Raw genomic sequence first — 60,948 nt, forward strand, 5'->3', positions numbered from 1 at the left:
GTAACCTGTTAACCTTTGACTTGACAATGTTTAATTAGGCTATTTGGCCCATGTATTCTATTTAAATCAGTGATTTTTAGATCAGAGAAAGTAATCCACTTCATTTATTTTTATTACCCCTGATATTTGTTGTAAACGTGTGAACATTTCTTAGTAGTCAGCATTACTACAGTGGCTCCAACATAAAGATATTCGACAGTGTTCTATTTCAGACCATAAAGCAATCGACATAGGCATTTGTACTATAAAAGTAGATAATACTGTGTGTTCAAAGATACACTACATGGCTAAACATTTGTGCACATTTGACCATCACACCAGTATGTGCTTGTTGAACATCCCATTCATGATTTAGTCCCCTTTTACTATTATAATAACGCCTAGACCACTAGATTTTGGTTCATGGCTTTGCTCATTCAGCCACAAGAGCATTAGTGAGGTTGTGTAATGGTGTTGGGTGAGGAGGCCTGGGGTGCAGTCATTATTCCAATCTTTCCACACCTTCTTCGCAATGTCTTCATGGACCTTGCTCTGTGCAGGGGCATTGTCGTGTTGGAACATGTTTGGAACATTGTTCCATGGAACAATGTTACCACAACATATAAAAACATACTATAAAATTGTGTGCTACCACATTTATAGCAACAGTTTTTTAAGGAAGGCCCACATGTGGGTGTAATGGTCAGTTGTTCGCAAGGCTTTGGCCACATAAGATACTTTCTCAGCTAAAAATCTTGCTTCATCAGGACATCCTCTGAACCGATAAGGATGTTATTTGGAAGGGTATAAGGCTTTTTAATGTTGTGTTAATGTTCCAGGAACATCTTTTTTCTACTATAGAAATCTTAACAATATACAAGACCAAAAATTTACACTGTTAAAGATATCTGAATTACATCATAATTTGCATCTTATTAGTTAAGTTTAAAAAATCTTAATTTATTTCGTCTGTTATCTTTCTTTTAAAAGACCAGAGATATCTGGCCTCCTCTTAAAGAGTCTGTGAATGTGTGGTGTGATCCAGAGCAGACCTAAAGCTTATCAGTGCCCTAGGCCATAATTATACTATGATATCACAGACTAACCTGGTGTTTTACTGGTCAAAACCCTACATATGGTTGTTTATACAATTAAATAAATAACAAAATGTCATATAATACTGCATACTATTTTTGTCTCTGTTGACAGACACCATAGATAGGAAAATCTGTCTGCCATCTTAGGATAGACTGCTCTGCGAATCACTATACTAACCCACTTATATCAGGAGGCCAAACCCTCTACACTGCACTTTTCTACTTCCAATAGACTTGCACTGGGTAAATGTCAAGTGTGAGAAGCAGATGAGAGATGAGCTTCGAGAAATTGAGTTAAACTCCATTTTATCTACAGAAGGGGCTTAAATCTTGAAACCTAAAACTAAATTAACATAGATTAATTAGCAAGCCAAACATTTCACACCTAATTTAAGTTCTGTTTCACAATTTAGTCCATTTCAGGTTTTGGAAAAAAATATATAGAAAAGTTCAGTGGGTTCTCTTTTGTAGGTCATATATGTAGGTTATATACCGTATGTTTAGGAGATAAATATGTTTCTGTATGTTTCTGACTATGCATTTAGTATACCACATAGATAAATGTCACTTGTAGGGGAAACATGACTGGTGGGCTCCCACAGTGGGGTTATATATTAAAAAATATCCACTATTTCACTAGACATTTCAGTCTAACCCTAACCCTAGGCATGAATTTCTTTGCAAGACATGTTTAAAATGACATTTTATAGAAGCCCATTCACTGATTTATTTCATTTGTCCACTGGCTTTATGAAAAACACTTGTTTTGCATTGGCATCATGAGTGGGAAAAGCAAAGAAAAACGGTACAATTTTCAGCAGCTCTGAATTAAACGCTTTTTGACATTGGCGTATAAGTGCCAGCTTTGGAGGTCATTCTATTTCCCACAGATTAAAAACACTGGAATTTACATTCTGTAATTCATCTATAAATTTGCATTTGGGAAATTTTTAAGCTGTGTTCAGGCCCCACTGCCAACCCACTGTGTATGCCTATCTGCCCTGTACTTTCATTCTGACCCACTGACCTCTTTCTGTCCTCTGTTTGAAAACAAAACAAGATTGAATATTATTCTTACATTACATTAAATATTAATATTGCATAATAAATAAGTGTGTAATCCACAGTAGACTATAAGGGTGAAAAGCTTTATAGAGGACAGTTGATTATCTATCATTGCAATAAAACATTGTTGAGCATTACTCTTATAGTGTTTGCTCATTACTGTTCTTACTAAAGAGCTTAATGAAAAGAACGGCATCATAGACACAGAGCACAATGTAGTGAAATGTTACAGAAGCAGAAATGTTTAGCATTATCTGCAGAGCTTGAAGTCTGCTAGAGTCAAAACTGATCTCCAGTCAGGAGTTTTGCTGCATGACACAAAACAACTAGAAGCTTTTACAGTCACAGTGCTGCTTTGGTATATGGTGATACATTTAATATATATAATTTTTTGAATGCACATATTTTTAATTACTTTAAAATACCCACAAACAGTTTATGTGTGCACGGTTGTTATACGCAAAAGAAAAATATAAATGGCAAATCTACAACGTCTTTTTAAAGTAATCGAATCAGGTAAGCACACTACTTAGTGAACACCTGACTTCCCAAGTGGTACTGCAGGACTATTACAGAGAACAGCTGTGGGCAACACTTGGTCCAAGTTCCAAGCCCAGTGCTGAACTGCACGTTCCACTACCTTGGCACTAAGCCTACCCAAACACCCCTGCACCTTCCCTTTAACCCCATGACCTCTGACTCTGTGACCTATACACAGCTTGCTTGCTAGCCCCAGCTGCTTCCCAATGAGCAGTGGGATAGCGTGACGATGATGAGTGGCAGTAATAACCTTCAACCTCAGCTTGAGATCTGAAAATTATTAAGGACACAGAGTACACAAAAAATGAGGAAATAAACTTTCTTAAACCTGTATAAATAGAAAACGCTTATGCATCAGTTGCCCTTTCAACCTCAGCCTTGGCCTAGATGAAAGGGAAACTAGTGGGTTGGATTTGGTTTGGATCTCCAGCTGGGAGGTCAGCTCTCCTTAGGGACAATGTGAGGATATGACTGTTTAACGACAAGCTCTGATAAGACACATAGGAGATGGAGGGGGGGGGATTGGGGAGCAGAAGGAAGCCTAGAGTCCAACAAGGACCTGTTTTCTCACTGACAGTCATTTCTTCCAAAGCAACATGACAGAAAGCACCCAGAATACCTAGGAGGCCTTTACTGCTATGACTGTGAGGTCAGTTTTCTCAGTTATCAGATTCAGAATAAGTCTTTGAATCAAGATATGTGCCATTCATAATAATCTTTCTTGTTCTCCAGAGTTGATATGGAATGACAATCCTTTTTTTTTTGAAGGTTCGAAAGGAATTTATGCCCGGATGGTGACTTGTACCCACCAAATACACCTTGAGGCAAACTATTTGTTTATACGTTATTTCTCTGTCATGACATATGACAGCTGATTATCTCCATAATAAATTTATTCAAGCAATGTCCATAGATTACCGGTTGTAATTCAATCATAATGACAATTACAGAGAGACTGCTTTATCAGGGAACCTTAAATATATATTGGAAATAAAAAACATAGTTTGTCACAGTTATCCAGCAGCAGGACAGACTGATGAGGTAATAACTGTTTAATGGCAGCTTAAGGTCAGTGAAAAACAATCATCTCACCATTGCGCTCTGTTTCCTAAGACAGTACAAGCAACGAGCAAACATCTCACATGTATTCCTGAGCATTTTATCAGTTCTTGAAGGCCTCATCTATGTTTTTTATCTGCCCTACCGGACAATAGGCTCTGGATTCCTGCTTTGTCTATGGTGGATTAGCAAGTAATTAAGATAACCATATCTGAGTGTCTAGACTCACAGGCAAAGCTGATGGCCTGACAATGTTGGATGATGAAACAATGCAGTCCTATTAGGCCTCCTGATTCCTGTCACGTCCAGGTAACTATGAAGAATTGCAGTTGATAGTGTAGTGGAATTCTGTTTGTGTGCGAACAAGCTTTGAAGACAGATGTTGAAGGTGTTTGAAGGGAGTATGGTTTATACAAGAGAGCAGAGATGAAGGTGAGAAAATATGCATTTGAGGCAAGGAATGCCTAACAAGCCCACCATCTGGAGAGCTGATGAGCTGTGTCTCAGATGTGGTGGTGAAAAGCAGCTCAATATGCTGTGGAGACATGGAAAGAATTTGGTGGGACAGAGGAGAAAAAGACAGAATACAAATCCAAGAAGGGGCAGAAATGGAAAATCAAGGCTGTTGGTGTTACATTAGAATTGAATTAGCACAGATATGGTCGTCTCGGCTGGATTTTTAGCGAAAATGACTGTGGCTGCTGAATGAACTTTAGAGAGGATGCTAAAAATGAAAAAGTGTATGATGGAAAAAATGTTTGGAGACTTTAGCTAGAAACAGTTAGTGAAGCTGAAATGCAAAAGTAGCACTTCCCTTCATACTCTCAGTGGGTTTTCCCTGACATATGCAATTCAGGGCTCCCCCAGCATTACAGACTTAGCAGGGGAGCATTTTTTAGACACTGTGTCCTATAATGACAGGTCTCACCCTCCAACACCCAAACCCACAGGGCAGAGGCAAACTGTGAGGAGGCAAGAAAGGAGGATGGTGGAAAAGTGGATGGGTAGGTGGATATGGGTGGGAACTAGTCCCACTAACATTAGACCCAGGAGTTTATTGACTACATAGGATTTAATATCAGAGTAGAGCTGACTCCAGGTCAGAGTCTGGGCAATTCAGTAAGGGTGTGAACTCGTTTGAACTCCTTTATTTAGGAGAGATAATGTAGATATTGCTGTAACCTGACAATGACAATCTTATGAAAAACATGTAGACTTACACAGAAACCTTCAAAAGAATTGAGCATGTTTATGAGAAGTGTAACTTTCCCCTGCAGAGGTGTGAAAACCAGCAGCTGACAGAAAGAGCATTCTAAAAGATGCTTGCAACCTCATTAACCAAACAAACCAAAATATAGTCTTGCTTGTCACTCAAACCATGAGCTGCAGTCTATGTTTAGTACTTTTTTTTTTTTTTATATTTTTTGGTGCAAATGAAAAACTCTGATTGAAACTATTACGACAGAGCTCCGCTGAAGAAACATCAAGACATGCTCTGACATGCTTCGATGAACTTGTAAGAGATATTGCTGAGTGATGAGTGCAGCTTGGAAAGAAATTAATGGTGAATCATATGAGAAAGTGATGACACCTCTGAGGGTGAATTTTTGCCAAGTCATTACAGAGTCTTTCCACTGATTTGCATTTTTTTTCTTCTAAGTGAAACTAAAATAGCTTTTAGGGAGTTTCTCACAAAAATAAGAAAAGTATTATATTATGAACTTACGTTATTTCTCATTAACGGTGTATTAAATGATTTCATATGTATGACTTTATATGGATAATTGTAATTGCTTTTAGTTATGATGTACTAGTACTGGTGTAGTGTGATGCTTTATCCTCTCAAATGATTTAATAATGGATATCTCTATTGAATACAAACATTGCAGTTTGTTATTTATAATGTTCATGATCACTGGGAACAAACCACAGAATCAAAAGAATGGTCAGGAAATGTGGGGGAGTTCAAACACTCAAAGGGCAAGACTCCCAAGGTCGAAAATCGCAAATGAAAAAAAAAGTGAAACGGTGGAAAGGGAAAAGTGCAAATAGGACAAATAACAGGAAATTTACGATTTAAGCCCATGCCTTTAAGCTGATAGTAAACTAGGCTTGGCTTCAGCTTCTATAAGATTGCTGATAAGATTCTGAACAGAACAATAAAATATATATATATTTTCTAGGAAGAAAAATATATTTACATTTCTAGCGGTAAATGTAAATGTATTGTCCTTCTTAAAAAAATATATATTTTATTGTTCTGTTCAGAATCTTATCAGGAATCTTATAGAAGCCTAGTTTACTTTAAGTGTTTCTGATCTGTCTGATCAGGTATAAAAAAACCCCCACACATGTCAAAATGTTCACAGCTGCTCCACCCTTCGAACCACAAGTTTAAATGAAACAAATGATGCTTGGTCTCTTTCACATATACAGCAGAAGCAGCACTTTAGCACTCTTAGAAAATGAAACTGCTACCTGTCAGTGCTATTTTATACCAGCTGTAATTAAGATGATACCATTTCATAGAAAGCCCAAGAGGAATATTTCTCTGCCTGGGAAAAAAAAGCATAACAATCAACTCACATCATTGTGACTAACTGTAATTATGTTTAATTTTCCTGAGAGAGCGGACTGACCGTTAGTGGGCCAGCCTGGCCTTCTCATTAAACTTCTCATAAAAACTTTAGTCAACTCAATAACATCTTTTTAACATCTTGATAATAGCTGAGACAGTCATCAGAACCATGAAAGGCACATCATGTGATGCCGAGGTTTAAAATGGAGAACTGCAGTTGCGGTTTATTTGCAGCACATCTGAAATAAGTCTATGACGCTAAAGATTATTATTACTATCGCTTCATTATACTGCATTTTGCGATATTAGAACTTGTTCCCAGTGCAATAAGTAAAATTGAATCTACTAATCAGTATGTTGTGAGACATTTGTCATCTTACAGGTCAACGTATAAAATTCTTTTGCACAAGTATTCTACTGAAGACAACCAGTTCACAATTTCAGTTCTCATATGCAGTACATGCCAGAATGCCAGCCATTGGCAACAGATGGCAAAAATATGGCAAACGTTTAACATTTTAATATACTGTATAGTTCCGAAATATGTTTTGTTTTTCTGGGAGAAGCAAGAAACTTCTCCCATACCACCTTATTGTTACTCTTCTTCCACTGGCTTCCGGTAGCTGCCCACATCACATTTAAAATACTGATGCGTGCATACAAAGAGAAAAATGGTCCAGCAACCTCTTACCTCAAACCACTTCTCACACACCCCACACAATCTAAAGTTTAAAGCTTGGAGAGAGCATTGTGTTCTGGAAAAGGGTCTGGTACACATAAAAAAAAAATTGATGGCATCACAAGCAAGAATAATTTTTTAGTAAGTCTAACAAAAAATCTCAAGAGCCAGAAAGATAACATTTGTTGGCAACTGGGTCTTCCAGGTTAAATATAATGGATCTAACTGGTATAGTCCATACATGGCAGTGCCCCGTGCACAAAGAAATGTTCATGAAGACATGGTTTCCTAGGTTGGAAGAACTAAAGCGGTCTGCACAGAGCCCTGACCTCAGCCCTACTGAACACCTTTGGGAGGAACTGGAAAGCCAGGCCTTCTCATGCAACATGAGAACCTGAACTCGCTAATTCGCTTGTGGCTGAATGGGAAAATCCCCACAGCCACGCTTGAAAACCTCGCTGAAAGCCTTCCCAGAAGAGTGGAGGTTATTAACAGCACTATAATGAGATGTTCAATAAGCACATATGGTTGCATTTGTGCAGATGTCTAATTTGCCAATTTGGCAATATCGTGCATTTCAGGAGAAATAAACAAACATATTGGCATTTAAGTATTGTGAGAAGCTTGTGAAAGGCTGCCCCAACTGTTTGCTTTGAGTTAAGCTATTAAAAGGCAATGCCACAAACACTAAAAATCTGATACAGCCAATAAAATAAAACTTTATTTGCTATTATTTGAAAAAAAAAAAAAAAATTAGATACCTTAAATGGCTTAATACAGGACATGTACAGTAAAATTGAGAATGAATGTAACCATGTTTATAAATGTTCTACCATTCACTGACCTAAACCAGCCTTTAAATTCTAAATTAAACATTACATTTATTTTTTTCAGCAGATAGATAGATAGGGATATTTAATTAATGACTAATAACAATGACTAATAATCATTGTTGTTCGTAAATCACAGGTAAATGAGTCAAAAACTGCATGTCTGTGGTTTTCAGGATAAGGGATGTGGAAGCCATTAAAGAGCATGTGTGTATGTGTGTGTGTGTGGGTGGATGTGTGTGTGTGTGTGAGAGACAAACTCCCACTATAAATATCAGTGAGTCATCTGTCACAGTCACAGTGCTGCGCATTTTCACAAATTCACGGTCTGGGAGATGGTCTTGTAATACGTATACTACAAATATGTGTTCTGATAAATGATTTTGTAAAACTCTTCATCTTTTCTTAACATCTTAATCTTACCAAAACAATCAGGTAACCCACATTTTATATACCAAAAGCACCTTTTAACACATCTATCCCTTATCACTTTGCTTCTTTCCAAAAGCTGTCAGAAGCTCAAGGCTACAAACTCTGTGACTATCTCTCTATATTTCCTCAGGAAACCTTACAAGGTCAAAATTTAGGGAGCACAAAGGACGAGCCAGTGCTCACGAACAGAAATAAGTTCCGGAAACAGCATCAGATACGTGTAATTTTCCTAGAATGACTAATCTGATAAGATTCATAAACATAACACATTTACTAAACATTCGGTAATTGCTTTGGAACAGCATCAGAAACCGCATCTGGCTCTCATATATTAATGTAATCTTGTCAGATCCTGTCTGTAGTATTATATGGTTCTTTTTGAATTAAGATGGAATGGCATAATGGGTAAATAAGAAATAAATAAGAAATAAATATTTCCTAAAAAAAAAAAAACCCAGAAAGCTCCAGCTTTGGAATTCAAAATGTCACTTTCAGCTAGTGTCTGTGTTTTATTGAATGCAGTACTAGACTGCACACACTTTTTTTTGCCAGTAGGGAGAATATTTTAATGCATGATGTTGCCATACAATAATGTGCAATGAACGCCGGAAAGGACTGTGCAGGAAAGTATATGTTTCAGGCAAAACACATATTGTATGTACTGGGATACATCTGCGTTAACACCAGTTATGAAAAGGTCTGTGATCCAAGATGGTAATAACTTGAGTACTTCCAGATGTGTTTAATACAAATCCTTTTGAAATATACTTGCTATCACGAAACTTCATGAAACATGAAACATAAAGTCCAGTCGTCACACGTCACAAGCTATATAATGTAAATAAATCAGAGCAGGTGAACACGTTTTCCGTTTTTCACAATAACATACAATTTGTGTCAGCACTCCAACTTCCCTCAGTAAGACGTATATCTGCTATAGCCACAACCACAGAGCTCTTGAATTAGACTGGAATTTAAAAGCATAAACAAATGTCATGGCAAGGTCAGTAAAACATTTTTTGCAGAAGTTGAGAAATCTGAGAACGTCTATGTACATGCCTCAACCATATGACATATCCCACGGGGACATGGGGCTGTCTTCAAGGAATAGGCTTAAAAGTGAAAAAGGAGTCCAGACAGTTTGGAAAGAATATACGCCTTGTCTCTTGAGTATATTTTACAATCAAATGCTTCACATAACTTTGGGTCACATAAGTTTATCTGCTGAAATGCTAATAAAACAACACGAGCAGAGGTGCCTTAGTGACCATGTGCTAAAACCTGTCAACATCACTGTGTTCAGATTTACAGGACAAACCCGCACCGGCTGCTAAACTGAGACTCCACAGCTGTTTGAGGTTTTGTATGCAATGACACCTTACATGATTGAGTGATGACAACCTTTTGCTGGCAGTGGAGACATGGTCATCCAGATGTAGGTTAGCAAGAAGACCTGGTTTAGAAGCCAGCAACCTTGAGTCAATTACACTTTAAATCAACCAACAAGAATGGGATTGGATTAAAAGCATTGTACCAGAATGGCAGCTACGAGGCCAATCACAGTGCTCATGCAATAATGTATAGATTCTTGCATGGTGAGAGCTCCACATAATCTGTTTTTTAACCTTTATGAAAGGAGTGTGAAACTCATAACAGCCGATAGTCATCAGGATGGAGAATGGTGTGTTTTTGTGGTTAATTGACTAAAAAAAGTTTCAATTACGTCAAAACAAAGTGACAGAACCACTGTTTTCTGAACGCTAAATGTTACTGTAAATGGTCAAGAAGTACATCAGACAGCTGCAAGTAGCAAGTCAATGCAAATTCAAGGTAAGCTAAAGAATATGTTCCTGACACCACAGTGTCATTGTTATTTGTGCGTTATGCCACCTGATACGAGGCAGATTATTTCTTATCAGATTACCAAGGTAGCAGAAGAAAAAAAAAAGCTCACTATCACAACTGCTTCATCAGTACCTTATCAGAATCAATTTTTCTATGGTTTTCTCTTATGGTTCTTATGCACTGACTACAGTATTTTGTCAAAAAGTTTGACAAAATACTGCAGGTACCTCTGGCCAACCACTGAGCTTAAACACTGTATCCATGGATGAGAAAGTTGTTTTAATGCTAAGGCTCCAGACTGTAACAGTTTTAATGAGTTCCAGAGACGCAAAGATTGGACATAAGTCGGCCAACAACAACAAAGCCACAAAAGGCAAAAGCAGTTCAGTTCCTGTTACAGCTGTCTGCTATAACCACAATCAGCTCTCATTTGCAGCAAGGTTCTACCCCTTACTGCTGTAAGGCGCAAAAACTATAATATATATAAAAATATATATATGATGTATATAATGATGTATATCTTGATATATAAAGCTAAGCCATAAGCTAAGCCATTCTAAGAACATGTTCTTAAAGGGAATTAGTGATAAGGGTGCACATGTAGAGGAACATGAAACACTAGAGCAGATGCTTAACATCACAATCTTGTGTAGAAAACATGGAAGAAAAACATGCTTGCAAGTATGAGGGGGAAAAAAGAAGTAAATATCTTGGCTCTATAAATCCAAACAAAGCCACTTTCCAGAATTTTTGTGAGTGGAGAGCCAAAATTCATCTTTTACATTTGAGACAGCCTTCAGGAAAGCAGCAGAAAAGAAAACAATTCTTTAAGTTTTGAGTAACTACATAAACAGCAGTGTGTACTTGCCAGAAACCCACAATGGTACCAGAAAGGAATGAAGGAGGCCAGCAGCTCTTGCATATCTAACAACATGCTAAAAGTGCATGCTTGTTGAATGGAAGCTAATGTGATGTGTTTGAAGAGGCAGTGAAGCTGTGATGCATGATTAATGCTTGTTTGAGGAAGGGAGAAAGAGCAGAAGCCCCATGTGGACACAAATAAAGAAGGTTCAGAAGTTTCCTTAAAATTCTGAATGCAGCTGTGTGAGAATAACAATGAACTCTGGGTAGATACGAAAATAATGAAATAGACTTGTTTGGAAAGTTCACATTTATCATGCAAAATCAGTGTCAGGTGGCTGAGATCAAGCGTCTCGATGGTCTGAAGCAACTGCATCCAAAAACAATAGCGTGAGAGCCAGCGAGAACCCTGGACTGACGTGTTTAATCCTTGTTTTTGTCTCATTATTTGTAATAATGAGCAAAACATTCACATTTAGTATAGATTCTTGATCTCAGTAAATGTTTAGCATCTTTAGAGTCAGCTCCAGAACTATTTGCACCCATCAAGAAATGAGGAAAAAGTTTAAATACATGCAATAGTGGATGTTTTAAGCTTAAAATTTAAGGATGCTATATAGTTTGATAAATACATATCATTTTCTTCTCTTCAGTAGGGAAATTTCTAAATTCTTGGCACCCCTGCAATGATGAACCCTCCCTTAGAGAGAATAACAGCTCTTTCTGGAAGGTGTAAAAGGTTTGGAGACATTTGTTCCTGGATCTTGGGCCTCCTTGAACTAATGTTAAGTTCACTGCAAAATACCTAAAAACGTTCTGCCCTGCAACTATTTCTGTGTTAATTTGAATGTGTGTTAATCGTGTTAATGTCTATGTGGAGTTTCACTCCTCATCTGCGTGGGCGTCCTCAAGTTTTTGTGGTTTTTGCTTCAGAAAAACATTCCAGTTGGTGGATTAGGTACACAAAGCAATGAGGTGTGAATGTGTGTGCATGGTGCACTGTGATGGATGGTGCATTGTATCTGGGTTTATTTCTGCATTACACCTAGTGTTCTTGGTATAGGCTCTGAATCCACTGCAACTCTGACCAGTTAGTTACTTGAGATAAATATGTCAATATGGTTGTCTGAGGTTTAAATATGAATCCATATCCAAGTCATAACTTCTTAATAGAGACATTTAGGATTTGGGTGAAATATACTGGTACTAAAGCCACATCTAATCAATCATCAGTGTTATTATTTTTATTTTTTTTGCTTGGAGAAAGATAAGAAGGTTCTCTAGTTTCAGTGAAAAAAGAAAATGTTATATTCCACAGTCAAATTTTGCCCATTCTCTGCAAGAGTGCCACTACGTTTATAGTTGATTGTATAGAGTAAGGAAAATGTTGGATGGAATCTGGATCTTAGTCTCTGTAAAACAGGAACTAATTTCACTAAGGAGTGAACAGCTTACTAGTACCACCAGGGGTTTTACTGCTCTAAAAAAATGAAAATGGAGCACCATTTTTAGTCATTTCAAATATTGGTTATAGTGATCTAGTTTCAGGTTATTTTTATGGCTAGAAAATATAAAATTCTTTTGTTAAGTAGAGCTGTATAATTTCTGAGTTGTTTGGCCTAGTTTTAATTTTAAATATTCTATTCTATTCTATTCTATTCTATTCTATTCTATTCTATTCTATTCTATTCTTAAATTGCAAAATGAAAATCATATTAAAGAATATAACAGGGGGAAATGAAGGCTAGACCACTGGGTCTGATCCCACAGAAGAGCTACTGTAGCACAAATTGCTTAAAATGTTAATGCAATAAAAAAAGTTAATGCGATCCAGTATCTGTTAGATGTGTTGGACAAAAAAGCCCGATCCATGGAGGACCCACCTCACAATTTACAGGGCTTAAAGGCTCTGCTGCCAACGTCTTTTTGCCAGATACCACAGCACACCCACAGAGTCCATGCCTCGACAAGTCAGAGCTTTTTTGGCTGCACAAGGGGGATCTACACAATATTAAGCATGTGCATGAATTGGAACAGAGATGTAATGATAACCCAGTAAAACTGCCTGGCCATGTCAATACAGTGATCTGTTTATATAAATGTAACAAGCCAGCATTTTTATGGGTGCATATAGGTCTTAGGTACATGCTTAGAAGTCTTTATTAGATTATTAGTTACACTATTTTTTAAAATGAGCCAGGCATTTTTTATTTTATTTTATATATTGGCAAACAGATTAATAAATACCATCTGTTTTTTGTCCTCTACAGAGAAATTGCAGCCCTCCCGCAGTACTATTTTTATTACAGGATGACTTTAATAAATAAAACTTAATAGCAGGTGTTCTCTGAACTTCTATGTCTTACAAAACAACTCACAAAACAATCTCCAAGTCACCAGCTGAATTTAGTTATGAATGTTTGATTCTAAGGTTTGCGGAGGGAAGAAGAAAAAAAAAAACAGATGCATGACTAGCAAACACATCTCAGAGAAAGAATTTTCTCACACAGCTGTACATATACTACAAGCAGTTTCTCATTCTGAAAGCTTGCACACACCGCCCCCCACTCCACCTCCCCTAAATAAGAGGATGGAGTGTGTGACAGAGCACAGCCACATGAGGGACTTTTTCAGTATGCTTATTCAGATGGGCTGAAGCCATTTCTTCTCATGATTCATGACCAGTGTGCTCTTTTTCTACGACTCCTACTGCTTTAATGTGGGAAAGCAAAGTTTCCCGTCGTCCATCCTTCATAAGAAAGAAGATATCTATCCCGAACCAGGATCAATTTAAAGCCTAATAGTAAAGTGACTTCATGTATCTGGAAGTCATCTTCTGTCATTTAATAGAGAAAGGTGGGAAAATCCGTGGCTCTCACCACACACCACGCCACGCCACGCCACACCACACCACACCATACCACACAAGCAGTTGACGTCATTTACTATGGCACCATGGGAGTGAGTGTAGCAGAAATGATGGTAATTGAAGTGGAGAACACTAAATGAGACTTGGAAGGCGGTACAGATGTATCACTAACACTCTGGAAAGGAATGTCTTTTAACAGAGACCAATCTCCACAAGCCTGAGGGCTTATCCGAGAGCATGTGGGTGGAGAGATAAGAGAGGGGACTGCGGGAGCGGGAAAGCATAAGTGAGTCAAGGGGGAAGGGGTTAACTGTTGGGGCGTGAGACTTCAAGTTAGTGGGGGAAAAACATTTACAAAATGATCGAGATGCCTTAGACGTTAGCAAGGATGGGACAAACTGCTGAGAAAGTTGTGACGTTCTTACCAATTTGCAAAATCTGCTTTAAAATAAGGAACCTTACTAAGGAAGGGCTTAAAGATTGAAACTCAATTTATGAAAACATATAGCCTTAGACAAAAGAAACTGTTAGTGGTTCTTCAATGGTTCTTTAGATAGATAAGTGCTCTTAGCTACCTAAACAGAGGTCTTAAAGGGGAACACTTAGGTTTCTACATGCCACAAAACCAACCATAGAAAAATTAGATCATAAATCATTTTAAGGAAATCCAGGTGGACAGCTGGTTGAAAAATGTATGCAAGAAACAAGGATGTTTGCCAAACGATATAACTATTTCTTCATATATGGTTAGTCTCACTTACAATCAAGTCGCCCGTAAAGGCAGTCTCTTCCTGTGTTTATTTGTTCCAAAAATCTCTACTGACTACAACAAATAGACAAAGCACTGCCTCTCGTCACTCTCCCTCCCTCTCTCCCTCTTTCTTGTAAAAAAAAATAAATAAAAAATAAAGGAAATTCCGATTTGGAGGGAGATAAAAACAGCAACAGTGTTTTATCCAGTACATAGACACATTCTTCTATAATCTGCGTTTTATAGCTGGCCTTCTTTTAATAAATGCTGTTTGGCTTTCACACAAAGGAGAGACTTCAAGAGAAAGTTCCCTCATTAAAACGAATCACTCTTTAACTGAGCAACACTGGGTTATGTGCATGAATTAATGCAGGAAAAGGGAATGGGAAAGAAATTAGACTGTTCCCATAAACACAAGGCTTGCTCTGTTTAATGTAATTACAGATTTAATAGCATTAACTACTGAAAAGGATAGTCGAGTGTGAGAGAGTGACTGCTTCTCAGGATAACAATGGATTCATCAATCAAATGAAAGCTTTGTCGTGGTGATTATAGGTGAATTTTTTTAAGTGGCATTCTGTCGAAAGGGTGTTGACAAATGCTAGGACACTTATTGGGAGCGAAGACAGACAGGCAGTGAGCTCTGCGAAGCATAAATGAATAGGAGTGAAGCAAGACTGATTTCATTCGTTTCTTTCACAAATATATGTGTACTAAAAATCATTTCCTGATGTCAAATGCAAACGGTAAAAAAAAGCTTTTAACATACAGGGCCATAAAGCAGTAAACCCCAACTCATACAGCCCAACATATTTACACACAATGCAACAACACTCACATCTGATCTCTACCTAGTCAGTTTCCTTTCACAGCCTCTATTCAACTGTAAGGTCACACTGTGTGTATGATGACTTACAGGAATGAGTGAAAATATCACCCATGAGTCGAGTCAATGTGAGAATGCTCTCGTTGCATTTAGGTAACTGAGGGCTTGTGACAGACAGCCAGGGTCATGGCCAGCCACCTCACATGAGGGAGGAAATCTCATGACCTCAGGGTCTAGGCTTTCCACTCAGCTGAGGAACAACAGCCAGGAATATGGGGGTAATGGCTCTTTTAATCCATGGGCACATGAATTTCAGGCTGGACACCTAAAATAACACACGACCAGTTTCTGGAAAAATCTGCATCATCATGATTGCGAGTAAACAAGTGGTGGGAAATAGTGAGGAAACATAGATCGTAATTGATTTTCCCACAAAGTGAAAAGATGGTTTTATAGAAAGGCTGGAAGGATACAGTGGATATATATATATATATATATATATATATATATATATATATATATATATATATATCACAATTTTAATAATTTAATAATGACAATTTAATAATTCCAGTAGTAAATTTCTTCTGATATTTTTATTAGTATTTTTTTTTTAACTCTAGTTAAAACTTTCTAGTTAAGAAATTAAATAAGTGATATTAGAAATTTGGATTTTAATCCAGGATTTTGTTAAAGCTGTGTAGTACATTACCATGTCAAGGTAATAAAATGGTTTAACAAGAACTTGGATCAACATTATGAGGACCTACCTTCTCCATTCAATGCAAAGCAAATTAATGGTTGTTTGGGTTAATAATGTTACAGCTTTTAATCACATGCTGTGTCTTTGAGTCAAGTATAATTAACTCAACTCAGAAAAAGAGGCGAGCCATTGAGACTTTGATTTAAAGGGTGGTCTACCATCGTGCATGAGAATGAATAGGTGATCAATAAAAACAAAAGAAACATCAGCTTAATCAGTGTGACTAGACATACAAACCCTTAACAACACCAGCCTAATGGTGACGATCTGTCTGCATACTAATTAACCAATGCACACTTTTTTTTAAAAGAAATAGGGGAAAAAAACCCCTCTCTGATAGTATAATTTTTTGCTGAGAAAATTATTTCCAAACACAATCTGCTGTTTTATTTGGGAATAAACCTACGTCAGCAAGAGTCTGCCGGATGCATTATTATAAACAGAAAAACCACTTAGGAATGCCATCTTTAATAGGAGCCTTTACCGACTTCCTGATTTCAAGAGCTTTCACGTCACAGCAGACATTTCAGGTCTCCAGGAGACAAACTGTATATACACATGACGAATAAAGCACAAAATATGAAGCGCCAAGTTTTAGAAATTAAACAGGAGTTTTGGTTTCTGTAGGAGGGAGATTGAGACAGAAATGTCAAGCTATTTTGTTTGTTAATTTAGGTAACATGCTGTGTCTGTACTCACGGGGGGGAGGGGGCGGGGCGGGGGGGGGATGTCTGTAGACTGTGAGTCAGTGGGTGGGCCGGGAAAAGGGGGGGAGGACTGACAGGACGTAAGGACAGATCTTAGCTTACTTGTGTCAGTTTGACCACCAGCTGAAAATCATGAGAATGTGCAGAGTGTTAAAAAGTGCTACCCTCTGACAGGTGAACAGGGTACATAAGTCATGGGAGAGTAACAAAATGCAATTTAAGTAAAAGCATTTTATATCAATAATATATTAGTAAATAAAAAAAAACTATTTCCAAAATGTCTGGAATGCAGCTTCCATGTTTTGCTCCGACACTGAAAAAAAAAAAAAGCTGACGTGTATTTCTATTGTTCTGTGGCTCTGGAAAAGAAGGGTGGTGGTCAGTCTGACTGAGAGGACAGTGTGTTCCCCATGGAGCATGCACACTGACCAGTGCAGGCAGGAATGACCTCATAGGTGTTTCTTAAGGAAATCCCTCTCCTTCCAACCACAATGACAGAAATTCCTGTTTAAAAAAAAAACCCATCCACTTAGCACACACCAAAGCCTTACGTAATTCCCATATCTGCCATTACTCATGATGAACATTCATATATATTTCTTTCCTGCTCAAAAAAAAGTGATCAGCTCGCATTACACATATCACTACACTACAGTCAAGTTATTGTACTGTTTCTGTTGCACTTTTATAACCGAGACTGCAAGCCATAAGCTGGTTAAAAACAAAACAAAACTGAGAGCTACAGAAATGTAGTGTTTAAATCTGTTATACTCTCTAATGACTGATTTCACTAATAATCAGGTAAATAACTGATTGACTTGATGCAGATTTAAAACAGAGAGCTGGGCAATGTCTGCAGTCCAGCTGAAATCCAATCAGAAAGCCAGAGAAATAAGTACAGGGCTATGATTCTGGTCATAATTACACCTGATGCTTAACTGGGAATATGATATTTCTGTGTGTGTGTGTGTGTGTGATTTGAGATTGTGAAAGAATAAAGGTGTGAAAATACTTACATAATACTTACACTAAGTTTCTTGTTCAGTCATTTTTACATAAAACACTTTCATCAGCAGGTTTTAACAGAAGGCTCTGTGTTTCATTTTCATCAAACATTAGCCATGTTGTCAACTAATTTCCACACAAACGAGAGACCTTAGAGATAGAGAGAGAAAAAGAGAGAGAGAGAGAGAGAGAGAGAGAGAGGAAAGGAGGAGCAGTTCTATTGACCTTTGCTTTGTCTTACCTAGAGGGGCGGTTTTCTATTTTCACCCCGTTGAGTACATCCAAGGAGAGAGAGAGAGAGAGAGAGAGAGAGAGAAAGAGAACAGAAAAGGAGGAGCAGTTCCATTGCAAGTCTAATCCTGTCTTATACGCTACACTCTATTCACTTCACTTCACTTCAGGCTTCTCAGAGAGCACAGAGGCTCACATCTGCCTTCAGACAAACAACCCTGGTGCGTATATTTCCTATGCTTTATACTGTATATGCTGCTTTATACTTTATATATGAACTTGTTCTATTGCTGTTTAGCGTTTTAATAGGAAACAAAATAACACATGCTTCGAGCAAAGTCGCATCTTGTTTTCCGAGCATGCTGTAAACTCTGCACAATCAGACTGCATATAAACTTTTTACTCAAGACTGTAGAAAATGCGTGTGCTGTTTTTCTAAGTAACTATTAAGGAAAAAGCGAGGGCTTTGGGTATAACAGAATACTCAACTTTCGCTCATTTCTTTATTTTTGTGCACTTCAACAGATATATTTTTTTAATCGACGCTATTATTTAACTGTGTGAGACAGAGAGAGAGAGAGAGAGAGAGAGAGAGAGAGAGCCGTTACATGTAGTTGAAGCCTATATATATATATATAGGCGTGCTGGAATTCATATGCACCGTCAGTGCTTCATATTTCCATCTCCACAAACGATCAGAAATGCCATCTCATAAACAGGACTTTCTGATGAAGTCACCACACCGCCCCAACCACTTGTTTCAACCATGAGAACGGATTTGTAAACGTTTTTTATTGTTTTGCCTGAGGGCTTTCAAAGCGCTGAGATGTTGAAAACACCCTCCGCCTAATCAAACTGATTTTCAGGTTTGTCTTCACTGCCTGTCCAACAGCTTTACCTTTGCTCTCTTTATTAATTTTTTTTGTCCCACCTTGTAATCCTCTGTTAATGTGAGAAATGTTGCTCTAATTCCTTAATTCCATAATTTTTAAGTTCTCTTCTCTTCGGTTTTGTTATTAAACCGAAAGAGCCAGAATAATATAATGCTTCATCCATTGTTTCTATTAAGCTTGCATTGTATTATTCATCCCAGATTTGCTTATTTAAAGAAAAAAAAAATATCTCTGATTTTTGTTCCTTTAGGTTCTTCCAAATACAAAGAGCCCTCTGGATATATGGATTCCTGGTGAAGAATAAACGAGAAAATCAGATCTGACTGAATCCCAGCACTTTTTGGATTCGTTTTTATTTTATTTTTTTTAGATGGCGGAATCATGATTTTCCAAAGGACTAGTCTGTGACAAGACAATTATCATAAAGGAGTTTTTTTATGAGTACAATGGAAGCATCGCATGTTGCTTTTGTTGCAGCAGCTCCAACAGTCATCACGAAGACCAGCCCTACAACGTACCTGAGCAGAATGTTCAAGGAGTACCAAAACAATGCGGTCATCATGGACCACTACAACGCCACAGGAAAGCTGGAAGGAAGAGAGTACAATGAAGGCATGAAAGCTGTAGATATTGTGTTCCTTATTATCTGCCTGCTAATTGTGCTGGAGAATGCAGTGGTTCTTGTAGCTATTTGGAAGAATAAAAAATTCCACCTGCCCATGTACTACCTTCTGGGCAACCTGACTTTCTCAGACTTGTTGGCAGGATTTACCTACATGGTGAATATCATAACATCAGGGGCCAACACACTCAAAATGACACCCGTCCAGTGGTTCATCAGAGAAGGTGGGGTTTTCATCACATTAGCTGCTTCCATCATTAGCCTCCTGGCCATTGCTATCGAACGGCATGTTACTATGGCACGGATGAAGCCATACCAGGGAGCCAAGCGTGGGCGCATGTTTGCTTTGATTGGCATAAGTTGGGTGCTCTCGATCATTCTAGGTCTGCTACCCATTATGGGCTGGAACTGCATGGGGAATTTGGACCAGTGCTCTACCGTCCTGCCACTTTACTCCAAGAGCTTCATTCTCTTCTGCATTACAGTCTTCTCTGGTGTATTACTGGCTATTGTGGTTCTCTACGTCCGCATCTTCCGCGTTGTAAAGTCCAACACCCAGCGGCTGTCAGGTGCTCCACAGCGTAAAGGTTTTGTGAAGAAGTCCCAGAAATACATGGCACTATTGAAGACAGTCACCATAGTGCTGGGTGTTTTTATCGCCTGCTGGCTTCCACTCTTTTTTCTGCTTTTGCTGGACTTTTTTTATTCATCCAAAAGCTGCCCTGCACTGTTAAAGGCAGAGTATTTCCTGGGACTTGCTATGATTAACTCATTACTTAATCCCATAATCTACACATTAACCAGTAAGGACATGCGTAAGGCTATATTGAGACTGCTCTGCAGCTACTGCTTGATTACAAAAGATGGACAGGTGAGAAAGTTTGGAATAACGTTCCTGGAGTGCAGTTCGAGTAAACCCGAGATGCCATCACACAGGCTAGAGGGCCTGGACTCAACAGTCTCCACAGGGAATTTTACACCATCTACTATCAAAGCTATTTTTCCTAAAATATCAAAGAGTGTAGTTTTGGGACAATAATATTAAGGCTGAGTTTTATTGTGGACTGGTGTAATGAAGGATATCTCGAGAGGATGAGCCAGTACTGAAATGAGCTTCCTTATCTCAGAACTGATTTTTTCAAGGAAAGCATTAGAGAAAGACTGCTTCAGAAAGCATTACAACTTTTATTATGTGCCTAACCAACTTTGGAGAACTTTTTTTTTTTGTTTACTACTTTACTGTGAGATGATCAAGTTGAAATTGAGGGAAAAACCCTGTGTTCTCTTTACATCCAATATGGTGTGAAGCAATATGCACTTAAGAGCAAATAAAATGCAAGTATAACATGGTAGTAGTAATATTAATAATAATTAATATTTTTGGGTTGTTCACCAGCATCTATGATATTACTCAAGATGTCAGTGTGTGCATCAGGCAAAGCATATGGTCTAAAACCTGCAGCACGAATCTTTCATAGCTGCTTTGTCTGAACACAAGATAGACTGAAGGTCTGTAACTAATATCCCCCTTCAGTTTAATGGGAGTTCTTGATAATGAAACTTGCATTAATTCCAGCAACAAATGTGTTCAATCGGTCATCATTTCTAGATTAACTCCAAATCTTCCATAATTAAAACCTTATCCCTGTATGGGATAATACCATGTTTTGTAGCTGATTAGAACATTAGTCCAGTGTTACTGTAGCCTTATGTGCATATGCATATAAAATATATTTATACCTTGTGAATAAAATAAAAGGTAGTATTTGATCTTTTTTTTTTTTTAAATTGCTTGAATAGTTTTTGCTAAATTAAGATACTCAAATGTATATATGAACCTTTATAATAAAAAGAAGTCTTTATATTAAATCCTTTTGCCCTGTGTTACTTTCTGTTCCACTTTGTTTCCATCTATGGCAAGGGTGGTATAGAATTCACGTGCGTGCTATGTTGTGTTCGTTGCGCTGACCTGATATGGCAAACCAGCTGTTGTACTGTATCACGTGATGACTTACAGGAACATGTGGCAAGGCTCGAGGCTTTTTTTGCATTGCTGGGTCACAACCTTGCAGCAAATCAGGGGTCTTATGATAGTGAAATTGGGTTAACAACAGCTTAGCATGCCGCATGTTATTTATTTATGATCCTGTTGATCTATGATAGCCCTGACTATAGGCCAGTTAATCATTAAAAATAAATAAATAATGATGATAATATTGTCTTTAATATGTTTTAAATATCGATGTATAATGACAAGAAAGCAAACAGGAATGAAACTTCGACTGAATAATCACTCCTTTCACACTTTAGATTGAATTAAAATGACATGGTCCGAGTTTCCTTAACATTTGGCATCATGTACATTAATAGACTATTATTAGAATTAATAAACTATAAATTGCAAACTGTGTCAAGAAATATATTAATAAATGATTTGCGAATGGAATTCAGCACACAGTTTTCCAATTATTCCTTGCTTTTTAATGTCACTAATTGGCTTCATGTGAACTTGGCTATAAATTAGCTTATTTTAATAAGAGAATTATGCCAAAACATTATTCAGAACGTCACTAAGCTTGCACCTAGTGTCAATGTGGTCTAACCTCAATGCAAGACGTGCACCAATGCTGCCACTGCCTTGGCAGGAAATTTCAAAACAAGGTCACTGACTCGTGCCAGGGTACAATCTGCCTGAAGCGTAAATGTTCAACACTCATTCACCTCACCACAGAAACTGTGCATCCGCACCCTGACTCATTTGATAAGTGACGATGAGCAGCAAACAGTAAACAGTCACGCAAATAAAAATTATGACCATGAGAAAATTTCTACGATAACCTTTCACAAGGTGAAAACTAGGAACAAAATTAACTGAGGAAAAAAAAAAAAAAAGTACAACATATTTAATGGGATAAAAGATCTCTTTTAGATCTTAAGAGTTGAAAATCAGCACCACTGAGAAAATTCCATTAACGGGATGTACAGGAAGAAACCAAAACACTGAAGGAGGACAATGAACTTCTCCCCAACTGGTTCTTAATCTGAGTGTTAAACACACCTGTATCAGGTGAGGCAGAGCAAAGAAAAACACGCAGGGCAAGTACTCTGTTACTTTACACTTGTTCAATGTAACTTGACACCAGTCACTTCCAGTAACGCTACTGGTATCATGTTCAGATGACATACAAAACAAAACACCAACAACTACAAAAAAAACCAAATAAACCAACCAATACACACATGGTGCAGACCAAGATCATACTACAGGATGTCTGCCAATCCCCCCCCACCCCCACACACAAAAATAATTTTTTATTCATTACAATATGCCCTACACCATATAGACATTCACCCTTAAACTCTTTTCTGTGTCATGTTTTTATGCAAAATATTCGAAGAGACATATTTGCTGAATATATTCCCATTGTTTCCTGACATTTCAGACACGCTGTCGGAAGCTTCGTGTGTTAGTCAGGTGTCAGGTACACGATACAACATGAAGTACGGGTTGAAACAAGATGGGCGTTAGAGTGTTAAATCATCCTCTCGCCTATTCAGTGGTTACTTTCTCACCACATGGTTGCGGCTCGATGAAGATTTGAAGCTGACGGACTGTTATTGTTCCAGGTTAAAATCTCAGCACTACATCTGAACCTGATATGATTATATCATCGTGACATGACAAGCTGTGATGATTTTGTATTATTAACTTTAAAAGCAGAAAAGATAAAGCTGGTAAGGGAACAGGATCTAACTTGTCTCATGGGTGTTAAACAGCATTAAAATTATGAAGTGTCCTCTGTTGTGTATGAAGAATAAAACACTGTGACATTCTGTTATTGGAAAATTTTAGTATCAGTGGTTAAGCATCTGCCAGGCCGTCACTGATTATTTTCCAATAACATCATGCCCTGTCGTTTTACTACTTACTTACTTAACACTCCTGACTTTGAAATATTCTACCATTCTGAAAAAATAAAACATAAACTGAAAGAATAAACTCAAAGATGCACTCAAATGAGTTATTCTGTCAAAAAACAACAACAAAAAAACAACAACAAAAAAACAAACAAACAATACAATGTACTTGAAATTTTTAAACAGTATAAAATATATGGAAAATATAACGTGATTTATTTTCATGCTTTGGGCAAGATTTCCTTCCCCAAAATGGTGGAAGTATCAGTATAAATCAGTATAAAATGATATATACTTTGCATCCTTAGTAAGCATGTAGTACACTAGATTTCACTTCATTCCGTAGGATATATTTATTAATAAAAAATAAAAATACAAGGAAACAAAAAAAAGAAAAGGGAAGATTAAAATGAACTCAAACATGGCACAGAAAGAGCTCTACCAGTCCGTGCTGACGAGGCTCCAGAGCTCATCAGTGACCTGACAAGGGGAGCACCTTGATGTGTCTATGTTAATAGGGGTTGCCAGATCTGGACCATAGTGAACTGGGGAAACAAAAACATTACATTATTATTCAAATGATTATTATAAGCAAGGAGCAAAACATGCACCTTTATTAGAAAATAATCAATGACAAGCTGGTGTAATGTGATCAGATGCAAAGTCACTACCCGAAAGATGATTATATTCCAACAGCAGAACAGAAAGTCATTTATTGCTATTGTTCCACAGCAATTTACCAGTGCCAAAGATTTTTATTTATTAAAATATGACATTTTATACATTCAAAGCTTCACTGAATGAAGAATGTCAGCAAAACATGTTATAAAACCTGCTAGCTACTGTTACTTGCATCACAGCACCTATAAGCAGCGGTCCCATCACCAGGCTGCCCTTTTGCGCTTTTGAAGTTAATCAGACAGAAAAAGCATGCAGCTTGTCGTGTTACTAAGAAAGTGGAAAGTACAAAGTCCTCTATCCTGAGGACTTTCCTGTGACTGAAATCTTACTGCTTATTACAAAGCACTGATGGCTTACAAGTCTCTGTAAATGAGCTGTTACTATAAAAAAAAAAAAAAAAAACACTATATTAGAAGGGGCACATTAATAAATTTTGAGTGGAATTCCATTCAGGTATACTGTTTACCAGCTGCTGTTTGAGAAAATCACCTTCAAACCAGATTCTATAATTATACAAAGCTGAAGTATGAATTGCATTACTTCATTTTATGATGCAGATATACAACATCAATTGTGCTTCATGAGTAACTATATAAAAAGAGATTAAAATGGATACTGGATATTTGCAGAAGCTTTGCAATAACTTCACACTGTTCCACTGACTTAGAGGGACCGGCACCATAAAGCCTAAAGGTAAAGAAATATGTACTTCTGCTTTTTCAGTATTTAATCTGAGCTCTTACTCCTTTAAAAAGATTTGAGCATTAAAATTGGGGTAGATTGGGACAGCTGGACTGGTGCTTACAAGCCTTTATCTGAATTCACAGCGCCCTCTTGTGAAAGAGATGAGAATGAAAACAGCTAATATGGCAATGTTAAGAATCAGCTGGAGTAATGACACCTAACAGAAAGTGTTTAATAACTAAAAAAAAAGTATTTTTGCAATTCTCAGTCAATTCACCAAAATAATAAAGAAATTATTATATTATATAATAGGTGCAAGCATTCATGTAACATAAGCCACAGGTCTAAATCACCCAAGCCAGATCATCAGCATTGCATTACATTTTTCCCTGCAAAAAGGAGTTAACCTCTGAATCCATAAAATGGTCAAAAGCCTATTGCCTAAATAAACAACATATTTTCTTATTAAACAAATGTAATGATGAAGTAACACTGTAAGTCCATTTTTAAGACAGTTACAAGACAATTACAGCATTCTGGTATCTCTGGTAGCTAATTTTTTTTTAAATAAGATACTCAGAAAATACAGTGATCAACTTCAGAGAAAACATATGGTAACCTTCACCTTCCTAGTCTAATTTACATAATAGGAGACAGACCAGTCTCACAGTATGGAGCCTATTCTACAAAGTCATAGCCAGCAACTCCATGCAATGTCTGAAATATTCACCACAATATGTTGAATGGTATGATCTTCATATAACATGACCAAACATGAGCAACAGCAATGTAACTTTCATATGTGCCAGAAAAGGCTTTTTCTAACTACCATTCATGTAGAAATACCACATATACACCAATCAGGCATAACATTATGACTACCTGCCTAATATCATGTTGATTCCCCTTTCGCTGCCAAAACAGCCCTGACCCGTCATGCACTGTGTATTCTGACACCATTCTATCTGAACCAGCATTAACTTCTTCAGCAATTTGAGCAACAGTAGCTTGTCTGTTGGATCGGATCACACGGTCCAGCCTTCGCTCCCCATGTGCATCAGTGTGCCTTGGCCACCAATGACTCTGTCGCCGGTTCACCACTGTTCCTTCCTTGGACCACTTTTGATGGATACTGACCACTGAAGACCGGGAACACCCCACAAGAGCTGCAGTTTTGGAGATGCTCTGATCCAGTCGTCTAGCCATCACAATTTGGCCCTTGTCAAACTCACTCAAATCAACTTTGAGCACAAAATGTTCACTTGCTGCCTAATATATCCCACCCACTAACAGGTGCCATGATGAGGAGATAATCAGTGTTATTCACTTCACCTGTCACTGCTCATAATGTTATGCCTGATCGGTGTAGGATTACTTATACTATACTATTAATGAGAGTATTACTGTGTACAGAGTATTCCTGATGGAAGATGAAAGGGAACAGCACAATGTAGACAGAGTTGCTTACCTCCACGGACTATGTGAGGTTCTGTACCCAGCTCCAATTTAATTCTTGTAACCTTACAGTAGAGCTGTGCTAAATATCTGCAACACATAAGCAACATGGTTAGTGTAACTAAAGTACATTTATACTGGCGTTTGGTTCGGTTCGTTCGTATGCCGATGCAAATTTCATGCAAATTTTAAATAAGGGAGAGCATTCATATGCCGAGGTTCCACTGCAGCAGTATTTACATTGGCACCTTTGATACATTTACAGTTATGGCATTTGGCAGACGCTTTTATACAGACAGACTTATAGAAGTGTTGAAGTCTCTATATCAATAAAAATATCCTGATACTGGTTCAGTAGGTCAGGGACTAAGAGTACCATTAGTCTGAAATAACTGTTGGGGAGGTAATATAGTATGAAACAAACACGTGATTTCCCCCCAATATATATGCCAGTACTGAAGACTGCCAGTAATTCCACTGTTCAGATATGTAGGGGAAGTTCATTTTACCGCATAAGTGCCAGTATAGAGAGAGGCATCTTTTAAGTCGGATGTGGGCAGCAACAGGAAACCAGTGCAGGGAGCACAGCAATGGGGTGGTGGGGCAGAACTTGAGAAAGATGAAAACAACTTGTGCACTTTCAATACTTTTCACTGTTTCATGCTGTTCCTTTTTATTGATTGTTCTCTTGTTGTGTTAAAGTTATTTGCTAACTTATCAAAGTCAATTTAATATTTTTTTAATGTAAGGGGACTGACCTACAGCTCAATTCTGTGCCATGTAAAACTCTAAATGACCGTGTGTTGGAGGCTATCAGCTGGGTTTACTTACATAGCTGATGGAATTACTTCAGTTGTGTCTTCATCTACTTCCTGCTGCAAAGCCTGAATTTCCTTCTCACCGTCTTTGAGTCTCTCCAGCTCTCTCTGTAGGAATCTGACACGGGAAGTCAAAGAAACAAAACCAAAGCATAGAAAGGGAATCTCCTTACACAAGAAATAAACACTGTGTTGTAGAAAAATAATGTCTAACAGCCGACGGTTTATTTTCCTATAGCTGCGCATCCTGAAATCTTTTATTCCGTTTATACCACAGCAATTTGCGACATTTACAAGAACATCATGCCACTTTTTTGTATTCATTCACTTTTACATTTAATATTGTCCTTAAAGCAAGCTTATAATTTATATGTTACAACAGTTTGAAACACTCTAATAAGATATGAAACGTAGATTATTACTAGTATACATTGCTCGTTGTTTTTGGTGTGCACAAATGACATCACAGCAAACATGGTGTTGTCTGTGCAGAAAGAGCAGGCGTCTGAAGGATACTGTATCTCCGAGTCCAAAGTGTGGCTCTGTGCCAGGCTCTGCTGCACCTCCTGCTCCACTTTCTCCAGCTCTCGCATCATCTGGCTCTTCTGACCCTCCAGATCCAAAAGCTTCTGTCCAACAACCTCTTCAGAGTGCACCAAGCCTGTGTGTGCAGAGGGAGGGGACACATTCAATTTCACCCATTCCCCATGTCTTTAGCGTTTCATCTGAACGCAAGATACACACAAGGTGAAGTCACAGCATGATTTTTACAGCCAGACGCACATACGTGGATCAGTGTAGCTGGTAATCACTTACTGTTTAACAGCTCAGTGACCGTTTTTTTAGCCTCTGTGTGGTGGTCAAAAAGTGCCTGCTGTTTCTTCCGTGCTGCCCTCAGGGCGTCTTCGGCTTTACTGCTCTCAATGAGCTCGATAAGAGCCTTCCCTGTATTCTCCAGGTCAGAATAATGCAATGCATCGTTCTGTGACATCCTTGTCCAGCCGTATTACAATTTCCTGCAATGTGAGAAAAGAAAGACAAACAAGGTCCAAAGCTAGATGGCTTAGATGGGTCGAGTGTCTGCTCAGACCATCTGCATCATATAACTGCTATGGCTTTCTGGAGCTTTCTACAGAGGATTTCTTATACATGACACTGAACATCACAGGAAAATGGTGAATACTGTTATGTTTAACACCAAGGGACATGCACAAGTAAGGTTCACGTTTATTTCTCTTCATATCGACTTAAATAGCTGATGATTTTGACTTTTCCCTTCAATCTGATTATTCAGCTCTGATAAAGAGAAAACACGGACGGGTTTTTAACGTGACTCTCAAGTTAGTATTCAGAAACTACGATACTTCTAGATTAATTATCAGATTTTTGTTCGCTAGATTTCAAGAAAGCTTAATAACGATGCCATATTACTATATACAGGTATAATTAGTTGTGTTTTAATAAGTCAACTTTCCTATTTTTCGCCACAGTCTTCACACCAACCTGAACTGCCGTTTTGTTTTCAAACCGAGTCGCTCATTGCCGCGCTTTACGCGCTCGCGCCTGAACGGTGGCTTAACCAAATATATATCACACATACACATATTATCGCGGCTGATTTTTTTTTGTTGATGTAAATAATTAAAATTTACAATATGTTTTATATGAAGAACGATTTGTGAAGAAAAGTAGGACTTGTTTTAAGGTAATGTCATATTCGTTTTACTTTTGTAATCAGGCAATTGACTTGGACGCCTCAAAACTGTTGGCGTCGCCCTTCTTTACAGCTGCAGGACCCCTGCAGTAGTATTATTGTATTATAGCGGCATTGAGGTTTTGCTAGAGATAAAGATATACTGTAAACAATACTGCATGAAATAAACATTACACACATGAAATAAATAAAAAGGAAAACGAATCATTTTTTTGTTTTACATAATTTAATGAAAAGAAAATTTAAAACAACTTATTTTTCCTAAATAATAGCATTCTTGCACTAATACACTATATTGCCAAATGTTTTGGGACACCCCTCCAGGTCACTGAATTCAGGTGTTGTTTTTCAGCATACCAAGACATTTCATGCTCCCAACGTTGTGGGCACAGTTTGGGGATGACCCCTTCCTGCTCCAACATGACTGTACACCAGTGCACAAAGCCAGGTCTATAAAGACATAGATGAGAGAGTTTGGTGTGGAGGAACTTGACTGACCTGCACAGAGTGACCTCAACACCTTTGGGATGAATTAGAGAGGAGACTGCGAGCCAGGCCAAAACTGGGACATCTGCCTTTTAGACATGCACATGAAGCTATAACAGCTTCAGCTCTTTTGGGAAGGCGTTCCACAAGGTTTAGGAGTGTGTTTATGGGAATTTTTGACCATTACACTAGACGCACATTTGTGAGGTCAGGCAATGATGTTGGACGAGAAGGCCTGGCTCGCAGTCTCCACTCTAATTCATCCCTAAGGTGTTCTATCGGGTTGAGGTCAGGACTCTGTGAAGTTCCTCAACACCAAACTCACTCATCCATGTCTTTATGGACCTTGCTTTGTGCACTGGTGTGCAGTCATGTTGGAACAGGAAGGGGTCATCCCCAAACTGTTCCCACAAAGTTGGGAGCATGAAATTATCTAAAATGTCTTGTTATGCTGAAGCATTAAGAGTTCCTTTCACTGGATCTAAGGGGCCAAGCCCAACCCCTGAATTCAATGAGTCGGAGGGGTGTCCCAAAACGTTTGGCAATATAATGTAAATGGCAAAATGAACACTTTAAAGAATGCAAACAAATGGGGAATGGTGGATTTCTCTTGTTTGATTAGAATTAGAAATTCTGTTAACTTTGACAAAGGCGCTGCACACAATTAAAAAACAATCATCCTGCCATCTATCTGTATTCAGGAAAACAATTATTGTTTCATTCAATTTTATTAATTTGTTTTCCTATTCTGGGCTGAAGTGGATCTGAATAGGAGGTCTGTCCACCACAGGGCTTCATACCCACTCACACTCTCACACCATCACTTTACTGAACCTAATCCAGCTACTGTCAAGAACACAGAGGATCCTGAAGATCTGACAACAATGGTTAGTTGCTACGGACATAAAAAGCAGTTTGTAAAATCTGCAAAAAGAAGCCTTAACTACAGTAATTAGTGGAAATTCTATGTATTTGTATATTGTAGTCAGACCAAAAGTTTGCCTGCAGTCTGTTTAAAATATCTGCCATTAAATCACTTGTCTCCATGGTTTCCATTGGGCATTTCTGAGTTGATCTGATGCTCATTTTGATATTTTTTTAACAGAAAAATTGGTGCACATATTCAGTTTTAAAATAACCAGGTTCTTCTGTATACAAATGTAGCTTCTAGATCAGGGGTGTCCAATCTTATATGGAAAGCACCGGTGTGGGTGCAGGTGTTCATTCCAACCAAGCAGATGCAACACCTGAGTCTACTGAAAGCTAAGATAAAGCGATTAAACAGGTGGAATAAGGGGTGGCTCCTGCTTGATTTAAATGAAAACCTGCACCCACAACAACCCTTTGCAGATAACCAGCTTGGCAGTGATGGGATTTGAACTCACAACCTTCTGATCAGTAAGCCATTATTAAGCTTATTAAGCATTATTATCACTTTGACATTTGAGGAGCATGGGTCAAAAAGAAAAGTCAAGAAAATATGAATCATTCCACCAACACATACCAGATACTACTACTCTGATAATGTCAAAACGGAACCAGTGGTTAATTACAACTTACACCAAATATGAGTGTGTGAGAGATATGCCTGTGAACATTATGTAACCACCTACACTTTCATACACACTTTCTCCCACATTCACTTTCACACCATTATTCTGTTTGTGTTTTAAACGTGATGTTTAGTTAGTTTTATGTATATGATTTATGATGATGCAATAACCATTGTATACAATCAAACTGATAAGTTGTTACATAAAAAAAAATGTATTTTAATATATTAAAACAAAAGGACACAAAGCTAATGGATGCTATCCTTATTTTATAGCCTTGCTTCTTGTAAAATCCTGTACAATGATGCTTCCTTGCCTAACATGTTAAGCAAGTGCTCCATCTGATGGCGGATGATGATCCAAGACAATAAATTGTTCCCTTGTTACAGTCTAAGATTTAGGACTGCATCACTCTTTCCCTTTGTTTTTCAGCTTTTCCTGCTTTTCTTTCTGTTCTCTTTCTTTTCTTTTCTGCCTGTAGAATTCCCTGAAATGCAGCCTCTTGGGATTCAGGCCATAGGCTCTCAGTCTCTGTCTGCTGAACTCCCGGCCTCCCATCTTCACCTTCAAAGCCCCAGACAGCACTCGTCCACCTGGGCGGCGGACATTCTTCTTTGGCCATTTAGGCTTTTCAGTTCTCGGGGCTTGTGTGATCTTTTCTACTTTCCTCTTTTTCTTAGGCACCAGGAACTCTGCCTCATCCTCTTCCTCCACAGCTGTGTCTCCGAGAGCCTGAGCTGCTAGATTCTCCGCTGAGCTTGATGCTGATACTTTCTGATCACACTCTACTTCCTGTTCCTCCTCCTCCTCCTCAGATATCTTCTCTCTCTCCAGCTCTGTCTTCTTTATGCGATCCCTCCTCTTCTTACCCACTTTTACCTTAGCAATCGACTCCCCAAGTTGCTCATCATTCCTGCATTGTGTAAGACAGAATTAAGTATGATTATTTGAATAATTATAAAAAGTAGTTCTAAAAGCTTTCAGTAACAATTTACTATTACGTCACTGTGTCTCTTTTTCTATGGAGACTTGATCTGCCTTTATAGATTAAGTATTTATTTTCATTCAGCATAAAAAATGAATATTCATTGGTTGTTCTCTTTAGAATGGAACAGGATGCTTTAAAAGAACAGCATGCAATTTTCACTAGAAAGGATACAGTAACTCATATCATAACTGTTTACAACCCTGATGAAGAGCAAAGCATCTCAGCATGCACAATATAAATCCTCATCAGTTTGAATACTCACTCAGCATACAGAGAAGCCAACACTCGTTTCTTCTTCTGGATGTTTTTGGCTTTGATTTGATAATTCTTCACGTCACAGAGCTCCTGCCTCTCAGACCTGCAACAGAGGTCCAGAGAAACGTTTAATAACGGGGTCTATGCGTTCAAAGCGTTTCCTACACTCTCGTACTGCACACCGGTGTAAAACCTTTACCTGTACATGCAAGTTTTCTTCAGCGAGCACCAGTGATTCAATTCTTTTTCATCTGCTCCCAGGATCTAGAAAACAGAAAAGATTAGCAAAATCCCATAATGAGATCATCAAATTTCTATCATTCAGACATGTGCTCAGAGAGAAGATTAAGTCCTCAGGCCCTGGTCAGAGTTATTCCTGGAGGAACAACAATACCAGGTCGGAACACAATCACAGCTCATCAGCGCAAAAGGGCTTTATCTGTTCGAGCCTATAGTTGTGCTCAGATGCTCAGGGTTTTGTGTACTGTACGGATCTAGTTCAGAAATGTTTCGTCACCTCTTCAGTTGTCAGGCCAAAGTCATTAGGGACGACCTGTCGGTAGCGGAATCTGCAGGGCAGGTCATCTACGATGTCCTCGTAGTCTAGTTTGTAGTATTCATCGAGGTATTGTTCAAATGATTTCTCCTCTGTAATATAAAGAATAAAAATGTGTTCAGAATTATACAGCAGCCTAAATTCTCTATATTTATAAATCTTATCTCTTGTCCATGGCAACAATGCTAAAATGTTTGGAATTTTTTTTAATGAAAAGCTGCAGTTATTGTTTCCTTATTGACCGAGAGAGAGAGAGAGAGAGGGGCTATTAAGGGAATGACTGAAAATCTGCTGTAACACGAGTGATTACATGAACCAAATTCACTGACAGTAAATCAGCTTCATATCAGGCTCTTTCACACCACTCCATCACTGATTATTTTCCAACATCAGCATCCTTCATCATATTTCATTCTTCACCTACTAGAGTTCCTCTTCATTGCTAGTGTGAATGTTACAAACAGAAATCTAATACTTTGACGAAACCACTATTAACTGATGATGTGTGTGAGAAATCTGATCGACTCTGTGTGAACAGGGGAAAGACAAAGTAGACTTCTGTAAGAATATTTCTGTCATGAAGCTGAGACTGCAATGTAATGAATTAGAAAATCTCTAAAAATGCAGCCAGAATGGATGTGAATAGGAAATGTTATTACTAACACCTACGTGTTTTTGGTACAAATTTTTTGTATTGCTTATGCTACACAGAGTTGCAGGGAGTCTACCCTAAGGCACTCGGGGCGAAAAGGAGGAAAATTCCGATTTCTTGCAGGTACACACACTCAGTGACAAAACACATCTTACGTGGATCAAACACTGGTTTGTTTTGTGTGATGATTTCAGCAAAGTGAGACTTCTTTCTCTTTTTGCCCATGAGTGGGATATCATCTCCAATCTTTTTCTTCATCAACTCCTTCTGTTTCTTTTTTTTCTTCTTAGACACAGCCTGCTGACTGGGGTCATAATCTGCATCCATCTGTCACAGTAAGAGATATGAATTTTAACTCAATTAAAAAAAAAAAAAGACTCACTAAAAACAATAATAAATTAGTAAATACAAAAGTAGAGTAGTGTTCCTACAATGAAGTCAGGATCTTCACAGTTTGGCTCGAAGCTCTCCCCTTCACCTTCATGCTCTTCCTCCTCTTCATAGTCTTCCTCCTCTTCACCTGTCCATGTGTCCCAATTCCAATGTCCTGAGGAAAAAAAAAAAGTTTAATGCCTAGTAGCGTGAGAACTGCAGCTCTCCCGAACAGAAGTCATTTAGAGACAAGAACTTACCTTCCAACTCATCATCATCATCCTCAAACTGGGGTTTCTCCTCATCATCCTCTTTGTAGTATTCATCACCAAAGAATTTCTATAATAGTAAAAAAAAAAAAAAAATTATTACTACTTATAAAAATACAAAATTATATATTTTTTATATTTTATAATTAAAAAAAAAAGAAAAATTATTTAAAAAAAAAAAAAAAAAAAAAGACGTAGTATGCTAATTATGGAGGGTCTGATCCCGCATTTGTTTTATTCAATTAAATGTTTTTGTTATACCAGTTTAACCGATGGATATTGTCACAAAGCAGTTTTACAGGAATATATAAATTCAGGATATAAACTATACATTTTCATTTTAAATACATGCCATTTACTAGTAATATGATGCTCAGATACTACTTTTATTTCCCCATTGGTATTGTTGTGAACATCCTGTTGGTGGCTTTCATTATGAATACGTATGAATCTGTGCTCCAAAACAATGACAAGATTTGCTCTTAGTAGATCTTAGTAGTAGATATATGCATTCAAAATATATTGTCTCTCTCTACCACCAATACGGATCAACATTTTTAATGACAAAATTCTGCACTCCAGCATCATCGGATTTTTTGTCCAATCAAATGCTCTCAGGAATCTGATGCGTCCCGCCCCCAATATTATATAAATCGCCTTGCTGAAGTTTCTGTTGTTGAGCGAGAGAAACCATATCAGTGTGTATTGTGTCTCTGGCTGTTTGAATGTGGGTGTTTTATTCAGTTTTCCAACTGCCTTGAATTGATTCACTTTGAAGAACGGTTGAAGGAGGTTGAGGAAAACAATCTGAGTTCAACATATCGTTCAACATATCATTATTGCTTTGGTTTGCGTCAGTAATACTAACTGTCAAGTAAAGCTTGAGTAAGATAAACATGACATGATTTCCTATTGAAAAATGTGTCTCGACATGTCTTGACTTCCTGTTACAGTGGACATCACCTCAACATATTGAATAACGCTCCACGTTTCAAGGCATTTCACAAGAATGGAATAATTTCTTTGAATGACAGCTCATCAGATGAAGAAATGGTCAATCATTACATGCCTTTATTAACTAAAAAATGTCAAATGAAACTGAAATAAACAAAAGGATTAGAAGAAAATTATTCTCCTGCCTTATGCCCAGTGCTCCTGGGATAGGATCCAGATACAATGCAAGCATGACCAGGATAAAGCAGCTACTAATGATGAATAAGTTAAATGAAAATAATGAACCAGTAGTTGATGGATTAGATTAGGAAATTATGCTAAATCCAATCCAGTTCAGATTAGTATTTGGGCTTATATGAATTTAGCAAGATATATTTTAATGGATTTTTGTACATGAAACCTGAACCCGGAATGCAAAAAATGAAATCAAATGAAGTAAAATAAAAAATAATTTGTACCATGACATGCCTTAAACCCATGTATCAATCCTTTGGCAGGCTCACCTGCATAAGCTGGTCATGGTGCTGAGGGTCAAAGTCGCCTTCCAGGTCCACCTCGCTGAAGGCCAGCTCCTTGTTTCCGGTCAGCTCCTTCAGTTTCTTCAGCTTGTCCATGATCTCTACTCTCTTCAGATTCTTCAGCTCCTTTAGTTGCTGCTGCTTCTGTTCTTTCTCCTACTCAATTCAACACACAAGTCAGACGGTGAGACAAATAACGGACACAATAATCTCTCTGGATTTTTTACTTTCAGGATCTTTCCAATTCTGCCGATTCAGCGTTTTGAAGTTTAAAGGTTTGTGATGTCATTCATCCAGCCTTATAAACTTAGGTGTATATAAGTAATAAAAATCTCAAGCGATGCTTAAACAATATTTCAGCCACAGACTTACTTTTTTCTTTCTTTCCTTCACATCCTCCCTCTTTTTCTTTCTCCTGTCATCTTTGCTTCGGACGGAGGTGGCAATGTTGCGGGGGTACGTCTTGACCTGGGTGGATTATCAATTACTTTCTTTAAATAGTGGATAATTTTTTACTTTCATTACAAATGAAACACACACATCATAAATGGATGGACAGAAGAATTACTGAGTACTATTTGAGCATTGTTGTTTTTTTTTTTATTCAAACATGCTGTTGGTTAAAACTAGCATGTACCTCTCCTGAACTATAAAGAAATAGAACCTGCCTGATGAGCTCCGGGTTCCTCAAAGCGGAAATTGTAGTGCCTCTCAAAGTCCTCTTGCTTCTGCAGGAATGATTCTCCTTCCTCCTCTGAGTCTTCTACATCTTCCTGCATGAGCTCATTGTATGTGGGAATTCTGATCACAGACACACACAAACAATAATAAACCTCAACAGGCCACATTTATCAAGTTGATTACAAATCAGTTTATTCATAATTCAGGCAGTTTGGCTGCTTAATAATCATTAATGCTGTAGCTCTGAATAAATAATCTCCACTACTGCTTCTGAGAATTTCCTTTCCTCTCACTGTTCTCTCCTCATTTTCTTCAACTCTCTTTTTGGTTTTCCTTTTATGGAGTTTTGAAGGAGTAACTACATGCAAGTCAATTGGAGTACTTTCTTTTGATTGCCATTTATCAGCATACACACACACACACACCATCAATGAAGATGATCTGCTTTTGTAAATCGGGCGTTTTTCATTTTGTGTAACCTAAAAACATTTACACACAGCTTTATCAATAAAGTCGCTCAATAAAGCCCATTGTAAAGGATTTTTCTGTAGCATGTCTTAATAATATCAATCAGACAGCCACTATTTAAAACAGGAAATCTTCAAGACTCACCTTTCCTCCTCATCTTCCTCCAGGTATCCTTTGTTGAGGATATAGTCTCGCAAAAAGGTCTCCTTTTCGTCCAGCTGCGGGTCATTCCAGTAATCTCTCAGATATTTCTGCAACAATGCAGTCCGGATTTATACCATAGTTAATTCATGTACATTCACTACGCACTTTATTAGAAACATCCATGCAGTTATCTGATCGGTTAATCATGTGGCAGCGGCGCAGTGCAAATCATGATGCAGATAAACAGGTCACAAGCCTTAGTTTAAAAAAAAAAAAAAAACCCAACCATATATCACATCACATCAAACATCAGAATTGTCATCTCTGTGACTTTGATAGTTGCATGGTTGTTTGTACCAGATGGGATGATTTCAGAATCACTTGGGATTTTCACACACAGTGCTCTCTAGAGTTTACACAGAACAGTACAAAACACAAAACACACTGAGTGAGCGACTGTTCTGTTCATGAGAGAGAGCTCAGAGGAAGATGGCCAGATTGGTTCAAGCTGCCATGAAGGCTATAGTAACTCATATAATCACTCTTTTCAACCACGGTGTGCAGAAAAGCACTTTAATATGCACAAAACATTAAACCTTGAAGAAGATGGGCTACAACAGCAGAAGCCCACACCTGACAGATAAGAACAAGAATCTGACACAATCAAGGGCACAGACTCATGCAATCTGGGTAGTGGAAGATTAGGGACCAAAAAAAACAAACAAAAAAAAAAACACCTTTTTCCAATCTTTGTCCAGTTTTAGTGAGTCTACACCATGGACAGGCCCAGATTTACCATTTAGACTTACAAATTACATTAGTCCGGCGGTTTACTTACCATATCCTGCACCTCGTCCTTTCCCTCCAGTTCCGCCTGTCCTTTCAGCCACTCCACATAGTCTGCCTCCTCTTTGTCCTGAAACAAGGAGAAGAAATAAACTCATTTCAAACAAACAAAACAGCGGTTCATGGTTTCTGAGCTCATACATCAATGGAAAGATGTGAACTATAAAGCCAGCTGTAGCTGAGCTACCTTCTCCTCTTGCGTTTTGTGCCTGCGTGTTAGCAGCCCTTCATCATCACTGGCTTCATCGCCGCTATCCTGAACAAACTGCTGAAAGCTAAAAGCAGAGCAACAAGTACAGGTTACAACAAAAGTGTTTAAATGCATAATTAAGTGCATTAATACACAAATAGCCATATTCCTCATATAGACTCATCTTCCTACCTCTCTTTCAGCTCCTTCTGCTCTTGGATGTAGCTGGGAGATGCAGCTCTCTGTGAGAGAAAAAACAATTGTGTCAGTGGCAATAATTTACAGCAGCAGAGTCAGATCATACTGGTTTACTGATATTGTCCTGTACCTCCTCCATCTCCCTGGCAGCCTCTTCATCAGTACTATCATCGTCGTCATATTTTCTAAAAGAAGCAAAAGTGGATAAGTGGCATAGCAAGCAAGCTACAAGCAGTTTGTAATCAAAACTACATCAGTGTAATAAAAATCAATCAGTCTGGGAGGATGAAGGCTTTCACATGCTTGACTAATGCATCTTTTGCATCAACTGCTGCTCATGCTGTGTTATGGGGGGAATTACATATTCGGAGTGAAGTGCGACTTGTGTGACACCTATGATTGGCTAGCATCACTGTGAGTAAGAGGAGAGAGAGAGTATGAAAGGCAACTTTAACGTGGACTGCAAGTTCACAGATGGCTGTGGCATCACCAGGATCCAAAGTCATGATCTCCATATGCCAGGGCAAAAGGCAAATTAAGATTTTATTGGGACACACACACACCCTGTGTGACAGTGCAACCTATCTTATATGCATCACTCAAACTTGAGGGTATAACTTAAGGGTATAAACTTACCCTCCTCTCTCCAAGATGACTTTGCGCTCATAGTCCTTGATGAACATTGGCTTTTCTGCCTTTTTAGAAGTGGAGGGTTTCTCATCGCTGCCTGCTGTTAGTAAGAAGCAAGAGGACAGACACTGTAACTGAGACTGAAAATCACAATAGTAATGCTTCACATTGCATTAGTTCTAGATCTGTTATTTTGCTTACCCTCCTCTGTGTAGAACTGTGCATCCTTCTGATAAATCTTTGGGTCTTTCTTTTTCAAAAGAGACAGGGTCCTGTAAAAATCTTTCTCAAGTTTGGGATCAAATTCCTGAAAAGACATTTACGTTTAACAGTTTAGTAGAGTTTGAGATGTTTTGGATGTCATCAAGCAATTCCACAAACAGCTTAGATGTTAAAGGCAGATGTGTATTTGTTATTAGATCTTCTTACCACTTCACTCTCATCCGACTCTGAATCTGAAGACGAAGAGGAACCTTCATCATCCTGATCTCCAAAGCGGTCCTTCACTGCAAGGACAAGAAAACAAACATACGGCTTTTTCTTTCTTTACAAGTTTTAGAAGCTGTACATTTGCTCTTAATGGCTTAATGAGCAAACTAGACTGTAGATGTGGGTGTAGAGATGTGAGCTGAATTAAGGAACACTTCATACAAATGTAGCAGCAAGATGTATTTTTTCCCTTTTTTAATTGTCCCTAAACTTTAGGCCATTATGACTACACATTGAAACCAACAAGAAAATAAACAAACGGCTACACAAATACGACAGACTGCACTGGAAAAGCTGTCCTCAGCATCATTCCAGGTTAAATCCTCCTTTCCTATCCGGCTAACACCACCAGCTTTATGCTAACTTAACGTGCTAACGTGCAAAAGCCTCTGGTTAGCAACAAGCTAGCTCTTAGCAAAGTTAGCCCGAGGAGGAACACTTACATTTCTGCAGCTCTTCCTTTTGTCTATACTTGTCGTATCTTTCCGCGAATTTCTTATTAATCTTCAGTTCCGACATGATCACTTGGTGTAAATGTTCTACCGGTGGATTTTACACTGCTAACGTGATCAAATTATACTGTGCAGTAGAAGCATGGCCAGAGAGGGCTGAAGAACCACCACGTGACCTCCGCGTCATACAGACTTGGGGCATAAGAATCAACCAATCAGTGAATGGATGTGCTGGGCTGTAGGTGCACGTGCGCTGATCAAGATAGAAATAGAAAAATAGAAATTGCCTTTATTTGTGAAATTCTTTCTTCGCATATCCCAGCCTTGGAGGTTGGGGTCAGAGGGCACGGTCAGCCATGATACAGCACCCCTGGAGCAGAGAGGGTTAAGGGCCTTGCTTAAGGGCCCAAAAGTGGCAACTTGGCGGTGCTGGGGCTTGAACCCCTGATCTTCCGGTCAACGACTCGTCTTAACCACAAGATGCTATTATTATTATTATTATTATTATTATTGTTGTTGTTGTTGTTTTGTTGTTGCTATTATTATTATTGTTAATAATAATAATAATAATAATAATAATAATAATAATAATATTCGTTGTACAGACTACATGTTCAAATACATGTTCAAATATAGAATTCCCTTAAATTTTATCTATGTAATAATCAATCCATTCATCCATCTACTCTGCTGCTTGACCTACACAAGGTCACAAAGAACCCTGGAGCCTATGCCTGGGACTCAGGGCACAAAGTAGGGGAAGTGGTGGCAAACTTTAGGAAGGCGTACATGCACACACACACACACACACACACACACACACACACAGTAGGCTGATTTCTTTCTTTCTTTTTATTAGCTCATGATCGTGTGTGTGTGTGTGTACAACAAAATCTATACAGCTTTATACTGGTCAAATGCCTTGTAACAAAACTCTTATATAATCTTTTAGGATGGTAAATTAACCAGAGGATTATTTCCTTAGGAGGAAATTGAGGAAATATTTTGTTTGCTTAAGACTCACATGATAAATACCAATCTCTGCATCCACAAAATACAGGTCCTGTTGCTTTACCGAGGCTCATGCCTTATAGGTGACACACATTAAAGCCCCACCAGGTGGCGGTACAGCCCAGCATTACCTACATCTGTGCCTCGTTTCTTTTTGCTTCAGCTTGATTCCCTCCTTTTATACTGTATCAAACTACCACTTAAAAAAAACAAAAAACAAAAAAAAAAAACAGAAATAAGTTCAGTAAGTTCAGACTACTACTTACTCCATCATGCATAATTAGAGCAAGCATTATTGTACAGCATGCACATGTCTCTACACTCATAGGGCAGTGTAAAATATAAAAATGTATACAATACCACTGTGGTGATCAGAAAAGCTTCATAGAACACATCTAACCTTAAAGCAGATCAACAGCGTAAGACCACATCAACTTCCATTCCTGTTAGCCAGGGTCTGAGTGGGCACAGGTGTTGTCTTTTTCTACTTTCCAGTTGTTTTGGAAGTTTTAGATTGAAGCAGTATAGCCAGTCTCACCAGCAAGGTGTTTCCAATCACAGTCATGCTATGATCAGATGTCTGCCCTCATTCTGATGTTTAATGTGAACATTAACTGAAGTTCTTGGCCCATATCTGCATGATTAGCTAATTGGATAATTACAAAGATAGACAGGTGCACAAGTGTTCTTATTAAAGTGGCCAGTGTGTATTTCACCTGGTTTTTAGTTGTCATTTTATGTATTACTTTTGTACTATTTCTAATTGTCTCTAGAGAATCTTTAGTGTCCATGATTTACTTGAAAGTCAGAATCTACGCTGTCTTATCTGTCTGTGATAAGACACTCACACAAAAACACACAAATCCTTGAAAAACACTTTATCTTTTTTTTTTTATAACCCAAAGTATCCTCCTATCTATATGGCTGACAGATATCAGCAAAATCAGATATCATCTTTATTTCCAAGTCCATGGCTGGATGTCAGTTTTTTCCTCAGTCTTCTTCTTTGTTGTTGTGTATTATTGCCAATCAAAGCAATGATATTTTATTTCTTTCTCTCTCTGCTCCCCTGTTTCTGGCCCATGGGAAGGGGAAGAGACTTCAAAGAACCTTTTTCCTCCTTCTTTATTCTAAGAAGAATTGTCCCATTTTGCTTACAGACAGGTGAGGGAGAAGTCAGGGGCTCTGCTATAGGGACTTGCACATTATTTGAGATTGAGGATGAAACCGCTCATGTAAACATTATAGTACATGTGCATTTTTGACCTTTAACTCTAGTTACGCTAGATAAATGTGTATAAGTGAAAAAAACAGATGCTAGTCTAGATGCTAGTTGGAATAGGGGGATGTGGCTTACGGTTAAGGGCATTGGACTACTGATCAGAAAGTTGTGAGTCCACCAAGCTGCCACTGCTGGGCACCTGAGCAAGGCCCTTAACCCTCAATTGCTCAGTTATATAAAAAATGAGATAAATTGTAAGTCCTTCTGGATAAGGGTGTCTGCTAAATGCCAGAAATGTACCTTTAGAATATTGCTGGGATGAATACTCAATTATATTAAATATATTCTCTAAATAGTACAAAGAATTTTGACCTGGAGGTCATTAACAAGGTGAACAGAGGAGTGTTAAACCTCTGTGAACATGAGTTCACAAACATCTGGAGGAGTTTTCCTCTGGATTCTCTTTTCTCTGAACTCATCCTCCGCTTCTGGAAATGCAAATGTTTCCATTCATGATTTAAAAAGCCTGGCCATGAGCCAAGGTACATATAAAACATGAGGATCTGTTCAGAGTGCAAAGTCCTGCCCATGGTTTACCAACATTTGGAAGCTGATATAGTTCTGCAGTTTTTCTATAAAGTGAAGTGACTTACAAATGAAGAAGAAGGCTAGGAATGTGGGACCGTGTGTCCTGTGTACAGACATAGGTTTAAAAGGCTGTAACTAATTTAGTAGCACAGTCGTGTTATTGTATGTCTGCTTTGTGGGAATCTTTTATCCGTTAGCCAGTAGGCTACGAATCTTGGATCAGTGTGTTATATCAGTTGAATATGACACAGATTTAGCTTTGTCTCAATATGCTTTTAGTAATGTAAAAGGGGAAAAAAAGACCTGTCAAGGGTCCAAAGTCTATCCAGACGTTTTTTGTTTTTTTTCCTAAACTTTTTTATTCCACAGCTGTTCTCTTTTATTCCCAGAAACAGCTGGGATTCACTAGTCTGGTCAGTAGTTCAAAAAATATCAAAAAACTCAGTTTGCATGTTTGCATTTGGATGTACAAAATTGGGACTTTGAAAGACGTCAGCTCACACCATTAACCACACCATTAATCTCATCAGTTATCAGAACTCTGTTGCCTAATGCTTGATTTTGGCTCACTATAGAGGCATGTGACAGAATGGAGAATGAACACAGAGTACAGTTCAAAATGATGAAATGTTCTAAGGCTATCATTTTGTTAACTGTTGGAATTTTAGACAGTTTATATGAAATAAGTCTTGCGTTTATTTGGCTAAAATTTCTTTTGAGAGGAAATAAATACCCTTTTTTAAAAACTTTTAGTTGTATTTAATTATTAACTTTGAATTTCTGGGAACAGAGCTTCTCTTTATAGTTTGGAATAACTAATTGAACCAGCACAATGATAACTTAAATCAAATACTTTTGCAAATAGTTGTGTCTGTTTACAAACACAGCTTACATAAACTAAAGAGGACACTAAGTATCTTTCGAAGAGATCCCTAAAAAAACACAATGCGGCGAATTTCCCAGTTAGAATGAAATCTAAGGGCTTTATGTAGGATATACATACACTTGGGTATGGCAGTGGCACAAAGAAATAACTGATTGATTTCAATATATTTATATCTAGAGTCTAAAAGTGTGTTCTTACATTTGCTGTTATTTCTGCTAAAATCTCATTGCTTGTCACAAGTAGCTACAGTAATCTCCCATGACGTTATTAACTTTTTTTGTGTAGGAGATTTTTTTTTAAATGAATTTCCTGGAGCTCACCGAAACATGAGCCAGAGATATCTGACCCATAGGAGGCGGGACTGCCTGTCCAATCAGACTGGACAAAAACACACATGGGTGAGGGATATCCTGCTGTCTCATCAAAAGAGGTGCTGGGCTTGAATGTCAATGTAAGTATATGCAGTGAGACAATAAAGAACGTAAAATTGTAGTGTAGCAATAGATAGAGGCCAATATAAGTTCATTCATGGCTTGCTGGCTTGCTTTGTCCCCATTGTCTGATATGACTGATATGAAAAGATGTCATACAAATTCCTTGTAAGCTCTACATTACAGCTGATATAGGGGTGTAGTAAATGTTTAGTCCAGCAACTGCTCAAGAAGAATTTCTGTGTAACAGACCCCAGGTCTGCGTGAAAAAACTGGCCAATCAAAACTGTGTATTTACTAGACACAGATCATTCCAGTCTAATTTAACCTTGTGTTTCTAACTCTGAAATAATGGCCATACCATTGCCAAATATATTGTAATATTAACCTATAAGCATACATTTTATGGAATTAACCTAGTTAAACCTAAAACTAGTAAATTGTAATAAATAAAAAACACACATGAGAATGAGTTGACTAATTTATGGAACACAAGCACATTACTACTGTAAATACTTGTCTAATATAGATAGATAGATAGATAGATAGATAGATAGATAGATAGATAGATAGATAGATAGATAGATAGATAGATAGATAGATAGATAGATAGATTTCACAGGAAAAACTGTTGCCTTTACAACCCTGTAGTTGAGTCCTGTAATATTTATTTCATGTTAAATTTGAAATACTGTTATTACCCATGAACACGAGTTTTAACACAAGTTTTAGTGTAGACTGTAGATTGTTATAACCACATCTTAAAATAACACTCTGCTATATATAAATACTCAAGGTATTTGAGGGTCAGCTCGAACAACGGCTGTTCAGACTGTTCACTGACCTTTCATGTTTTGTTTTTCTACTGTTAGCTTTACCTGTTTGCTGAATCAATTTGGATTATATACACGGTCCATTTGCTCATTAGACATGACTAAATACAAGCATATAATGTATCTCAGAAAACTAGCAGCAACCTCCTGTTGTCTTAAGTCCAAAAGTATCTAAACAGACAACAATGCAAGGTAAGTGAGTGAATAGAAGATTTGTAGAATTCAGGGAAGGCTGGTATAAATTGCGTAGCAGGCATAAACCTGCCATTCTTTTAAAGATTCCAAAAAAGACATCAATATGAGGTTTAATTTTTGGCATCCACGTCGCTGTTAACAAATGTCTTAAGGCTGATTATTTTATTACATTATTATTTATGTAGAAACAAGCACAACAGCACCCCTACTGGTCAAAATAAAAATTACACAGAATGTAATAAAGAAGTAAGGCTAGGGCTGATTTCTTTCTAGTCCATATTGTAGATCGGTGTTAGTCATGTGCATTGCTGAAACATGATTTGACCCCCCCCCAAATTATCTACTTTTAGTCAATTAAATAAATAAATAAATAAATAAATAAATAAATAAATAAATAAATAAATAAGAGTAAATATACTCAAACGTTGTCCAGTCAAAATACAAATTACAAGAACAGAAGACCAACCAAAAGTTTAGTGAACAACAAAATTACAGCTTTACTATTACCTAAATATGATATTTGTTGACATTGGCAGTAGGACATGTCAATCTGTGTTTGTGTGTACTAGTGTCTTTTTGTATGCTATCAGCGAGGGCTTGAGATTTAATGCATTGCTCGGCCCTAAACGCTTCTTTGTCGAGCTATTAGATTGAAGCCTTACTTTCTAATACCATGACCAACCATCACTGGTAGAACCTACAGCACCTTGCAAGAGTACTTTTAATGTATGTAAATGTGCAACCAGCATGGAAAGAAAATGTCACCAATGCTAAATTGTGCAAATTTATTCATGGAACTTTTCTGCCTATAAAATGCTTTGTTACCTCTACTTCAGGAAACTATGAATTATATTTTACCAAAAATGCTGTGGAAATGATTTTATTAACTTATTTATTAACATTTTAGATAAAAAGCCTGTGTAACCCATATGGTGGTTAAGAAATAGTTAGTCTGCTAAAAAAAAATGTGTATACCCTAGTTAACAACATTTTCCTCATGAATGTGAGCGTTATATTTTGGTCACGTTGTTGGAGAGTTGCACACCACAGAGATTAATTCAGTTTCTAATCAGATACCAGTTGTCAGAATGTTTGTGATGCACCGCAGTGAGAAGGTAATGTTTAAATGCAATTTTCCCCCTTTTCATTTTAGACATTTAAAATGCTGACACTTTACATGTGGTTAGGATACATGTCAAAGAGAAACATATTTCAGTTCTGGAAATCATGTAGATTTCAGGAATAGATATAGTCGAAAATGTTAAAAATGATCACAAAGAGAAAGGATTTCCAAGACAATCACACATGTGGATTATGAAGGGAAGCTACATGTATATATTGCACAATCTATACAGGAAATGTAAACCTAAGTAAAAGGTATTAATAGTCCAGAAGGATTTATGACCCATTTCACCTAGCTTATTTAGCTTGAACAGATGCAAACATGAATGAATTTGTACTCAATGGACTGATACAAAACTAATGTAAAAAGACATGTTGGGTGTATATATATATATATATATATATGTAAGTAAGTAAGTAAGTAAGAGTAGGAACGTAAATTGACTGGTAAATCGAGAGCTTTGCCTTTTGGCTCAGGTCCTTCTTCACCAAAGTCCAGTATATGGACCGCATTGCTGCTGTTGCTATCCTATCCTATTCTATCCTATCCTATAATCCTATGGTCCCCAAAGCGGACTCCACCACCTGGCTGCGCCTAGAAATTCTGTCCATAAAAATAATGAACAGAACCGGTGAAAAAGGACAGCCCTGCCGGAGTCCAACGTGCACTGGGAACAGATCTGAATTACAACCGGCAATGCGAACCAAGCTCCTGCTCTGGTCATACAGAGACCGAACAGCCCTTAACAGAGGGCCACGGACCCCATACTCCCAGAGCACCTCCCACAGGATGCCACAAGGGACACGGTCGAATGCCTTCTCCAAGTCCACAAAACACATGTGGACTGGTTGGGCAAACTCCCATGAACCCTCAAGCACCCTGTGAAGGGTATAGAGCTGGTCCAGTGTCCCACGACTAGGACGAAAACCGCATTGTTCCTCCTGAACCTGAGGTTCAACTAAAGGTCGGACTCTCCTCTCCAGTACCCTGGAATAGACTTTCCTACTCTTACTTATGGTCATGAGCTTTGAGCTTTTGGGCTCATGACCGAAAGGACAAGATCCTGGATACAGGCGGCCGAAATGAGTTTTCTTTGTAAGGTGGCGGGGCGTTCCCTTAGAGATAGAGTAAGGAGCTCTGTCACCCGGGAGGAGCTCCTCCACATCGAAAGGGGCCAGTTGAGGTGGCTTGGGCATCTGTTTCGGATGCCTCCTGGACATTCCAGGCATGCCCAACCGGGAAGAGACCCCGGGGAAGAACCAGGACACGCTGGAGGGACTATGTCTCTCGGCTGACCTGGGAACGCCTTGGAATTCCCCCGGAAGAGCTGGAGGAAGTGGTTAGGGAGAGGGAAGTCTGGGCATCCCTGCTTAGACTGCTGCACCCGCAACCCGGCTACGGATAAGCGGGAGACAATGAATGAATGAATGAATGAACGAATATATATATATACACCGATCAGGCATACCATTATGAGCAGTGAGAGGTGAAGTGAATAACACTGATTATCTCCTCATCATAACAGCGGTTAGTGGGTGGGATACATTAGGCAGCAAGTGAATATTTGACAAGGGATCAGAGCATCTCCAAAACTGCAGCTATTGTGAGGTGTTCCCGGTCTGCAGTGGTCAGTATCTATCAAAAGTGGTCCAAGGTAGGAACAGTGGTGAACCAGCGACAGGGTCATTGGTGGCCACGGCTCATTGATGCATGTGGTCAGTGAAGGCTGGTCCGTGATATCCGATCCAACAGATGAACTACTGTTACTCAAATTGCTGAAGAAGTTAATGCTGGTTCTGATAGAAAGGTGTCAGAATACTCAGTGCATGATGGGTCAGGGCTGTTTTGGCAGCAAAAGGGGGACCTACAGCAATATTAGGCAGGTGGTCATAATGTTATGCATGGTAGGTGTGTGTATATACTGTGTATATATATATATATAGACAAAGCTGCTTATCTGATTTTCCCCTCAAATATTGCAACAAGATTTTCACAGCAAATAAAAAAAGTATTGTATATGTTTATTTCATTTTTTAAAAAACCAAATCAGTATAAGACAATTTCAGAACTTCTTCATAAAAATACAAGTCATAGTTCATACCTTTTTTTTTTTTTTTAGATCATTCTGTGCACAACTACATCAGCTGATATAGCATCATACATAATGGTACAACAGACTCTTTAGATTTAGAAAGAGGGATGATGCAGATAAAGTCGTTCCAAATGTCAATTAAGGCATTTGAATTGTACAATAAATAAAGAAATTAATTTTTGTACATCTGAAGGCTTTAAAAATGTCCAAACTAGGGTGACAAAAATTGTATTTACATATGGAAGTTAAATATTTACACATCTTCATGGATGAATAACACATGCACAAGTCTGACATCTTAAATCACAGGGATGACTGAACAAAGCACAAAACAAAACACTGTAAAAAAAAAAAAAAATGGCCACAAGTTCAAATATCTTAAATCTAGTTAAACTGATCTATTTCTTATTAGAAGATTTAAAATAAACCAAATCTTAGTTTATTAAACCTATTAAATATTATGAAACATTTTGGAGCTTTAAATGTTCTTGTAATATTGGCAAATCATTTTGCTAATTTTAAGCATTCATTTTTAGAAAGAAGCTGAATCTAGAAAAAGAAAATAAAACAGTAATATATGTCTAGAAATACGTTTAATAATCCTAAATTTGGTTTACGGTAACCTTATAATAAGAAACAAAAAGATATTAGATATGTTGAACTATGTTTGACAACAATGATGATCTGCAAAGTGTTTCTATTTGCAAATATTTTTCTGTTGTAGACTTTGGTTTATCAAAAAACTGCTGTTGTACAATTCATCTGAAGTAATGAGAGCACCCTTTTGAGGACTAATGTTTTACATGGAGCAGAAGATGTTGCATCTTTATTCACTACTGACAAAAGCTTATTACAAATAAGCCATAAATATATGTGTATGACCTGAGGATTTGGTACTTACACTATATGGTCAGAAGCTAATGGACACCTGACCATCACACTCATATGTGGGTCCTCCCCAAACAGTTGCACCCAATCATATAGGGTGTCTTTTTATGCTGTAGTATTATAAAAATCCTTTCACTGGAACTAGGATGCCTAAATCTGCTCCAGCATGGCAATGCACCTGTGCACAAAGCGAGCTTCATGAAGACATGGTTTGGCAAGGTTGGAGTGAAAGAACTCAAATGTCCTGCACAGAGCTCTGACCTCAACCCCACTGAACACCTTTGGGATGAACTGGAACCACAGACTGTGCTCCAGGACGTCTCACTTAACATCAGTGTCACAAATGCTCTTGTGGATGAATGAGCACAAATCCCCACAGCCACACCCTAAAGTCTAGTGGAAAGACTTTCCAGAAGAGTGAAGCTTATTATTAACAGGAGAGGAGGACTAAATCTGGAATGGGATCATATGCCCATATGGCCATATAGTGTATACCATATAGTAATGTGTGAACTAGTATTTACAGTTCATTCAAAAATGCAAAACTCCACATACACAATATTTACAATACTTCATACTTCAATGAGAATCTTCTATTTAACAATTCTGCACTCTTTTCTCACATACAGACATACCACACACACACACACACTCACTCTTTCTCTTAGAAAAGTTACAATAACACAAGGTTCTTCTTTTTTTGAGGTTGCTTTGTTTCTGTGCATTTCCTAGTGGACGAGCCTGGACGAGCCTGCCGCAGGAACTGCCTCTAAAAACGTGATCTGGTGTCACTTGGACACAACAACAGTTTTTAAACATCCATTCACTGAGCTTGTTACAGCATGTTACTGCAGCACCATCAGATTGTGTAGGCAGGCTTAGCATAGATGTTAAAGTTTATAATTCATCATCAAGGCTGACAACTTGCCTCTGGAAAAAAAAAAGAAGAAGAAGAAAATATTAGGCTTTCCAAAAGAAAGATGCCAGAGATGCAAATGCTAATGTTATAGTGATAAATCATAATAAAAAGTTATTGGGCTGTACCGGTGGGTAGGAGTAGCCCTCAGAGCTGTAGTTCTTGCAGATGTGAACTTTATCCTCTGTGGTCTTCTGGTAGACTGGATTCTCAAAATGGATGGTGTTGGTGTTCTTCAGCTTCCAGTTCCTCCACAGCAACATGCCACCAAATCCCAGGAGGCACAACACCACTTTAGAAGAAGGACAAATATTACATTTTGTATAAGAATACTCAACATAAAATTCAGACTATTTATAATCTTGACTATATTAGGATGTTTTTTGTCATACTGACCGAAGGGCAATGCAATGTAAAGAGCCAGCAATGTTGAAGAGTCTTTTCTGACTGCAGCAATAGCATTGTGACTGTCTATTAAAAAATACCAAAAGTAAACATTAGAGAATTTCACCAAATGAACTGAGCAAGAAATAAGAAGAATCAGTGTTCAGTTAATAAAAGAGAAATAATTGCATTCTCTCATTCTCTGTCTGTAATCTGATGAATTACAGCCCTTGCCTCTTAAGGTGTACCTCAAGGCTCAATACTTAGACCCATCTTTTTTCCATATACATGCTTTATGTTGGACTATCTAGCCATAGTCACGGTCGCAGCTCTCACTCTTATGCTACGTACACACATCCAGTGATTTTACAGCCGTGAGTCACCAGTCACTGTACTATGAAGTCGCCAGTAGGCGCTCCAACTACTGGTTGCCATAGTAATAATATTTATTAGTGGATGGTGCAATTAAATATTCATGAGGGAGAGCATTTTTAATAAAATAAAATAAAATAAAAATAATTTTAAAAAAGTGTTTGCATCAAGTCAAACTTTTCTCAAATATGTCACATCACTGGACACACCCAGATCCAGTTACAAATGGCTGCTATCAGCTGAAAGTCACCAGCTTTCCATCATTTAAGCAGAACAGGTATTGACAATGGATTTTTCTACAAATTTATACTAATATTATTATCACAAAGTCACAGTGTCTTGTTTCATCGACTGTATGACTGTCATTCACCAAAAAAGAAAAACTGACAAAGAAATCATCTCTTACTTGTTTGTGTGGTCACTTCATAGTGAGTTATGACTGTAGGAGTTTGGGCTCTGGCTGTTTCTGTGGGCTTCTGTGGTGACTTCACAGTAGTGGTGAAGAGTCGAGCTGAGGTTTTGGTGGGACTTGCGGCAGACGGTTTTGGTGTCGTATGTGGGGTTATATGAGGGCGGCTTGTGGTAGGAACTCTGGGCTGGACTGGTTGTGCTGTTGTTGGAACAGCTGTCCAAAAGCAAGATTCGTAAAAAATCATGAAATGTTCTTTGCTGAAAATGACATTAAATGTCCTTATAATGATTGCTTAGCCCAAATCAAGATTCTTCTTCAAAACAGAAATCTTACCAGGGACACATTTCCTCATATCTTTGTCCAGCGTCATGTTGTCTGGGCAAGCACATGTATACTTGGGTGAGAAGACGCTGACCTGTGGTGCAGCCAAGCACAGGAACTCGCATCCGCCATTGTTGAACTTGCACCAATTCACAGCTAGAAAAAGACAATATTATCCAATATGAACAGTGAAGAAAACCACAGAAATAGGAGGACTGATTCCTACTAGCTTTGTATAGTACTGTAACACTGTAGAAGTGTTGGGTTTGGTCATATAAATGAGCTGACGCACCACTGGGCTGCTTCAGGTTGTGAAAGAGCACAATGTCCTCTGGAGATGTTATGTGTTCTGCCACTTTTGTGATGTCTTCCCCTGTCACACGGTTAGCACTCAGGATAGCGTTGTTGCTAACATCAGTCCAGAATACTCGCTCCTGAAGACAGCAAATGAAGGTTATATGTTTATTAACTTATTAATTTATACATTTAATACCTCCATATTCCCTTTGAACCCCCAATTTATATATAGATAGATAGATAGATAGATAGATAGATAGATAGATAGATAGATAGATAGATAGATAGATAGATAGATAGCACAATTTTATTTACAAAAAATAAACATGCATTTTTTATAAACACCTAATTTTTTTTTTATTACAGCTGTGTGCAAATGTTTTGACACCCCAGGACAGCAGCCACAAGAAGAAAAAAAAGCAGCCACAAAATAAAAAATTTAATTTATACCAACAAGAAGACACTTTAGACAGCTTTGAGATTCCTCTCATTTATAAAACTGCAAAACCGATTTTGTTCTTCAAATACAGTTGTCATTTTTTGGGATTCTTTCATTTATTTTTTATTTTTATTTCTATTACAAAGACCTTTCAATAATAATTGAAAAAATTTACTTTACATTTTTACTTAACAAATATTTTTATCTTAACACATAAACACTCTATGTAATATAAATTTTATAGTCTTTTAAACTTTTTAAAAATTTAAATGGTTTACAAAATAGCTCATCCAGTGATAACTCATCCACAAGGGCAGGTAGGATAGAGCCCCACTATATACTACACATCAGCCATTCAACAAATGTTAAAAGCCCTCCATACATTTTAAATTACACAAGCATACAAGCTAATTATCTCTTTTGACTAATCAATAAATTTTTTAAAATACTGTTCAGTGGATATAAGCTGATGTTCCACTGATTTGCTCACTTTTCTAGATTGTGGGGCAGCGTTGTCATGTCTCTACATAGCTCCATAGAATTATTAGTATTATAGTCATACTATCTGCTGTACTATCCACTCTATCTATCTATCTATCTATCTATCTATCTATCTGTCTGTCTGTCTGTCTGTCTGTCTGTCTGTCCCATATATGAGTGGAAGATAGGAGAGTTAATAGGGTTGCTAGGATTGGGCTGGTTTAAAATAAAAAGGTCCAAGATCTTATTTTTAATAGCAAATAACCAAGGGTTAATTTTAATACATTCCCACAGCATATGTGTAAGTGTATTCAACGTGTTTAACATGTCTCCTTTCTTCAGTGCTGGAGGTTTTTTTTGTGTGGATTTTGAGATGTAGTTAGTTTAGTTTAAACCTGGCAACCCTGGTTAAAGATATTAGCCCTACTGAGTTTGTCCAGCGTGTAGGATACACACCTGCTTTACCAAAAACCCAGTTGAACAAAGGGAGCTTCTAGACTGTATGCTAGATGATTTGTTGATGTTGTCAAAATTCTGTTTCTTTTGGGGCAGACTACAAAACAAGTCAAATGTCATAGTGTCTTAATTTTTGAGGTTATTAATGGCACAATAAAATGGAATATTCTTAAGCTAGATCTTCTCACTCAAGCTCACCTCGAACACTGTGACACTTAGCGGATGTGCCAGTCTACCCTGGTCTATAATGAGTGTACGACGGCCACCTCCCTGCACATCAATGCTGGCGAGGGTATGCAGTTTAGAGTCCACCCAGTACAGACGCTGGTTCAACAGATCTGAACACAGGAGCAGGAGAAGAAACAGGTCAAATACATCCATGCCCATGCTAGCAAGGTGCACAACACTGCGTGAGGAAAAAGCTCTTACCAAGAGTTATCCCATTGGGCCAGACAATGTTATCAGACACCAAAGTGCTGCGATCAACTCCATTCAGGCCTCCCCTCTCAATCTTAGCAGGCAAACCCCAGTCAGTCCAGTACACAAAACTAAACAGAATATCAAGGTTAGGGTAAACCAACATACCATTAGTAGACCAAAACTTGTTCTTTAAACTTCATGTGTGCGACTCACTTCTTAATTGGGTCAACCACAATAGCTCTTGGCTTGGTCAGGTCTTTTCTAAAGAGCGTCTTGCGCTTCTTTCCATCTGCTGTGGCTACAGAGATAGCTCCACGTATACTATCTGTCCAATAGATATTATCATGGATCCAGTCCACTGCAATCCCTTCAGGTGCACCCAAGTCAGAGTCAATCACAATGCTATGCTGAGATGCGTCTAATGCTGCATCCATGGGAGCTCTAGAAAATACAAAGCAGGCGTTATATATAATGAGGCATATTTTGTGTTGCTTTGTCTCTCTGTGATTCCAGCATATTTCATTTGCATCCATAATTTTGGTTGATTTATGGTGTATATAAATAAATATTCAAAGGGCAAAAATTTGCAAATCCCACGTTTTTGAATAAGGAAAAGTATATGTGGATAAGTATACATCCTGCAACATGACAACAATCCCATATACATGGCAAAATAAACAGATTATTACCTATAAATTTTCTTGTGGGACAGATCAGTCCAGAAGAGCTCCTTGGTGCCAATATTCATGTCCAATGCAACTATGTTTTTCTGACGGGAGATGACTTGCACATACTCGCTCTTATCCAGAGTCATCTTCCTCACCTCGTGGCGATTAGTGAAGAACAGATAGGCAATAGTTCCTGAGATCGTAGAATAAGACTTTATCAAACAACAAATCAGGTTGAATTGAGTGATGCACAGTGCAGCCTAGATCTCCAACACGTACCAACAGCTTTGCAGGCTTTAGTTGCTGGATCCACTTGGTAACCTTCAGAGCACTCACACTTGTAGCTGCCCACCTGATTCACACAGATCTGACTGCATGTGTCCCCATTGGCACACTCATCAATATCTGTGTAATGAAAAATTAGGACAAAGCTTACAGCTTAATGTTCAAGTGTGAGCGGTTTAAACAGAGCAATTTCCCAGATCTACACAGTCTTACCTTCACAGCGTTTCTTGTCTACCAAGTGGAATCCACTGGGGCACAAGCATTCGTAGCCAATCTTTAGATCATTACAGATATGAGAGCAGCCACCGTTGTTGTACAGACACTCGTTAGAATCTGTCGGGGTGAAAGACGTTGTTAGCAACATCCCAAAAACAGTCTCAGGTGTGGATTTATTAAAGGTTAATTACTCACCACACTCACGCAGCGGCTCATCAGACCAATCCCTACAATCACGATGCTTGTCGCAAACTTTGTCCATGCTGATGCATTCACCGCTGCGACACTGAAACCTGGATGGTGCTTCACAATGGCTTGCTGAAAAAAAGTCATCATGATTCATCTATCTAAACATGCTGTACTCATATTTAGATTTTTTTTTTTTCCTGAAATGCATCAAGGACTCACCATTGACACAGCCCAGTTCATCACTCATATCCTGACAGTCATGCACCTGGTTGCACTGGTGGCTCCCGTGGATACATGATCCATCACCACAGCGGAACTCATCTGGCTGGCATGTGGATACGGCTGTTCAAATACAAAAATGTTCTACGCTTCAAAATCCTTTTACATATGAACATCCAAAACACTGAAGCTCTTCAACTGTTATCTGGTAGGAAAAGAAAGGGTTTTGACTTACCGCAGTCTTTCTCATCTGATCGATCCGGGCAGTCCGCATCTCCGTCACATCTCCAGGGGTTTGGAATACACTCCCCAGTGCCACAATGGAACTCTATATTGGAGCAGGGCCTCCTGGGAGATGGAGATGGTTGGTTGCCGCAATTCTGAGGCCACTCGTCTGAACCATCCGAACAATCGGTATCTCCGTCACAGGCCCACAGGCGCGGCAGGCAGGCTGAGTTGTTGCAGCGAAAAGCAGTGGAGCTGCAGGTAGTGGGCTGACACTGTGCTTCATCACTGCCATCATCACAGTCAGTGTCTTCATCACAGACGAAAGCCCGAGACACACACTGACCATTTGTGCAGCTGAATTCACCATTCAGACACTGTCTGGGAGCTGAATTAAGAAGTGAATGACAAAATAAAGACATTTTAGACACGTTACATTGTTATTATTATTATTATTATTATTATTATAGCATGACACAAAGGAGCGCTCACTGCAGCCTGCTTCATCAGCTCCGTTCTCACAGTCAGCCTTCCCATCACATTTCCAGCTGTTAGGCACACACTGGTTTAGCCGTCCACCACAATGGAACTCGGTGGGTTTGCACGTCTTTGTCACTAACAGAAATAAACAGAAAACAAGATTAGTGTTGAAACAAATGTCTGTTAAGTCCTACACCCTTCAAACCTTGTTGATATGACAAACATTCGTAAAAGTACACGTGTATATACATGGTTCATGAGATACTCACTGCAGGAGGCAGGGAGCTCATCAGTACCATCACCGCAATCATCTGTACCATCACATATCCATCTCACTGTAATACACTTCCCATTGCCACACTGGAAATTCCTAGAGCCGCAGGGTCCAACCTCTGCAAAACAAGAAGATATTTAACACTATTTTTCAATTCGCATTGTCATAAAGCAGGTTTACAGACATCCAGATGTAGGATTTGATGCCTAATGAGTAAGTCAGAGGTGACAGTGACAAGGAGAATATCACTGAGAGGAGAAACCTTGAGAGAAGTCAGACTCAAATGGGAACCCATCCTCTTCTAGGTGACACCTGATAGTGGGATTAAACTCTTTAAGTCAAACTACTAAATGTGTTTGATGGTCAGTATGAGAATCTTCTTAGGTCTACAGGTCTACTGTTTTTTTGGGAGTATTGGGGAACTTAAGCTTAAGGATATCTATGGAACCATCCACAACAACAGAAAGTGTTGCTCGCATTTTTTAAACCATCTCTTCACACAGATCCATTTAACCTGATTAAAACAATATTATTAACATGATCTAAGGTCAAGAGAAAGACACATTTTATTAGTTTATAGCACACAAATAGCAAGAATCTGTTTGGAAACAAACACAAAAAAAAAGGATTTTACTTATTTGTGTGTGCCAACAGCCAACAGATCTACCCTACAAGTCTAACCGTCACAAGCGACTTCAGTCAATGCCTTTTACTATAAAAACCTGTATTGCAGGATTATGCCACACCTATTCTATTTCACACTTGACTATGAAACTGGTGTAATCAAACCAGTTGTAATAAAGATTTAAGAATAAAAGGATCTGTTTAAACTAGATTAAGTACAACTGGTTTTGAGGTGTTTGTTAGTTTCTGTTTCCTTGCTGTGGAAACTAAAACTACCAAACAGTGCAACCAGAAAGAAGAACTGGGGTTTAACCTCCAACGAAAAAGGTTTTGTTTACATTATGGCTGATCATTACTTCTGCTAGTAAACACTGAAATATGTGGCAAGGTGGTTCGATGGATAGTATCGCTGCCTCACAGCTCCAAGCTCCAGGTGGGACGCTAAAATCATGATACGGTCATTTTCCCCCATGCTCCCTTGGACATTTTTAACTAGAATTTCACCATGTTCGAACTTTGGGTTTTCTCCATATTCTCTGGTTTCCTCTTAATGTCCAAAAAATAGGATTGGCTGTGCTAAATTGCTCCTAGGTGTTCATGAGTGTGTGAATTTGTGTATTTGCATGGTGCTCTACAATGGACTATCATTCCATAAAGGGTGTGTTCCTGCTTCACGCCCAGTGTTCCTGGGATAGGCAGCGGATTACAAAAGATGAATGAAATGATGATCCCACATCTATTACTGGCATTTGTTGTAAAAATCAGTTGCTAAGAGAAAAAAATGTTTATCAAGCTGATTTGTATAATCTTTGTATTTTTGTATACCATGTGGTGTTCAGACTTATGTAACTGTCCATACATAATACTGTGTGGGAAAAGTTCCTAAAGTGTACTGATATAAAAGCTCTTCTTAGGCAATAATAGCCGACAAAAATATGAAGCTGTGTGACAATGTCATTAATTTCAGTTCTACTCTAATGATCGCAGTCTGTTTGTTTAGTCAATAAATATAACGTGACATTTCCTCCCAATTTGTAACTAAGCTGAGTTGTGTATGCACAGTCCTGCATCCAATAGGCTATCAGTGGACGGATGAGGCTTTGGGAATTTCCTCCTAGTTTTGGTCACCTGTTTGTGACATAACCTGAAGGGGAGGGACATTACGGATCACGCCACTGTTAGCCGTTGTAAGTGTACACAAAAGGCTGCCAACTGGCAAACAAAATATATTATACAAAGTCTCACTAAGCCTCTTTTACAATCAATGACAAATCAATTTGATCATTAATACAATCAATTGCAAACCAATCCTGATTCCCCTAATCTCTTGCACACCACAGACAGATGGGGCTGAACTCATGCAAAAAGGAATGGTGTGTATTCGGAAAAGACCTCATGACATTGGGGAAAGCGTATGCACTGCTATGGATTTTCTGTCAACACATTATCTTGTCAATAATTCCAGGATTTTGGAACTTTTCATCCATTTGATAAGCCACTAAATCACTAATTCTCACACACACTGTGTTTCTCATCTTCTCAACGTAGATGAGAAATGTTCATTTTAATGTTTATTTTGTTTCCATCAACAGCGTAGAGACACGTCTATATTATATATTCTCACGGAGAAAAGCAGTACCACTTTATTTATATATTGGCACTTCACACTACATTCATATGTACCACAAAAGACTGCAATAATGTTCCCCTTAAATCATAACTGAGTTCTGGTAAAATACATATCAGTATCACAGTTCAGGGAAAATATACTTATTGGGATCTGGTGGTTTAAATACAGGCATATATATATATATATAAGCTTAGAAAACAACAGATATTTCAGTGAAAGTTAATTTAAATTCTTAGAAATGTGATCAAAAACAAAAATACTGTACAGAAACACACAAGTCAGCGTTGTAAATAATGCAACATAGACTGTGATATGTTGGCCAGTACAGTAGAAGCAAAGCAGTGGGAAACTAAACAGTGGTCATCTCAGCCATTCAGATTTGGAGACCCCACTGGAAAAGGCCCCATATTGTGGATCATAAATCTGGAAAAAAAAAAAGTAGGCCAGTCGTGACACATTCCTAAAATGTTCCTGGCATTCTCTGTGCATTTTCAGAAGCATAATAAAGAGGGAATTCCTGGAAAAGTGGTAGGGGGCGACCATGCTAGAGTGCTGCTCTTTAGGAAGCCTCTAAGGGCACAGCCCAAATACACAGAACTCCAGCTCCAGGAACTGAACAAAGGGTTGTGGGATTGGGTTAAATAAGTGGGCAGATAATCCACAGAGTATTCAGGATTTATCTTGTAGGCTTTATTCTACTTCTGTTCACACTGATGAGATATTTCAGTACTACCCATCTTTACACAGTCTAACTTTATCAGTTTGTCACAGAATAACCGTCTTGTACAGACACATGTGCGGTCACGGTCAGAAATGGCGCATGCGCGTTGTGTGTAGAGGTCTGTACAGTGATGCAACATAAAACCTGTTAAACAAGATATGAACCCATACATGATATTTCGACAAGGATGGCACAGTGTTAGAAACAAATATAGTTTAGTTGACAGGGAAACAATGATTACGACTGAAATAAATATTTAAAATAAAAACTTATGGCCTTACCTGTTTGGACTTGGCACGTTAAATATAACACGAAGAAGAAAAATAAAGCCTTTTCCATAGTTTCCTAATGAAGCGCCTCCACCTTGCTCCACGTTATGTTTACAATAAATATTAAAATTGTGTTCTGTCGTCGTTTCGTAGACCTATGTTCTATGGAAATTAATTAAAGAATATTAATTTAAAAATATATACTATTCGCATTTATTAGTAAGAAAAACAGAGAAGGCACTTTTACTCTCCAGTGCCGGTACTAAATTTTGTATTATGGTGAAATCAGTTAAATTTGAATGGGGGGTGAAGTGTGGGCGGGGTTTACCCCCGCAGAGGCGGGGTTTGGTGGTGTGATTTTTGAGGTGCACTGTTTTCAGCGGGAGGGGGCGTGTCCTGAGCGGCCACCCCAACATTGTAGACCCGCCCAGTCTGTCAGAGGAGTCGGATATTAGTGAAGAATTATATTTATACTACTTATAATATAATATAATATAATATAATATAATATAATATAATATAATATAATATAATATAATATAATATAATATAATATAATATAAGAGGTAAAAAACAGAGAGCCTACAACCATTTCCATGTTTTAATGCTGAAAAAATATTTTTAAAATAACTAAATTAAAAATAAATCAGTTATAATGTTTATATATTTTAAAACGAAATTAAACACTATATAAATATGCAAAATATCTGTAGATATTTATTTTTTTATCTGTGTCTATCTCAATTTATGCATGAATGGGGAGTTATGCATACATACCACATTTCTACACAATAAAGCATTTTTTCTGCTTTAGCTCTGCAGGGTCTTCTACTCATTAACATTGAGATAAGGCCCTTAGTGACATACTAGCCTGGTGGCCTTGGCTAGTAAGGTGTGTGCAAATCGGATGAGCAAAGGTATGTGGGAGTGCAAAGTCACCAACATAAGCCACAACCATCACACATTGCATCATGCTATCTATTGCAGCTGACTGCAGACTATATTTTATTTAGGAACAGAAGGGTTTGAGTTTTGTCATTTTTTATTTATTTTTTCCCCCAGAACTCGCTGGTTCATTGGACATGGCATAAGAGTTCAATGGAAACATGGAATGAAGCCTTCAAAATCTCTATTCAAAAAGAAACTTATATGTAAGGATGTCATCATTGCCACTTTTTACTAGGAAAACGTATCATGTCTGGTTGTATATTATGTACGTAGTTTCATAAAATGGCAGTAAAATGTATTCATAAGGAATACCACCAACCAAGGAAATAACACACCACCTAACACACCATGGTGAGCTTCTAGAAACTTCACACATATATACACATATATTAATTTTATATCCATTGTCTGCATTTTAAAATATGATACTGATGATCATCTTAATATCTTAGTCTAAGGCAATTCCTGTGGTCTCAGAGCACAGAAATCATATATAGATCTGTTCCACTATGAAGGCATGGCGTGAACCTGGTCTAATACAAGATTCCTATCTGATGTAGTTTGAAACAGATTCAATAGTCACCTTCCTGCAGTGCAGAACAATTACATGCGTGACATGGATCAAGCAGAGTAATTCTTCTTTTGTCAGGATTTCTACATTGCTTAAGAACAACATACAGGACATGTGTATATCTTTATATCCTTCACTGAAAACGTTTCAGAGACAGAGACAGTTTTCTTCACACTGGAAGGCATAGGATTGTAGGAGGTTATTATGGATATGATTAAAGCAATAATGATAGATGCTACTTGTGACCAGTGTATCAATTG

The 60,948-nt window shown here is 38.1% G+C and overlaps 4 protein-coding genes and 1 non-coding gene across 6 annotated transcripts; 1 reads left to right on the top strand and 4 right to left on the bottom strand.

The window, feature by feature from the left end:
* The first annotated feature begins 18,181 nt into the window (after window positions 1–18,181).
* s1pr5a (sphingosine-1-phosphate receptor 5a) lies at window positions 18,182–21,159 on the top strand. Its single transcript, XM_058418494.1, has 2 exons — window positions 18,182–18,338; window positions 19,261–21,159. Exon 2 carries the CDS (start codon window positions 19,448–19,450, stop codon window positions 20,669–20,671), a length of 1,224 nt encoding a protein of 407 aa, XP_058274477.1. The 5' UTR covers window positions 18,182–18,338; window positions 19,261–19,447; the 3' UTR covers window positions 20,672–21,159.
* A 1,577-nt stretch (window positions 21,160–22,736) lies between these two features.
* spc24 (SPC24 component of NDC80 kinetochore complex) lies at window positions 22,737–28,761 on the bottom strand. Its single transcript, XM_058418505.1, has 6 exons — window positions 28,692–28,761; window positions 28,005–28,204; window positions 27,705–27,849; window positions 27,202–27,306; window positions 26,384–26,460; window positions 22,737–24,095 (listed from the first exon to the last, which is right to left on the bottom strand). The coding sequence occupies exons 2-6, from the start codon at window positions 28,177–28,179 to the stop codon at window positions 23,989–23,991; spliced, it is 609 nt and encodes a 202-aa protein (XP_058274488.1). The 5' UTR covers window positions 28,180–28,204; window positions 28,692–28,761; the 3' UTR covers window positions 22,737–23,988.
* A 414-nt stretch (window positions 28,762–29,175) lies between these two features.
* Window positions 29,176–39,780, bottom strand: kri1 (KRI1 homolog). Of its 2 annotated transcripts, none has more exons than XM_058376025.1 (19): window positions 39,595–39,780; window positions 39,092–39,168; window positions 38,864–38,969; window positions 38,669–38,759; window positions 38,163–38,217; window positions 38,027–38,076; window positions 37,832–37,919; window positions 37,637–37,714; window positions 36,799–36,905; window positions 36,174–36,306; window positions 35,878–35,973; window positions 35,491–35,661; window positions 34,025–34,103; window positions 33,824–33,939; window positions 33,548–33,719; window positions 32,702–32,832; window positions 32,384–32,448; window positions 32,192–32,287; window positions 29,176–31,854 (listed from the first exon to the last, which is right to left on the bottom strand). In XM_058376025.1, exons 1-19 carry the CDS (start codon window positions 39,668–39,670, stop codon window positions 31,350–31,352), a joined length of 2,292 nt encoding a protein of 763 aa, XP_058232008.1. In that variant the 5' UTR covers window positions 39,671–39,780; the 3' UTR covers window positions 29,176–31,349. The 2 variants fall into 2 exon arrangements, with proteins under 2 accessions (XP_058232008.1, XP_058232002.1); XM_058376019.1 differs by having other exon boundaries at window positions 29,177–31,854; window positions 38,669–38,762.
* On the bottom strand, window positions 32,514–32,612 carry LOC131344824 (Z30 small nucleolar RNA). The gene has a single exon (XR_009203395.1). It is a non-coding gene; the product is annotated as a Z30 small nucleolar RNA (small nucleolar RNA).
* An 8,112-nt stretch (window positions 39,781–47,892) lies between the features above and the next one.
* On the bottom strand, window positions 47,893–59,444 carry ldlra (low density lipoprotein receptor a). The gene is made up of 18 exons (XM_058418319.1): window positions 59,182–59,444; window positions 55,921–56,043; window positions 55,664–55,786; window positions 55,182–55,559; window positions 54,947–55,069; window positions 54,734–54,856; window positions 54,536–54,655; window positions 54,317–54,442; window positions 54,059–54,230; window positions 53,583–53,810; window positions 53,379–53,497; window positions 53,148–53,287; window positions 51,570–51,711; window positions 51,290–51,433; window positions 50,951–51,169; window positions 50,185–50,259; window positions 49,917–50,080; window positions 47,893–49,802 (listed from the first exon to the last, which is right to left on the bottom strand). The coding sequence occupies exons 1-18, from the start codon at window positions 59,237–59,239 to the stop codon at window positions 49,770–49,772; spliced, it is 2,610 nt and encodes an 869-aa protein (XP_058274302.1). The 5' UTR covers window positions 59,240–59,444; the 3' UTR covers window positions 47,893–49,769.
* Window positions 59,445–60,948: the final 1,504 nt, after the last annotated feature.

Source organism: Hemibagrus wyckioides, linkage group LG02 (genome assembly GCF_019097595.1).
Source record: "Hemibagrus wyckioides isolate EC202008001 linkage group LG02, SWU_Hwy_1.0, whole genome shotgun sequence".
Classification (NCBI taxonomy): Eukaryota; Metazoa; Chordata; class Actinopteri; order Siluriformes; family Bagridae; genus Hemibagrus; species Hemibagrus wyckioides.

Coding starts and splice junctions, on each gene's coding strand:
- s1pr5a (XM_058418494.1), top strand. CDS start 19,448: ATGAGTACAATGGAAGCATCGCATGTTGCTTTTGTTGCAGCAGCTCCA.
- spc24 (XM_058418505.1), bottom strand. CDS start 28,179: ATGTCACAGAACGATGCATTGCATTATTCTGACCTGGAGAATACAGGG. Junction 27,307..27,704: donor ACTTTGGACTCGGAGATACA/GTATCCTTCAGA, acceptor TTCCCGTGTCAG/ATTCCTACAGAGAGAGCTGG. Junction 26,461..27,201: donor GAAGTAATTCCATCAGCTAT/GTAAGTAAACCC, acceptor TATGTGTTGCAG/ATATTTAGCACAGCTCTACT.
- kri1 (XM_058376019.1), bottom strand. CDS start 39,670: ATGTCGGAACTGAAGATTAATAAGAAATTCGCGGAAAGATACGACAAG. Junction 33,720..33,823: donor GTGAAGATCCTGACTTCATT/GTAGGAACACTA, acceptor TTACTGTGACAG/ATGGATGCAGATTATGACCC. Junction 32,288..32,383: donor AAGAAAACTTGCATGTACAG/GTAAAGGTTTTA, acceptor CCTCTGTTGCAG/GTCTGAGAGGCAGGAGCTCT.
- ldlra (XM_058418319.1), bottom strand. CDS start 59,239: ATGGAAAAGGCTTTATTTTTCTTCTTCGTGTTATATTTAACGTGCCAA. Junction 54,443..54,535: donor AGACAAGAAACGCTGTGAAG/GTAAGACTGTGT, acceptor TTCATTACACAG/ATATTGATGAGTGTGCCAAT. Junction 51,170..51,289: donor TATGAGGAAATGTGTCCCTG/GTAAGATTTCTG, acceptor GCTTTTGGACAG/CTGTTCCAACAACAGCACAA.